Raw genomic sequence first — 71,629 nt, 5'->3', positions numbered from 1 at the left:
CTAAAATGTTCCAGCCTGCAGGCTGTCGCCTCTCATCACAACATAAAGATGTATCAGAGTTCAGCCCGTCGGTGATTTTTATCCTTGTGTTAGTCCTCAATCTTTATGGGAGAGGCATTTTTCAAATCTGTAAGAACAACGCTTACGGCAGATTCTGGAAGGATTGGAGAGTGGCAGTGAGCAGCGTTCGGCACCACGTAAGCTGCTGATCACCGTTACCAGGGCCTCCTGGGAGAGGCGAGCGCAGCTTGCAGGCTGAACACGTGCACACCCAGGGCTGCACCCACCTCCTTGCCTTGATGGAGTGGTTTGCCCTCTGGCCCCACTTCCTGGTACAGACACGAGCCACAGCCTGGTGCTGGCTTTGGGATAGATCCATGCTCCTGCCAGGGACGGGGATGGATGCTCCCATGGGCCCACCCCTCGCTTTCACCTCTGACAGGCCTCCCAGCTGAGGAGTCACCGTTCATCTGTCACGCGGGTGGCCAGTCTTGGTCGCCTCTCCACAGTGCTCCAGCTCCTGGCTGATTTTTCTCCTGAGGTTTTCTTTTCTGTCTGGGTGGTTGGAGAGGCTGCACACGACTCTGGCCACTGGATTCTAGGCCGTTGCTTCCTGGGCCCTTTGCTCCATTCGTTAAGGAACCGCCAGGAAGCACTGGGTACCAAGCTGGACATGGGATGGAGAAAGTGGGCAGGAGAGACACAGCAGCATGGGGTGAGGCTTCCCCAGGACCTGGCAGGCAAGGAGCTGCCCCTGAGGGAAGGCCGGGTGCTGCCAGCTGAGACACAGTAGTGAGGTCATCTTCTTTAAGCCACCTGCCTGCTCTCTCAGAGCCAGCTTCCCCACCTGGAAAATAGAAAATGTCACGACCTGGTCTCCCTGCCTCCTCCTTAGCCTCCGATGCTTCTTTCCCCACACATGAGCTGGAGTTATTCTTTAAGACCTAAGTTAGCACATAACTTTGTTCTGCTCAAAACCTTCCAGTGGCTTCTCACACCCTAAATCAACATAAAGTCTTTATTAACACAAAGTCCTGTGGTTCCTGCAGCTCTCCCTCCCGCCCCCAACCTCCTCTCTCCAACAACCCCTTCTGCTGTAGCCACACTGAGCAGCTCACTCTTGCACACAAAGACACCTGCCTCAGGGCTTCACACTGGCTGTTTTATTCCCACTGCCTGGAAGATCTCCCCCAACATCCTCCTCCCCCACGTCCATGTGACCTTGCTCAATGCCCCCTCCTTTGAGAGGCTGCTCTCAATACCCCTCTCTCCCCCATCACTCTTTGTCCCCTGACCCCCTCATTTGCCTTCCACTTGACACAATGTATCTTTTTCCATTTCCTGTTGCTCCTCTTCTGTTCTGTTCAGGGCTGGATCTCTACACCTAGCCCAGCACCTGGTACATGGTAGCTGCTCAGTGAGTACTGGTGAAGTGTGTGGAATAAATTTAATCCCATACCCCTCAGGAAGCCTCTAAAGATGGAATCTTGGAAAAAATTCACTGGAAATGGACATTTCTCCAGGTTATTGCACAGGAAGAGTGGTTTCCTGCTGAAAGAACCAGTCCCCCCACCACATTTGCCACCATCAGAACTGCCTGAGAGGGTGCCGATAGTTAACAATATCATATTGTATACTTAAAATTTGCTAAGAGGGTATCCCTCATGGATACCTTGACGCTGTCCTCACAAAGAGTGAGTTCTCACTCAGTGAGTTCAAGTGAGATCTGGCTGCTTAAAAGAGCATGATGGCCGGGCGTGGTGTCTCACACCTGTAATCCCAGCACTTTGGGAGGCTGAGGCAGGTGGATCATGAGGCCAAGAGATCAAGACCATCCTGGTCAAGAAGGTGAAACCCTGTCTCTACTAAAAATACAAAAATTAGCTGGGCATGGTGGCACACGTCTGTAGTCCCAGCTACTCAGGAAGCACAGGCAAGAGAATTGCTTGAACCCAGGAGGCAGAGGTTGCAGTGAGCCGAGATCACGCCATTGCGCTCAAACCTGGAGGCAGAGTGAGACTTCGTCCAAAAAAAAAAAAAAAAGCATGACACCTCCCCTCTCCCTCTCTCTCTTGCTCCCTGTCTCACCCTGTGACATGCTGGCACCCCTTCATCTTCCACCATGACTGGAAGCTTCCTGAGGCCTCACCTCGGTACACTATACAGCCTGCAGAACCGTGAGCCAAATAAACTTCTTTTCTTTATAAATTACCCAGCTGCAGATGTTCCTTTGTAGTAAATCAAAAGTGGACTAATACAGCCTTCAAAAGCACAATGGGGAAGGCACGTGGTCTATTAGTCCATTCTCACACTGCTATAAGAGAACTACCTGAGACTGGGTAACTTACAAAGAAAAGAGGTTTAATTGGCTCATAGTTCCACAGGCTGTACAGGAGGCATGACTGAGGAGGCCTCAGGAAATGTACAATCATGGCAGAAGGTGAAGGGACATGGAAGGTATGTCTTCACAAGGCGGCAGGAGAGAGAGTGTGTGAAGGGGAAGGTGCTACACACTTTTAAACAACCAGATCTCATGAGAACTCACTCACTATCACGAGAACAGCAAGGGGAAGATCTGCCCCCATGATCCAATTGCCTCCCACCAGGTCCCTTCCCCAACACTGGGGATTACAATTGACACGAGATTGGGGTGGGAACACAGAGCCAAACCATGTCAGGTGGTTTTTAAGCAGGAGAGTGACCTGGGCAGACCTGCATTTCAGGAAGTTTGCTGAGATGGAGAGTCCAAGAAACTGTCCCTGCCCAGAGGAGACTGCGGGGGCATGACGAGGAGAAGCCAGGTGGGAACCGAGATGGGGGACTGGGGTAGAAGGAGGATGGACATGAGGGGGCATGGGGAATCTGATTAAGTGTGGGTTTTAGTTAATGATAGTGGATCAACATTGGTTCATTGTAGAATGCACAGGGCAATGTAAGATGTGCCAAGAGGTGAAACATGGTGTAGTGTATATAAAAACCCTGTGCTATTGTCTCAATTTTTCTGTAAATCCAAAAATGTTCTAATAAAATAAACACATAAATCACATAAATGTCTTTTTTTTTTTTTTTTTTTTTTTGAGATGGAGTCTCGCTCTGTCACCCAGGCTGGAGTGCAGTGGCGCGACCTCTGCTTACCGCAAGGTCCGCCTCCCGGGTTCACGCCATTCCCCATTCCCCTGCCTCAGCTTCCTGAGTAGCTGGGACTATAGGCGCCCGCCACCACGCCCGGCTATTTTTTTGTATTTTTAGTAGAGATGGGGTTTCACCATGTTAGCCAGGATGGTCTCAATCTCCTGACCTCATGGTCCACCCGCCTCGGCCTCCCATGTTAGCCAGGATGGTCTCAATCTCCTGACCTCATGGTCCACCCGCCTTGGCCTCCCAAAGTGCTGGGATTATAGCCGTGTCTTTTTAAAAAAAAAAAAAAAAATTAAAAAAAAAAAAAAAAACGGTCTTTTTAAAAAAAAAAAAAAATTTTAAAAATAGAAAGAATCGGATTTCTGAACTTCTGTCTCCCACTCTGAAGGGTCAGCCACACAGTATTTGTAAGGCAATGTGGCTGTCAAGAAAACGGTTGCCTCTCCTTGAAGCCACCTTATCCTTAGCTCCCCATGTTTGGACAACCACAGGCTTTGTGCCTCATGTTCATCAACTCTGAGATGGAAAATCAAAGCCAATTTCAGAAGAGCGACGTGTCCCTCAGAGTGAAGCATGCAGGTTCACGGAGGACACGGGCCATGCCCGGGGCATCCTCCCCGCACCCTGGGCTGTAATGGGTTCTGTGTTGCTGAAAGTCTATGCACACAGCCTGCTGGCCTCCCTCCCTTAGATATTCAGCGTCCCTGCCCTGTTCCTGCTTAAGCCAGCTCCATTGGGGGCCCGAAGGCAGTTGCTGATGTTGCAGTTGGACCCTTGAATGCCTTGTCAGATGGGCACAGGGTTTGGCATTGAGTGAAGGAAGCCATGGTGGGTGGTGTCCTGCCCCAGGCACTCCCCTTTCAGCAGAAATGAAACTAGAAGGATCTATGCCCCAGTTGCCTGTGGATGTGGACACGAATTTTACAGCAGAGCAAAGGCGTGGTCTCCTCACCTTCTGCACCACACGGCTCCCAGCCCCATCTCCAAATACCAAGTCCCCATCCCATTTCAGAAAGCGCCTCACATTTGGCTGAACTGTGTAAACGAATCAGGCACTAGCATAGGAAATGGAAGAAGGGCCAGGTGTGGTAGTTCATGGCTGTAATCCCTGTACTTCGGGAGGCCAAGGTGAGTGGATCACCTGAGGTCAGGAATTTGAGACCAGCCTGGCCAACGTGGCGAAACCCCATCTCTACTAAAAACACAAAAAATTAGCCAGATGCGGTCATTCATGCCTGTGGTCCCAGCTACTTGTGAGGCTGAGACCTAATCCTATCAACCTGGGAGGTGGAGGTTGCAGTGAGCCAAGATCCCGCCACTGTACTCCAGCCTGGATGACAGAGTGAGACTCCATCTAAATAAAGAAAAAAAAATGGAAAAAGGAAAGTCTTGCCCAATGGAACATCCCGAGCTCCTCAAAGCCCTGAATGAGGACTTTCAACGGGTTTCTCTCCTGTTCGCTTAGAACACTAGAAATGCAGCTAGAACAGAAAGAACGTACCTTCCAGTAAGGAGCTGCCAAGCTCTTAGGATGCATCCTTGCAGTCAGTCATGGATGGGAGGTATCTTGGTTCCATTTTTTCAGGGGAGACTCTCAGTATTTGAGGAATTTGCCCAAAATCTCCAGGTTGGGAAGATGCAAAGCCGAGGTCAAATTGAGAGCTGAATCCAGCTCCTTACCAGGGTCCACCAGCATCTTGAAAGCATGGGTGAGGGTGCTTTCTGAGAATGCTTTGACCCTGCCTCATTGTTGGTATTTTGAAGGTGCAAGCTGCTGTGGAAACTGTTAGTCCAACATATTTGTATGTGCACCTCCCTGTGACAGGTCTGTGTCAAATGCTTCCCCTGCAAGTCCATTCATTCCTTCCAGATCTTGGACCAATAATCTCAGCAGCTACCACCAAGGCAGGGGAAGTGCATGGCTTAGGAATGAACTAACAAGCCTGACACCTCTCAGGTGTGGATAGAAAAGGTTAAATTACAGCACACCCTCTAAGCAATTGCTCTTTTTCTAGCTAAGTAATTCAAATCATTGGCATTTATGTAAACTAATTCTCTTTACCACCACATTTGCAATTAGGAGTACTATAATTAGAGTAAGGTTTAAAGAAATGAAGTCTCCTTTGTATGAGCTGATTCCTCTTTAAACCTCCTCCAATGATGCAACGACTACATCCAACTTCAGTCTCCTCACTCTGCCTTCAGGATTCATCTTCATGCATTGCTTTCATTGTAATTTAAGACAGTAAGCATTTTGGATCTTTCACAGTTTTGTAGTTTTTCTAACTTGTCTGTTTAACCTGCCTTATCTGAAAAATCTCTGAAAGGGCTTTAAATTCCCTGATTTGCACTCTTGCATATGCGTTGTTTGTTTGTTTGTTTGTTTGTATTTATTTGGGGAATGTAATTGACATGGAATAGAATGCACAAGGCTAGGCATGGTGGCACGTGCCTGTAATCCTAGCACTTTGGGAGGCCAAGGCAGGTGGATCCCTTGAGGCCAGGCATTTAAGACTAACCTGGCCAACATGGCCAAAAATACAAAACTTAGCCAGGCGTGGTGGTGCATACCTGTAGTCCCAGCTACTCAGGAGGGTGAGGTGGGAGGTGAGCCTGAGAGGCAGAGGTTGCAGAGAGCCGAGATCGTTCCACTGCACCCCAGTCTGGGTGACAGAGCCAGACCTTGTCTCAAAAAAAAAAAATGCACAAATTTACATCTGTTACTTACTGGTTTTTCACCAGTGCATCCACCATGCATCCCCCATGGAACATTTCCGTCACCCAGAAATCCCCTCCTGCCCCTCCTCGTGACGCCTCCCCTACCCCACAAGGGTACCTTCTTTTCTGATTCTGCCATCATAGATTAGCATTGCCTGTTCTTGGAGTTACAGAAATGGAATCATACTCTATGTGCTCATTTATACCTGGATTATTTTGCTTAACATAATGTTTTTGAGATTCTGCTATGAGTTTCTCTTTATTTTTAAATTTTTTGAAAAAAGAAAATAATTGAACAAATACCCATGTACAAAACCATCCAAATTTAACAAAAGCTAGCATGTGGATATTTGCTTCACTTATTTATTACGAGAAATAAATGTTATCAATATAATCCCCTATGGAACGCCCCCCAAATTTGCTTCCTCTCCTTCCTTCTTCAGAGGTGGCCACTATTCTGCAGTTCATGAATATTCCTCCTGTTGGAGCTTTAATATTTTACAACAGATCTGTATCTCCATAAGCCACATATAGTACTATAATATAGTATTAGTAGTACTATATATAAATATTACTATTTATATATAGTAATATAAACTATATATAGTTTTATATATAGTATTATTTATATATAGTAAACTATATATATTACTATTTATATATAGTACTATATTAGTATTAATATATAATACTATTATTATATTATATATAATATAATATTAATTATATATAGTATTAATATATAATACTATTATTTATATACTAAAATATATTAGTATATAAATATTACTATTATATATAGTACTATATATGTTACAATAAATATAGTACTACATGTGTATATATATGTACTATAGTACCATAATTTTTTGTGTTGTAAAACGTATGTAAGTAAAGCCTTGTATTGTATCAGTTACTGTGTAGCCTGGAAAACAGAAACCACTCTAGAGCTTTCAAAAGAACGTGTTTAGTATCGGGAACTGGTTTCATAAGTGGGGAAGGTTGGAGGAGCAGTGGTCCCGGGATTTCATGAGTTCTGCACACTCAGCATCAAGCCACCCCTGCTACTACTGTTGCAGCCACCACTGCCTCTCAGAGGGAAGCCCCAAGTCGCACTCTAGCTGATGTTCCTGGACCTGTCACAAATGCTTTGGGAGCTCAGGGTCAACCGCAGTTGCTCACTGCTGCAACTGCCAGAGCCAAAAGCAGAGAGGAAGAAAAGATAGAACTTCTTCCCTCTGCCCACTTTCCAGTTTCACAGGAGTGGCTCCCAGGGGCAGAACCTAATCAGAGCCTTCAGGCAAAGGAGTATGAGAAGTGCAGTGTCCCAGCTTCCAGTCCCGGTGCTTGAAAGGAGACCACAGAATAGCAGGTTTGGGGCAGAGAGCCAGCAGGAGCCCGTATCATTCTGAAACTGCTCTTCCCACTCCATGTTCTGTTTTTGAAATTCATTCGTATTGATACATATCTCATTCGTCAACTCCACCTGCTCTGCAGCAGGACAACACCACAGCAAACGTATCCATTTCTAGCAAGGATACTGGTCTTTTTTCTTTTGCCTTCCCAAAATCTGCATAATCTTCCTGCATTTGGAAATGTCCCTGCAACTGTGCCCCGCGGGGTTAGAGAATCTATAATTAAGGTTCTTTTTTAAAAAAATGTATTTGTCCATAAGTTTGTGGGGTACGGGTGGTATTTGATCACAGGAGTAAGTTCTTTAGTGGTGATTTGTGAGATTTTGGTGCATTCATCACCCGAGCAGTATACAGTGCACAATATTTGTAGTCTTTATCCCTCACCCCCCTCCCGCTCTTCCCCCTAAATCTCCAAAGTCCACTGTATCATTCTTTTTTTTGAGACAAAGTCTCGCTCTGTCTCCCAGGCTGGAGTGCAGTGGCGCCATCTCGGCTCATTGCGACCTCCAGCTCCCAAGTTCATGCCATTTTCCTGCCTCAGCCTCCCGAGTAGCTGGGACTACAGGCACCCGCCACCACACCCAGCTAATTTTTTGTATTTTTAGTAGAGACGGGGTTTCACCGTGTTAGCCAGGATGGTCTAGATCTCCTGACCTCGTGATCCACCCACCTCGGCCTCCCAGAGTGTTGAGATTACAGGCGTGAGCCACCGCACCCGGCCCACAGTTTCTTTATCCACTCGTTGATTGATGCACATTTGGGTTGGTTCCACGATTTTGCAATTGCGAATTGTGCTGCTATAAACATGCATGTGCAAGTATCTTTTTCGAATAATGACTTCTTTTCCTCTGGGTAGATACCCAGTAGTGGGATTGCTGGATCAAATGGTAGTTCTGCTTCCAGTTCGTTAAGGAGTCTCCACACTGTTTTCCATAGTGGCTGTGCTAGTTTACAGTCCCGCAAGCAGTGGAGAAGTGTTTCCTGAGGACCGCATCCACGCCAGCGTCTACTGTTTTGGGATTTTTTGAGTATGGCCATTCTTGCAGGAGTAAGGTGGTATTGTTTCTTGAGCTTGTCTTGGAGGGCAGTGGAGAAGAAAACAGTGTGTTACAATCCTGTTTGCAGCAAAATTGGCTGAGGCTGAGACTGCTTGGAACCAACATGGTGGACTGGAAACTGTGCAGAATAGATCTTTTGATGTCAGGGACTGAACTTCCGCCACGTACTAACAGCACAGTTACGTACTAACTCCCCTGAATTTGCACATACAACCCGTGGGGAGGCATGCAGGGGCCACAACATATGCCCAAGGGACTTTCCAAACCCCCCCTTTTTTTTTTCCAGCCAATCGTCATTCAGCCCTGAAACCCTACCCTCAGAATCTCTCCCTTAAATCTATAGCTGTGAGACTGGTACGGGGAGATGGATTTGAATTTGACTTCCGCCTCCTTTCTTGACTGCCTGGCAATAAACCTTTCTTACTGAAAGAAAAAAAAAAAAAAACATGCTTCAGTGCTTGGCTTTCTGGTGTACGCGGGCGCTTCTCACCGCCATCACTGTAACTCTACTGATGGCTCTCTCTGGTCACAGTGGCTTGCTCAGCCTGCCCTGGGGAGGACGGGAAGTGCAAGGGCATTACCCCTTAAGCAGAGAGAGAGGCAGGTTGGTGGAGAAGCACCTAGAATCCTCACTGGAGTCCCCATCACCCAGGAAAGTACCTGCCCCTGAACACATCCGGAGGCAACTTCCTTCCATTCCAGTCTCAATTCCTGCCATGTCTGGTGCTTCCTGGGATGACTCTAGATGGTGGTGGCCTCCAAGATGCCCCCTCACTGAATCACAGCTGATCCAGGCAACCAGTAGAATACAAGGTGATGCTGGGTGACGTCTGAGATTGGGTCACAGAAAGCCTTCCAGCCTCACTGTGCTGTCTCAGACAATCTGACTTAGGAGCTCTTGGCCACTCAATGGGAAATTGGTTTCCTCATGTCCACCATGCTGGAGACATCCCAGGAGGGTCTATGTGAAGAGACAGAGATGCCAGCCCCAGCCACTCCAGGCGCCTAGACAATGCCTCTGACAACACCAAGCAGAGATTGAGTCATCCTCACAGAGCCCTACCCAAACTGCAGACGCATAAACAAAATAAATGGCTACTATTGTTTCAAGCCACTAAGTTTTGGAGCTGTTTGTTACACAGCAGTGGATAACCAGAAACCCTGCCAGATAAACAAGCTGTCCTTGAATCCTGATCTCAGAGTCTGTTCCTGGGGAGCCTCACTCAAGCCCTCTGTGATCATCTAATGAGTCGTGCGTGCAGCAGCTGTCCTGGAACGCATGCTGTAGGTGGTGACTATTCATGTCTCCATGCTAACCTACCCTGAGAGCCTTACAGAGATGTTCAACCACACTTTAACAGGAGCACTGCACAGCACCTGGCCAGGGGTCAAAGGGAGTGGGGACTCTGGCAAGCTGGAGGACACGGGGGCAGTGGAGAAAGTGACTCTCACCAAACCTTCACAAGATGCTGCCTATTTTTCTTGGGCCAGAGTCAGTAACCAAAATGTAGCTGGAGGCACATGCAATGATGCTCCGCACAAGGCCACGGCAAATTGAAATCATCTGGCAGCTGCACCCTGGGGCTCTATGATGGTGCCTGTCACCAAGATCGTGGACTGAGGTCCAGCTCAGTCTGTACCCCACAGCGGCAACTTCTCTGTGGAAAGGCTGCAGATGTGGGGAGTAGAGCGCCTGCTCTTTTATAACAGGCCAAAAAGTCAGGATTTCTCCCTGGAGTGGAAAGACACGCTGCAGGGGAGCTGCCAGGAAGAAGAGTGATTTGGTTTCTTAACGGGAGACTCCAAAGGAGGCAGCCCGCGGAGGCAAGATCAAAAGAGGCCAGGACTCGGGAGCACAGCCTGGGAACACAAGCAGGGGCCTCTGGGACTCCTCCAGCTTGGACCAGGCCTGTGTCTGCAGCTTCTAGGGGCAGCCTGGGAATGGGAATTTTCTTATTCCATAATGGACTTCTTGGAACCTCAGTTGGCCTGCCTGGGACGGCACTCCCTGTGATATCAATGGCTCCTGTCACGGGGGGCACATGCTGGCTCCACGCTCAGGCGGACCTGTAAATCATCTCACCGAATTGCCACTGTGTCCTTCCAGAGCAAGCACGCAGGCCTATGTCCTCCGGAGAAGCAAGCCAGGCCGGAGGAATGGGCAGTCGATGGCTCCAGGAAGGTCACTGTCTTTGGAGGGAACTTGGGATCTCCTCCCCACTCTCTCTGTCCTCAAGGCCCATCTTTTTCAAATCAACTTTTTGGGATGTAATTGACTTATAATAAAACCATCTTAGGTGTCCAGCTTGATGAATTTTGTCCCACGTGTACTGCTGGATAACGACAGAAATCTGGACATCAGGTTTGTGTGGGCAGCCAAGCTGGGGCCTCAGGATGCCCTTCCTTCTGAACTTGGCTGCCTGGCCATCTCACAGCTCCACTTTGTCAATTCCTTGAAGTCTAGGAGAAGTGACTCACCTGAATTTTTTTTCTTTTCTACATTCCTACCATTGTCACATCTCCTTCCCCGCTTTGGACAAGATTTCTCTTTTCCACGTGATGGGAGGGGGACTGTAAACATCCCATACTTTGGAATCAAAAGGCCTAGGTTCACACCCCAGCCCTGCTATGTGACTCCGGGCAAGTGACTTAACTTCTCTGGGCTCCTTTCTTCATCCGTGTAAAACAGAGATCACAATGGACCCTCTAAGGTCATTGGGAGACTAAAAGGAGGTATTATATGCAAAGAATAAATATTATTATTTTGAATTGCACTGGCTTTAATGACACAAATGTGAAGAAAAGGGTAGGATTATAGGGGAAGGCTGGGAAAAGGAGAGATTAAAAGACAAAAACAATTTCAACTTTTCAGAAAAACATCCCAATGCTCTAAGTCAAGATCTATTTTTCAATTGTCATAGCACCGTGCCTCTGTGCCCTGAGTCTTCTGATCTCAGTTGGAAAAGGGCTGCTTTCTCTAGCAAGAAGCCCTGGGAACAGCAATGAGGTTCAGTGTCAGAATGGGCTCCCGGCCCCCGAGATGTTGGGCACAATCTAGTCTGACCAGACCTGGCGTGTTTTCCTGGGTGCTCAGGATTGTCTAGACGTGGTCTGGCCATGTCCGAGCATGTGAAACGTAGTTGTGGGGCCTGATGGCTCCATTTGGCAGCAGCCTGGGCCAAGTGATTGGCGCCGGGACCATAAGGATGACAAAGTGCTGAAACCTCCCTGAGACAGGTGTCATATCAGATTGTGCGGCTGCCAGGGCAGGGCTTCCAGGCACGGCAAGCACATCCTCAGCACCTGATGGAGAGATAGCACAGTAGACATGACAGCTGCCAGCCAGGGGAGCTGCCAGGCGAGTCTGAGGACTCGCTGGGAGCAGTCGTCCCTCCCCAGGGAAGTCAGTGTGGGTGGTAGACAGAGCACGGGCCCTGTTCATGCCACAGGCCAGAGATGAGAGATGAAGCTGCCAGATAATGAAGAGTGGAGACTCATGTCGTACGCAATGTGTGGGTCTCTTTTGCACCCTGACTTGAAGAGATACGGATAGGTAGTTGGATAGAGAGTTAGATACGTGATAGCTGAATGGATAAATGGATGGAAAGATAGATGGATAGATGATAGAGAGATGGAGAAATAGATGGCTAGATGGAGAGAAAGAGGAAGCTAGATAGATGGGAAATAGGTGGATGAATGAATAGATGGAGAAAAAGAGACAGGTAGATGGATGGATGGATAGATAGATAGATAGATAGATAGATAGATAGATAGATAGATAGATAGATGATTGATAGAGACATATAAGTACATGGATAAATAGGTGGAAATATAGATAGTAGATAGATAAAAGGATAGATGGAGAGAAAAAGCTAGATAGATGGAAGATAGGTGGATGGATGAAAGATGGAGATAAAGGGATAGATGAATGAATAAATGAATGAATGAATGAATGAATGAATGGATAGATGATTGATAGATGGAGAGAGAGGTGATAGCTGAATGGATACGTAGACGAAAAGATAATAGATAGACAAATGGAGGATAGAGAATAGATAATATAGATGAATGGATATATACATATAGAAAAAGATATAGATATAGATAGGAATTGGGATATGTATTTGCTAACTGGGAAAATTTGAGCAATGACTGCGTGTTTGATTATTTGGAAGAATTACTGTCACTGTCAGGTATGCTGATGTCACTGTACAGAGACCAGGTGCACGGCCAGGCCCAGCCCATCAGAACCTTCCATGACCTTCATGTATCCACACTGAGGGGACAGAGGCTTCCACTCACCTGTTCGCCTCTCAGACCCAACAAGGTTAGCATAAAAGAGAGGAATAAAATACAGTCCCAGACTGTCAGAGCCTCCCAGTGGTGTGGAGGAGGCAAAGGTGAACATGGCTGGGCTTATGTTTTCAGGGTACCCTGTCCCATGCTGGGCCCACTAGCCACATGCATCTATTTAAATGTAAATCCTTAAATTTAGATGAAATTTTAAAACCAGTTTCTCAGTGACACTAGCCACAGCTCAAGTGCTCTAAGAGTCACATGTGGCCAGCAGCAACTGTATGAGACTGCAGTTCTAGAACATTCCATCACCCCAGAAAGACATCCCTGCTGGGAGAGTCCAGGTCTGAGAATAGATGCAGCTCCTATTAGGGCAATGAGCAGAGAGGTGCTTCAAGGCACAGGGAGTGAGGACGAAGAGCACCATGTGTCCCGCAGGAGGAGTGAAGGAAGTGGCTCGGGTCCACCCAGCAACCCTTCCTTCCAGGACCCTCCTCTCCGTTCCCCTCTGTGCTCACAAAATGTGGCATCAGGTGCAGAGAGTAGGCATTAGTCAACCTATCCAGTATATTCATTTATCCATGAAGGCTGTTTGTTAACCAGCCACGGCCTCCCCCTGTTTACTAACTTCCCAAATGAGGCCTCGGATGTCGCAGGGAGGCCCTGGGTCTGTGTCTGGCGTTTCTTCTGAAATCCAAGTTTAAATGTGAGTCCCATTGTCTCTCCCCAAGTTTCCATTCCCAGATTCCCATTCAGTGGCGCCCAGCACACAAAGCCGGCCAACGACGCCACCAGCTCCCCTCTGGTGGGCGAGCCCCAGAAATAGCCCGCCCCGGCAGCCCAATCATGGTTCACCACTAACAACTGAGGCCCGTCCACCCACCCTGCCTGGACCTGGGCCCCAACACCCCAACCGTCTCTTTTCTGCCGATGTCACCAATTTCTAAATGACCTAGAACTAAACCATATCATTAGTCCTTTCAGTATCTGTCGGTGACAGAGAAAACCACAAGTGGCCTTTCTGCCCTGAGCCTTTGTGACCTTTGAGCTGAGATGGCATGATGGGCACCAAGGCCAGCTCCCTCCATGAGGAGGGGAGCTCCTCCCTCCACATGGCCTCAATGCCCACCTCTCGGGCTTCAGATCAACCCCAGACCTTTCTAGATACCAGGTAACTTGTTTTTTCTTTTCTTTTTTCTTTTCTTTCTTTCTCTCTTTCTTTCTTTCTCTTTCCTTCTTTTCATTTTCTTTCCCTTCCTTCCCTCTCTCTTTCTCTCTTTCTCCCTTTCTTCTTTCTTTCTTTCTCTTTCTTTCTCTCTTTCTTTTCCTCTTCTTTTTTTTGTTTTGAGACAGGGTCTTGCTCTGTTGCCCAGGCTGGACTGCAGTGGCCCAATCATAGCTGACTGCAGCCTTGACCTTCTGGGCTCAAGCAATCCTCCCACCTCAGCCTCCCAAGTAGCAGGGAGTACAGGCACATGCCACCATGTTTAGCTAATTTTGTCTATTTTTTGTAGAGACCAGCTTTCACTGTGTTGCCCAGGCTGGTCTTGAACTCCTGGCCTCAAGCAATTCTCCCATGTCGGCTGGCCTCCCAAAGCGCTGGCATTACAGGCTTGAAGCACTGTGCCCAGCCTAGTTTTCTGTTTCGATCAAACATCTTCTCTGGAGTTGATGGAAGCTGGCTGCCTGAGTGACTTTTAAGGTGCCCAGGCTCCAGGTCGTCGTGGTGAAAGGATTTACTGGGAAGGGGGTTTCGGACAGTTCGGATGATCCGTGACTTGATTTCTTCCTTCATTTGATTGGCATATGACGGCCTAAAGGAGTAACATACAAATGTCAATCCCAGCACTAGCATGGTTGAAGGAGGAAGAACTGGGCCCGCTGGTGCTGGGCGCTGGGGATGAGATGGAGAAAACCGAACCCTGGGAAGGGCTGTGGGGCCTGGCAGCAGGAGGAGCGTCAGGGTTGGTGATGTGGCGCTGCTATGGAGTGCACTGCACCAGACAGCAGGTGGCCGTCAGGGGCCAGAGCTCCAGCAGGAGGGAAGGGCCCAGCACAGCAGCGAGGAAGCAGAAGCCAGAGGTGGTGAGATTTGGACAAAGTCCCCGAGGCCCTCGGTGACAGTGGATTCAGTGACAAGAGTCCAGAGCCCAGAAGAGGGGAACGTTCCGCAGAGGCCCCCTCCTGAGTAAATGAGAGAATCAGACCAGAGCACGGGTCCCAGCAGCGAGGCAGGAAGACACACACTCAAGCAGACCGTGCTGGGGTTTGGGTCACAGGGAAATTGTAACAGCCCTGTTGCTAGTCCGTGCTTGCTGCAGAAAGGTTCTGAGATGATGGTGGATGCCAGCGCCAGTGGCCAGACCCTTTACAAACTCAAGGCCTGGCCTGTTCTGCACTTGCGCGGGTCCTGTGCCCTCTGTCTACGCACTATATAGGGTCACTTTGCTCAGCGACTCATCCCAGGCTTGGAGCTCCACGGTGCAGGACCTGGTCTGTGTCCTCTGGCTGCAGATTCAGGGTCTGGCAGCTGGTTCTCAGGAAGGCTCTGAGGGGTGTGGGGCAGGGATGGAAGGAGGAAGAGGAAAAAGGAGAGGGGGATGGAAGAAGAAATAAAGAAGAGATGGAGGGGTAGGAAAAAGGGAAAGAGGAAGGAAGACGTCCGGTCCTTAAGACGACACCAGCCATTGGTGCCACAATGACCTAGCAGTTCCTGTCTGATGGGGGCTCGGAGGGTGCGCAGGCTGGCCCTTTAGGGAGTTGTAGGGGCAGAAGAGTGTGCACAGCATTCTAAGAGAGTAGAGGAAACAGAGAAAAAAATCGACGGCAGCCAGGTGCAGTGGCTCATGTCTGTAATCCCAGCACTTTGGGAGGCTGAGGTGGGTGGATCACTTGAGGTCAGGAGTTTGAGACCAGCCTGGCCAACATGGTGAAACCCCATCTCTACCAAAAATACAAAAATTAGCCAGGCATGACTGCAGACGCTTGTAGTCCCAGCTACTCGGGAGGCTGAGGCAGGAGAATCGCTTAAACCCAGGAGGCAAATGTTGCAGTCAGCCTAGAGCACACCATTGCACTCCAGTATGGGTGACAAGTGTGAAACTTCATCAAAAAAAAAAAAAAAAAAAGTCAGCATCAGCCGCCCCATCTTTCAGCCTATCTGGCAGTGAGACCAGCTTGCTCTTGGTGGTTTCCTCACCCTTGAAACACCTCTTGCCCACTGTGTTCCTCATAGCTTTGGTGTTTTCTGATTACAAAAGTAGTGCACATGCATTTCAGGGAATTCAGAAAGTCCAGAGCACCAGAGAACAAAATAAAAGAGGTCTTTAGATCCCACTACACGTAACATGTTGATGTTTATACTTGCAGATTCTCTTTCTTAACCATAGAAAATCACAAACATAAGTGTGGGTATGGATGTGTGTGTTCTTTTTTTTTTTTTTTTTTTTTTTTGAGACGGAGTCTTGCTCTGTCACCCAGGCTGGAGTACAGTGGCCGGATCTCAGCTCACTGCAAGCTCCACCTCCCGGGTTTACACCATTCTCCTGCCTCAGCCTCCCGAGTAGCTGGGACTACAGGCGCCCGCCACCACGCCCGGCTTATTTTTTGTATTTTTAGTAGAGACGGGGTTTCACGGTGCTAGCCAGGATGGTCTTGATCTCCTGACCTCGTGATCCGCCCGTCTCGGCCTCCCAAAGTGCTGGGATTACAGGCTTGAGCCACCGCGCCCGGCCGGATGTGTGTGTTCTTATAAGTACAGAATGGATTTATAGAAAGGCTCTGTTGGAACTTGTTTTTTTTTCCCACTTAACATGTCATCATAACTTTTTCATGTTAATAAAAACGTGTAGCAGTATCACTCTCTTTCATGGCTCTGCTGTATTCCATCGTATGGATAACTCATCATTTCACCAGCTGTGTCCGTTAGGAGTGTGTTTGGCATAATAGACAACCCAGCCACAGTGGCTTTAAAAATCAGGTTTATCTTCTCACATGCACAGAAGTCATTGCCAGTGGTTCAGCAGGTTTACAACAGAGTCCACATCTCTGCTGTTTTCTTGGCCATTCCTCATGGCACAAGGTGACTGCCGCAGCTCCAGACATCACATCCACATCAAGATGAGAAGGATGGGGGCAATATTTTATAAAGAACACAAAAGCTTACCAGAAGCTCCTCCAGAAGACTTCTGCCTTGTCTTATGAGCCAGGATCAGCTTGTGCAGCCACTTGTGACTGCAAGCAGGGCTGGGGAGGCCCTTGTTTGACCCGCTGTCTTTATGGCAAGAAACTGAGAGGATGCAAGGAGCCTAGAAGCAGATGAGGGATGGTGTTGGGTGGCTAGCAAATGGTGTCTGCCACACCTGCCATCTGTTGAGAGCAAGATTTTCCCTCAGTTAATGCCATCCCTTTGGGGTGCAACAGAACCCCAGGTGTCCCTGCTATGTGCACCCAGGCCTGAGTCCTCCCCAGTGCTCCAGGGACCCACTGACACAGCTCCAGCTGCCCCTTGGCCAGTAGAACTTCTAGTCCAATGCTTGCTCCCTCAAGCTTCTATGGATTTGATGCAGGGTGTGGGCGAACCCCAGATTGGGCCTTAACCAGGGAGGGTCCTTTGCTTCACCCAGGAAAGAATTCAAGGGTGAGCTGGTGGTGGAAGAAAACAGCTTGACTGAAGCGGCACCACTGCAGCTCAGGCAGCGCGACAGCTTCGTGGCTGCTCCCGCAGAGCTGGGCTACCCCTTAGGCAGTGCGCTGAGAGCGGCAGCTCCGGGCAGTTCTGCAGTCATACTGATACCTACTTTTAATTGCATGCAGATTCAGGGGCGGTTTATGCAGAAATTTCTGGAGAAAATGTAGTAACGTCTGGGTCGTCCGAGTCATTTCCATGGAAAGGAGTAGTAACGCCCACATGTTGCCATGGCAGTGGTAAATTGACAGGGCATACTGATGGGCGTGGCTTACGGAGAGCGGCTTCCACCCCACCCTGCTTTAGCCAGTCCTCAATCTAGTTCAGTGTCCAAGCCCCGCCTCCACAGTCGAGTCCCACCTCCTACCTCCTACCTCAGATTCATACCTGAGCTTCAATAGGAGCCTCTGGGAGTCAGCGCCTTGCTCCAAAAGAACGGCGGGAATGGCGGGATTCAGGCATCGCGGCAGCTCCGTGAGGCAGTTATTTGGGGACAGGTAAGAGTTTTCACATCACAACATTTAGGGAACGACCCATACAGTTGCGCACAGAGGGCAAAGCCTGGCAAGCAGACCACTTTATGTTGCAAAGACAGCAACGGTGATCGCTGACGCTTAGGAAGGCTCCCCATACACCAGGGGCTGTGCCGAGCACTTCACATCTACTTTCAGTTTCTTCTTCACATCTGCCTGGCAAGATATCCCGAATGCTCCACAGCCACTATGGCACAGGCACCAGCCAGCAAGGGTGGACCCGCCAGCGCTGTCCTGTCCTGCCCTGCAGGGCCCCTTGGACACACCCTACCGAACCAAGCATTAACCTTTCATTTTTGAATCATGGGGCGGGTCCCCAGCTGGAGCAGAGGCTGCCAAAATGGTAAGGGGAGGCCCTCAAAGGGTTAGACAGGGTCTGCTTATCAAGCATGGCAACGTTTTAAAACTCAGCCCACCCTGCAACTGTATACAGGCTGAATCTCAGAGAAGGCTTTCAAAGGGGCATAGGATCCACCTGAACATGGTGTGTTAGCCTGATTTTTGCTGCAGTCATGCCGCTTAATGTCCCACCCTCATCACAGTGGCTTCACAAACGGTATTGTATTTTGTGCCCACAATATACAATATATGCGGCCTGGCTGATCTCTACTGGGCTCAGTTGCGCCAGGTTCGATCCTGGGCTGTGGGTCAAAGTCAAGGTCGAGTTTGCTCCCTGAGGTTCAGGTTTTCATTCTGAGATCCAGGTTGAAGGGCAGTGCCACCCAGGACATGTTGGTCTCGGGGCAGAGGCCAGAAGGACATGTCCCCTAAGGACTCAGCGACTCAGCTGGGAAACATGCATGCTGCTTCTGTCCCAGTCCAAGGGATAGGAAGTCACTCCACCTGCAGGCAGTTGGCGTTGGAGTAAGAAGGGAAGAAGAATTGTGGACTTAACCAACCTATAGGGTGCAATAGCATTGAGGTAGACAGACAAGCACAGACACAGCTTGAACAAAGGCATGGAGGGAGGGTTATGGATGGTTTCCTACAACAACCAAAGCCACAGGAAAAAAAGATGATTGTTTCTTTGTATTTGAAAAAACAATATGGCAGCCCCAGATGCATTTTGCAGAGATTTTACAAGAAGAACTTCTCATCATCCAGGAGAAGGCCCTTCTCTAGAGTCTTATCTTTCCATTATTTTTAAATGAGAGTGTGTTTGCCCCAAAAGGTAAACAGGAAAAGGGGCTACATAGTTCTCAAAGGCCACACATAGGCAGTATCACAGAGCCCTCTGGTCATAACAGCAGCATGTGAAAGGCACTGCAAAGCAAGGCTGAGTTGTCATCATCGTACATTCTGCTTATAAGATTAATCTTGATGATCTTGATGGCCGGGTTTGGTGGCTCACGCCTGTAATCCCAGCACTTTGGGAGCCTGAGGTGGGCGCATCACCCAAGGTTGGGAGTTTGAGACCAGGCTGACCAACACAAAGAAACCCTGTCTGTACTAAAAATACAAAAATTAGCTGGGCATGGTGGTGGGCGCCTGTAATCCCAGCTACTCGGGAGGTTGAGGCAGGAGAGTCACTTGAACTTGGGAAGCGGAGGTTGCAGTGAGCCGAGATTGTGCCATTGCACTCCAGCCTGGGCAACAAGAGCAGAACTCCATCTTAAAAAAAATAATAATAATAATCCTGATGAATGAAGCACTCAACAGCCCCTGAAGGAGGTGTCTCATGCAGTGTGGTATTGTATCCAGAACTGGTTCCTTCTGGTGGGTTCTTGGTCTCGCAGATTTCAAGAATGAAGGCGCGGACCCTCGCGGTGTTACAGTTCTTAAAGATGGTGTGTCCGAGTTTGTTCCTTCACACGTTCAAACGTGTCCAGAGTTTTTTCCTTCTGCTGGGTTCGTGGTCTTGCTGACTTCAGGAGTGATGCTGCACACCTTCACATTGAGTGTTACAGCTCTTAAAGGCAGTGCAGACCCAAAGAGTGAGCAGCAGCAAGATTTATAGCAAAGAAAGAAATAAGAAAGGTTCCAACAAACGTTCCACACTGTGGAAGGGGACCTGAGCGGGTTGCCCCTGCAGGCGCGGGTGGCCAGCTTTTATTCCCTTATTTGGCCCCTCCCAAGTCCTGCTGATTGGTCCATTTTACAGAGCACTGATTGGTCCATTTTTACAGAGTGCTGATTGGTTTGTTTTTACTGAGTGCTGATTGGTGCATTTACAAACCTTTAGACACAGAGCACTGATTGGTGTGTTTTTACAGAGTGCTGATTGGTGCGTTTACAAAGCTTTGATTGGTGTATTGATTGGTGCATTTTTACAGAGTGCTGATTGGTGTGTTTACAAAGCTTTAGCTAGACACAGAGCGCTGATTGGTGCATTTACAATCCTTTAGCTAGACAGAAAAGATCTCCAAGTCCCCACCTGACCCAGAAGCCTAGCCAGCTCAGCTTCACCTCTCAGTATGGTGAGCACTGAAGCAGCAGTGCTCATTACAGAGTGTGGCAGTATCTTTTTAATAGTGACAATAGCAGGTAATGTTACCTGGACAATCAAGATTCTCTTGGGAAAAAATTTTTGTTTTAACAATTATTCTAGGTACTTCTGAAAAAGCAAGCTGTCGTTCAAGGCACCTTCAAAGTACAGGATGTTAAACAGGTTGTGGAATAAGAAAATCCATGTAGGAGCACCAACTGGTTCAAACATCCTGTGTGAAGGACAAGATGCTTGTATGTAAGTTTTCTTTAAAGAATCACCTCTCCTTTGACTTAGAGTTCTTCTTCGAGAAATGTATCTTGAAAGGCACTCTCATAAATGTGCCAAATAGCTGTACGAGGGTTTTCACTGTAGCACCATTTATCGTAGCAAATAACTGGAAGCAATCCAAGTGTTCACTAAAAAGGGATTGGTTAAACGAATTGCAATCCGGAGAAAACCATCCAGCCATGAAAGAGCAAAGATCCGTGTGTGTAATCATGGAAAATGCCCAAAGTCTATCATTAAGTGAAAAAGCAGCAATAAAGCAGGAAGTAAGGTCATTTCCCATTTTTTATTAAAAAGAAATAAAAATAATAGCTGCTGGATTTTTCATGCAAATATGTTCCAAATGTCTGTAACTGTGGTTATCCCGAGAGTGAGGACTGACACCCACTACGTTATAGATTTATTTCATTGTTATTTGAATTTTTTAAAATAACTGTATGTTGCCAGGCGCCATGGCTCAGGCCTGTAATCCCAGCACATTGGGAGGCTGAGGAGGGCAAATTGCTTGAGCCTAGGAGTTCAAGATCAGCCTGGGCAACATAGCAAAGTACCATCTCTACAAAAAAAAAAAAAAATACAAAAAAATTGGCCAGGTGTGGTGGTGCATGCCTGTAGTCCCAGCTACTCGGGAGGCTAAGGCAGGAGAATCTCTTGAGCCCAGGAGGTTGAGGCTGCAGTGAGCTGAGATGGCACCACTGCACTCCAGCCTCAGCGAAAGAGTGAGACCCTGTCTCAAAAATAACATAAAATTAAATTAACTGTGTGTCACTTGTTTATTTATAAACATATTTAAATACATTATAACTGAACAAAAATAATTCGTATAAATTACAGATTAAAATCCCAGAAAGTGACATGAATAAAATGTTTTAAAAATAAAATCTTTTCTACATCTGTAATGTTTGGATTTTTTACAAACACTTATTAATTTTACTGTCAGTAAATGACCAAAAAAGTCTTTGAAACTTATCTGCTGGGACTTTGTAAACCTTTGGAGAAGTTGTTTATTATTATTATTTTATTATTACTATTAATTCTCCTGGATACAGTGTCTTTCTCTGCTAACAATAAGGTATAGTAAATATTTGCATTTACTTCACTTTGAAGGAAGCAAAAAGAATCTTCCAGGCCTTCACTAAGTGCTTTGAATCCAATTTAAGTAAAGAAGTGTGCCAAATATTACCAGAGTTGATCACTTGTGTGCTAGTTTGGTTTCTAATAACTTCGACGAATAAAATAAAAGATTATGTGCCTCAATATAAGCAAAACCTGGGGTGATGGTGAGGCATAAGTAGTAGTAAATGAACAACCGAAAAATCATCCTTTGGATTTTTGTTGATCAGATACTAAGGTGCCTTCACACACCCTCCCACCCCATTTGCACTTTTGAAGATCCCCGGGTCTTATTTTCTGAATGAATGGATTCCTTCTGAAACCAGCATGCCTCAACTATTACTATTATTCAGAAGCATTCAAAATAAATGATTCTGAATAATAATAACGTATCATGTACGTCCACACCCCAATTCAAGAAAGACCTCACACCGACGTGTCGGACAGCATCAAATACACAAAGAAACCAAACTGAAAACTCCACCAGACAGAAATACATAGGTGCACACACACATAAACACAGAAGCCCACAGTAGCTAGCATTCATCAGATTCAGCTCGTGGTGGTTGCTGTAGGGAGTGGGAGGCCAAGGGGAGGCTGACCCACACATCTACGTGACCTTAGAGTGCTCCCCAAATAAAATAAGTGTCTCTGCAGACATGCCTGGGAAGCTGCTCCAAGTAGCAGAAAAAAAAAAATCTAAATCAACCTTTCTGTGTCGCCTGTGTCATCTTTGAGCTTCTCTGGGTCTTAATTTTTATCTGGAAAGTGGGGCCAGCTACACCTGCCTAGCAAGGAACACAGACTGAGCCCCTGCCATGTGTCTGCTGGCATGCCAAGCCCTGGGGGTACAGAACAAAAACCATATAGAACACACCTCAGGGAGCGTGTGGAAAAGACATGAGACCTTGTACACCATGTGAAGCTCACAGAATGTTGTCTACTTGCTCTCAGAGCCCACGTCTCAATTTCACAAACAATTAGAAATGCAAAGTAGAGTTTAGCACTGTGCACCAAAAATTCTGGTTTCCCTCCTACAGAATTATACACCTCTGCCCCCATTTAAATCCAGCTTGGCCACTTGACTTGCTTGGCCTAATGAAATATAAGTGGAAATGCCTGTCACTTTAAGAACTAGCCCATAGTTCACCAAGCCCTTTTCCCTCAGCTCCAGGTAACAATGTTTCAAATAGGAGCTGCTTCCTCCTCCTGGGTTCTGGGTCAAACACCTGAAGAAAACATGGAACACAGCCATGCTGACCTGCAAGGGACACTCAGTACTAGCTAGAAATAGAAAGCCACTGAGCTCCAAAGGGGATTTCCTACTGCCCCATAACCTAGCCCTTCCTGGCAGCTACTAAAATGGAAATTGTTGTTGGAGTGATTGGAGCAAGCATACAGATCTCAGAAGGTGTGCTTGGTGCAAACATGCAAACTTTTCGAAAAGAAGAGGCATTTTTTACAAGTCCCTTAAAATCACACTAATGCATTTGTAGTCAGGCTATAATGGTCTTTGACATCTTGCATGAATGTGCCTCCCAGAGCCAACCCAGACTCAGCAGCTTTGGAAATTCTAAAGCCCAGGTTACAGATGGCTGTGCATTTTACAGAATTCAAAAGCATCAACACAGGAGTAAAAAAAACTTCCAAAGCTGGACTTCTACATCAACAAAGACAACCCAAAGAGAACCTGACAGATACTCTCGCTTCGTGCCTCTAAACCAGGACATGCAAGCCTGGACTTGGAGTTAAAAACGAAGGCAGCCCACCTGCCTGGACCATCACTTTTACTTAACGAGTTTGTTCTAGAGGGGCTTCTTCTGGCCATCTTCTTTTTTTAGGGTGCATTTTTAATTCTTGCTTGAGAAATCCTTTTCTGTATCAAAGTCAGGAATATATCCACCTGTATTTTCTACTAAAAGTTGAAAGTTTTGCTTTTTACATTTTAGTTCCTAATCCATCTGGTGTGTGTGTGTGTGTGTGTGTGTGTGTGTGTGTGTGTGTGTATGTCTGTGGTGAGAGTAGAGATGCAATTTCACTTTTAATCTATGTGGATAATCAATTACACCAGCTCGTTTACTCAGTAAACCCTGCCATCTCTGTCATATGCGGAGATTATTTTTATAGTAATCGGAAAATGTGGCTGTTATTAGAGAATGCAACATTTATGTGAGTTTTAGTAGATAAAATATAAATTCAGCAATTGTCAAAACTTTTTTGTTTGCAAGAAAAAAACCTAACTCAAACTGGCTTAAACAGTGTGTGTGTGAGTGTGTGTGTGTGTAATTCTGTGTGTATGTGTGTGTGTGTGCCTCCTGAGGGACGCAGGGTGGCTCCTGCAGCTCCAGACTTGTGTCCTATCCCTCTGAGCTACCCAGCCAAACAGGAAAATTTTTATTTTTATTTTATTTTATTTTATTTCATTTTATTTTTTGAGACAGAGTCCCACTCTGTCGCCCAGGCTGGAGTGCAGTGGCACAATCTCGGCTCACTGCAAGCTCTGCCTCCTGGGTTCACGCCATTCTCCTGCCTCAGCCTCCCAAGTAGCTGGGACTACAGGTGCCCACCACCACGCCTGGCTAATTTTTTTGTATTTTTAGTAGAGGCGGGGTTTCACCGTGTTAGCCGGGATGGTCTCGATCTCCTGACCTCGTGATCTGCCCCCCTCAGTCTCCCAAAGTGCTGGGATTACAGGCGTGGGCCACTGCACCCGGCCCAAACAGGGAGATTTTTTTCCCAATGGTCCATGATCACTGGGTCACTGTGGCTCATATGGGTCCCACGTGCACCCCTGGCCCCAGCACTGTCCAGGGAGTATGTGGGGTAGTTGTCTGATTGGTGAATTTGAATTCCTCAACCACTTCTGGACACAGAAATAAAGTAACCTGGACAGGCGCAGTGGCTCATGCCTGTAATCTCAGCCCTTTGGGAAGCCAAGGTGGATGGATCACCTGAGGTCAGGAGTTCGAGACCAGCCTGGCCAACATAGTGAAACCCCATCTCTACTAAAAATACAGAAAAAAAAAATAGCCAGGTGTAGTGTGCAGGCACCTGTAATTCCAGCTACTTGGGAGGCTGAGGCAGGAGAATGGTTTGAATCTGGGAGCGGAGGTTGCAGTGAGCCAAGATCACACCACTGTACTACAGCCTGAGCGACAGAGCAAGACTCTGTCTCAGAAAAAAAAAAAAGAAAGAAAGAAAGAAAAGAAAAAGAAAAAATTAGAGGAGTGTGGTGGCGGGCACCTGTAATCCCAGGTACTTGGGAGGCTGAGGCAGGAGAATGGCTTGAATCCAGGAGGCGGAGGTTGCAGTGAGCCGAGATCGCACCACTGCACACCAGCCTGGGTAGCAAGAACAAAACTCCATCTTAAAAAAAAGAAGTAACCCCACCCAAACCAAAGGGACTGAATGTGGGGGAGCAGTGACCCCCATGGAAAGCCACAGTGCTGATGCCAGAAGACAGAGAAATGATACTGAGTTGATGTATTACTAAGTGATCATAAGATAAATCTCTGCCTCATTGATATTTATTTTCTTCTTAGTGAGTAGTAACTAGAAGGATGATTTAGTCCAAATCATGTATAAGTGAAGAGGCTCAGATCCAGAGTACAATGTGATTCAAGGTCACCCAGCTGCTCCAGGAGACCAAGTCTTATTTCCCTCCACTGATTTGAGTCACTCAGTAGTTCAAACCACAAGTGTATGTATTCTTGTGTGATGTAACACAAATCTTCAAAAGAATGGTAAAAAAAAAGCAGAGCCAATCAGGATCCATAGTTATTCTTACAAATAACCCATTAACAATAATTTTTCAATGAATTCAACTATGTTTTTTAAAATGTGGTGTTAGGGTTTTGATTTTGTTTTTTAATTCCCAAACGAAAAGGTAGCTTGCATCTGGTTTGGATTCCAAGATTCTAAATAGCACTTCCAATGGGATCTGCATTGATGTGTTCTAAGAGTCAAGTAACCCCTGAAAGTGCTTATTCTGCAAATCAGAGAACTTGTCTGTCTCTGCTGTCTGATTACTAGGGGATAATATCCCTTCCTGATAAAAGAACTTAACTGGGAGGATTTTTCAAATCACTGCAAGAAAGCATATTCTTGCAAGGTATTTTGGAGGTAGAAGTAATAATTTTTTCCTCTTTATGTCCTGGAAAGAATGTGTGGGCTCATTCCACCTGAGTGTCCTTGGCTGCCCCTCTTAGAGGTAGTGAGAAAGGTTTTGAAATAGAGTGTGGGCTCTGAAGTGAAAGATGCAAAAACAGATGCTGCATCATGGAATGAATGCAACATGCTTTTCTTCAACATAAGATTTCCTCCCCAACACAGCATCGGAGACTGTCAGAAGCTGGGCGCCTTTCCAAAGGTCACAGAAGGGGCCAAAACGTATAATTTTAGCCTTTTCAGATGGCCATTTCTGTCTCTAAAATGTTAAATCGTGTCTCACCACAGTTGCAAAATCCTCGCACACAGCCTGGAGGGTGAGCCCTAGCCTCTTGGTCTCCAAGGCACGGGAGATTACAGGAGACTAAACAACCACCAAGCTTCTCCCGAGGCCAACAGAAGGCCTGCGCTGCTGCCCTGAGCATTGCAGGAAAGGGCTGTACTCAGGAGGCAGGAGGCCTGGGTTCAAGTGGTGTCCTTGCTTCCCGAGAGCAGCGTGGCCCCGGCTGAACCACCCGTCTGCTCTGGCCGCAGACGACTCAGCTGTAAGTGAGGAAGGTAGAGTTTGCTCATCTGTATCCGCTCTGACATGAGGTGGCAGCTGGCTGTGCCCTGTGAGATAGCCTGAGGCTGAGCCCAGGCTCAGGGTGCTGGGAGGCTATGACAGGAGCAGAGGGGCACACAGCCCCTCTTCCTGGTCCCAGGATGAATCCCATCCGTGGTCTTTCCAGAACATTGGTTTTGCAGCCCTTTGTCACAGGGTAAATCCTGTCTCTCCGGGTCATCAAGAGGAGGTCCCTGTGCTGGACTCTGGCCTGTTGAGGGAGAGCTGAGAGCAGAAGGACTCCTGACCTTGGTGAACACAGCTCAACTCCAGCTGGAGCCTCCGGAGTGAGGGAGCCTCTGGCAGGGCTTCGTGGCCACCTCTCTTATACCAGAGGCCCCCTGTGCCCAGCCCAGGCGTGCTCCCACTGCCTGTCCATGACAATGGCTTCCCACCACAAGCTCCTGAGACCTGCTGAAGACGTTCCTGGTCATTGGTGCTCAGGCCTTGTTCCTGCCAGGAAGGGCTGGGAAGCACAACCCCACCCCAGAGCAGCCCTCAGCCACTGACGAGCTGGAGGCAGCCCATGCTCCTGCATCCTGGTCCAGCATGGGACAACGCTGAGGCCTGTGCTGTGACCTCCCGAGGTCCCCAGTAGGGCTGAGTCCAGGTGCTCTCACAGTGACCCCCTCATTCATGCACCCCTATTGGCTCCATCCCTTCCCTGCCTCCCTTCCCCTCTCCCATATGGGTGCTTCCTGGAACCACCTTGCCGATAAACTCCTTGCACCCAAACCCTTGCCTCAGGCTCTGCTCCTGGGGAAGCTGAGCTGAGACACACATCTGGTGAGTGACGGGCTGCTGGGAAAGCTCCTTCTCCTCTATGACATCCGCCACCTGAGGCCAATCTCACTCCTCAGTTTCGTCATTAGAGATTCATCCTGTGGGGTTTAAAGATTGAAGTCTGGTCCTAGGATCCAGCAATTCCTAGACAAGAAAGAACTGAAAGCAGGGACTTGAACAGATATTTGGACACCCATGTCCACAGCAGTGTGATTAGCCAGAAGGTGGAAGCAACTCACATGCCTACAGATGGACAGAGTAAAATGCGGCATATACTTACAGCGGGGTGTTCGCCAGCCTTTGAAAAGGAAGAAGATCCTGACACAGGCCACGGCATGGATGAACCTTGAGGACATGATACTGAGTGAAGTCAGCCAGACACAAAAAGACAAAGACTGCACAATTTCACTTTTTTGAGTTTTCTAAAGTGGTCACAGTCACAGAGACAGAAAGAAGAATGGTGGGTGCTGGGGGCTGGCGTCGGAGGAGTCATGGAGAGTGGGAGGTTGCTGGGTGCAGAGTTTCTGTTTGGGATGATGGAGAAGTCCCAGCAATGGATGGGGCAACAGTTGCCCAACAACGTGAATGCACTTACTGCTCCTGAAGTGTGCACTTCAAAATGGTTAAGATGTTAAATTTTGTTACATGTATTTTACCACAATTAAAAATGAAAATCTAAAAAAAAAAATGTTTAAGTGTGGAAATAGCAAAACCTCATGGGAGGCGGCACATCAGTGCTTCCTCCTTGCTTCCCAGGAAACACGTTGGCAAGTGGAGTGGCACACCCAGGAAACTCGTTGCCAAGGCACCAATCCTGGGGGACATCCCAGACTTCCCACTCTTTCTCACCCCTTAAACCCAGCAATAACAAGCCCCAGCGTCCTCCCCACCCTCACGGCCACCCTGGCAGCCCTGGAGAGCCACCTCACCCTCCCCTGCCCTCCCAGCAGCCAGCCCCATTCCTGCCACTCTCTGCCCAGGGATCCCATTGAAGCCCACTCTTGTGATGCTCACGCTCTCCCCCAGATCCCCAGAGCTCAGGGCTGTATTTTCCGAGCATAAGGGATCATGTGTGACCTTCAGAATTCCAACCATGGCCAGCATGATGGCAGATCCTTCAGGAGACTTGATGTGGTCACCAGCACTCCTGGCCACTGACACCCTTCCCTAAATTGACTCACTTTTATCCAACTAAACTCACTTTAGAAGAAACCTTCACATCGCTAATATAAATGGAAAACCAACACTGGGTGCCACCAAGAGAAAGTCACAATGTATACAAAGAAATGCCATGAAAACAAAAGAAGGTTTATGAGTATCTAGCCAGACACTCTGGCTGCCCTCAGCTTTGAGCTGAGACTCATCTCTTTTTGTTAAAAATGCAGATGAACAAGTGGTAAGAGAGGGGGTGAAGGCATAGCAGGGCAATCAGATCATCAGAAATCTTGAAGAAGGAGTGAAAGGAAATAACTTCCTGCATTTTTAACCCAATTCCGTTAAACATAAGCCCTGACATCCCACCTAAACCATCTGAGGAATGCCCAGTAGAATGTGGCTCAGAACTTGGGACACACTAATCTTTAGCAAGAACTGCAAATAGGTTTCAGCTTCCCTGTCAACTCTAACCAATTGGGGGTGACTTCCTGGGGCTTATCCTGAGAAAGATCCCCAAAGACTGCACATTGTGTGATTCCATTTCATTTGCAGCCCCATCAGGAAAGACATGATGATCGATTAGCAATGTCTGCCACAAACACGGGATGGGAGCTGGACAGCATCGCCATACACTGACCCCTCCAAACTACAGCATCCCAATTCCCAAAAGATTTCTGTGATCTGACCAGCCCTCCTCTCCCAGTTCACATCAGGCCAATCCTTCCTATCCCAAGATGTTCACCAACGCAGCTTGTTTGAAATCGTGTTTGCATCCATCCTTGTTGGTTCCTTCTCACAACCCTGGGAGGGAAGGTGTGTGATTGTCATTTTGCAGGCAGAAGGCAGGCCCGGCTCAAGGAAGTTAGGGGACTTGTCCAGGGTCACTCTGCCAGGAAATGACAGAGCTGCAGCACTGCCCAGGTCTCCTGGCTCCAGACCCAACGCCCTGCCTCCCTGTCACCCTGCCACCCTGCCTCCCTGCCACCCTGCCTCCCTGCCACCCTGCCTCCCTGCCTCCCTGCCACCCTGCCACCCTGCCTCCCTGCCACCCTGCGTCCCTGCCACCCTGCCACCCTGCCTCCCTGCCACCCTGCCACACCACCAGAGAGGGAACTGATCCCTGCAACCACGTGAGCCTTGTCCCCATGACCCAAAATGTATGACTGAGTCAGGAGAAAAGACGTTGACTTGTATTTGTCCTACAGCTCAGTCGGCTGCCCTCTCCCAGGACAGTGGCTGTACCATCAGAGTAGACACAACAAACTTTTAATAACTCTACACAGCTCCAACCAGAAGTGTATTTTTACGCTGGTGAGTCAGTCATTTATTTGTCAATAGAGGCCAGTAAAGGAAAAGGTCCGGGGTCCATCTATAAACAGACTGTAGCCCCTGGAGACATCCCAGGGGAAGCCAAACTGTCTAGCAATGCTCTTGTTTCTGCAAACGATGCCACAGAGCAGACAAGCTGCCGAGAGCTGTCTGAAAAACGGGCTGCCAGGATGAACCTAAGGCTTTGAGGTGCCCAGAAGCAGACAGCGTTGGGGCTGAGTGCACGGCCTTGGGCAGATCTATGACCCAGCTCGAAATGTGCTGGCAGGAGGTCACCTGTGCTGAGCCTCAGCTTCCTCACCTGTGAAATGCGTACAGTGATACCAGCCTCAGCGGCCTCTGTGAAGATTAGAGAAGATGACTGACATGGTTTGGCTGTGTCCCCACCCAAATCTCATCTTGAATTGTAGTTCCCAGAATTGAATTGTAGTTCCCATCTTACCACTTGTTCACCCCCATGTGTTATGGAAGGGACCAAGTGGGAGGCGACTGAATCATGGGGGTGGTTACCTCCATGCTGTTCTTTTGATAGTGAGTTTTCACAAGATCTGATAGTTTTAGAAGCGACATCCCCCACTCCATTGCTGGGAACTTCTCCTTGCTGCCACCATGTGAAGGAGGGTGTGTTTGCTTCCCCTTCGGGCACAATTGTAAGTTTTCTGAGACCTCCCCAGTCCTGCAGAACTGTGAGTCAATTAAACCTCTTTCCTTTATAAATTACCCGATCTTGGGTATGTCTTTATTAGCAGTGTGAGGACGGATTAATACAACAATGTCCCTAGGGAGGTCTCCTCAAGTGTCACCTGTGATGGCAACGAGACTGCTGGCAGTGACTGTCCTGATGGTGAGATGGGAAGAGGGATTTCTTCAGTATTCATTCCCCAACCATTAGGTGTTTGCTGAACACCTACTATGTGCCAGGCACTTTACTGTGTGTTGGGAGAGAAGGGGGGCGAAGCATGTGCTTACATAGCCCCCCCAAAGAGTAAGAAATAGAGGAGCAGGAGCTTGGCCTCACGAGAATGCAATCTGGCGAACCTACCAAAGCTAAAAGTGCTTACACCACGTGACCCAGCAAGTTCTTCTCCAAATCTCTACCCAAGAGAAATGAGGGCTTGTGTTCTCCAAGAAGGCATGTGCAAAAAAGTTCTTTACTCGTAATGGACAAGAACTTCGAACACCCCAAGCATCTATCAACAGTAGACAGAATGCCAGGTGCAGTGGCTCTCACCTGTAATCCCAGCACTTTGTGAGGCCGAGGTGGGTGAATGTCTTGGGCTCAGGAGTTCAAGATCAGCCTAGGCAACATGGTAAAACCCCATCTCTACAAAAAAAAAAAAAATACAAAAACTAACCAGGTGTGGTGGCATGCACCTGTAGTCCCAGCTACTCAGGAGTCTGAGGTAGCAGGATGGTTTGAACCTGGAAAGCAGAAGTTGCAGTTAGCCAAGATGACACCACTGCACTCCAGCCTGGGTGACAGAGTGAGACCTTGTCTCAAAACAAACAAACAAACGAACAAACAATAGATGGAGAAACAAATGGTGGTGTATTCATATAGAGGAATACTACACTGCAATAAAAAATGAAAAACCACTGTTAGATATGCCACATGGATGAGCCTCACAATCATAACCTTGAGGGAGATAAGACAGATGCAAAGGGGCACACTTGTTTTGATTCCATTTATTCTCTTACAGTCAGGAATAGAGAAAAAAAATCTATGGTGCTAGAAATCAAAAGAATGGCTTCCGCTAGGTTGGGGCGGGGGTAGATATCAACCGAAAAAAGGACACAAGGGAACTTTCGGGGAATGAATATATTCCATCCCATGACCTGAGCAGTGATGATAAAGGTGTATACTTGATGCGAAATGTTGTGTATGTTGTACCTATACTTTTAAAAAACACTAAGATTTAATCATAGAAATGTCAGGAATAGAATATATGTCAGAGGCTACCTAGTGATCCAGGGGCTGCAAACTCAAAAGTCTGTAAGGGCCTGGAAGATAACAAAAATGACTGAAGTAGGCCAAACATAAGGCAACAGATGCTAAGCTGCTCAAATGGCTACCAAGTATAAGATCTGCCTAGATACAGTATATTTAAAAATATATTTGAACCAAATAAAACTGCCAAGGCTTGGGTGCTCACACTCATAGGCTGCACGTCATGAGTCCTATGTGTCCAACACTGTGTTTCACCATTCGGAGTGCAGGGGCCCAGAGACATCCACAGATCTGCCTAAATTGGTATAGGCAAGCACGGTCACCTACCTGCACCAGTGGGAACAGGCCACAGCTGGACTCTGATTGGCCCCAAATGAGTCATGTGCCTGATGCAGGGCCAATTGCTGTGGCCCAGGGGTGGGGTCTGATACAGATACGCTGGTTTAGATCAAGAGAAGTATCTAAGAGAGGGCATCTTTCAAACACTGCAAAGTGGCAAGCAGGCTGAAGTGGGAAGACTCTAGTAGGGAGGTTAAGAGATATGGCCCTACTCCTGGTTCCATTTGAAAGCCCTGAGACTTTCCAGGCGAGTCCCTTAACCTTGCTCATTGCCTCTGTTTTTTGTTTTTGTTTTTGTTTTATTAAAGGGATAATGATATCAGTGTGGTGCAAACGTAATTGCAGTAATGGCAAAAACCACAATTAGGTTTGCATCAACCTAATACTTGAGTGTTAGGGCCATATCTCTTAACCTCCCTACTTGGCTACAGAAATTCCATCTTACATCCTTATCCCCCAAGGTCCCCCAACTTTTGGCAGGTGGTCCACAATGTTGCTTGGTCAAATTAATAAATCAATCAATCCATCGTTCTTGACTATATCAAAGGGACACTGTGACAAAGAAATGGCACAAACATGAAAACACGTAGTGAGGTGATGAAAACATACAAGCTGGAACAGGCTATCATAGGAGCCAGCTGCTGGCAATGACGCTAAACACATTTAAGGGTCAAATACCTGAACAAGAACGCAGGTCCTTTCTCCAGAGCACTTCAGGAGGCCAGCGCAAAGCAGCTAGACCCACCCAACGTCTGTCCACAGATGCCCTATTTTCTAGCCACCAAATGAATTGTTTAATATGTGCTTTTAAGTGTAATGTTAACAGATGTATTTAGTCAGGACTCTGGGTTGAAGGTGACAAAAATGAAACAGAAACTGGCTTAAGCGAGCCAGCTTAAGAATTTATCAACTTCTTTAATAAAATATCGGGATTACAGAAGGTATCAAGTTCCTTAATCAAATATCAGGAGCAGAGTGGGCCTTGGGGACTGAAATGTTGTTCTGTCTCTCCCTCTTTCCCCTCTGTTTTTCCTCTCCAAGAAACAAAAAAGGAACTACCAAACTGAGCCCCTCCTTCTGTAGTCAGACGCCACTGGAGAGAATGGAAAAGGGAAAAGCCTTCTCACGGGGGGCCTCTCAGTCAGCTCCATCGGGCTCCACTCCCCGACACCTCAATCACAGCCCCCGAGCACCCTCCTGGGGAAGAGCGGGGTCACCCACCTGCGCCAGTGGGAGATAGCCGGAGCTGGACTCTGGCCCAGTATGAGCCATGTGCCTGACACGGGGCCAACTGCTATGGCATGTGAGTGGAGTCTGGTACAGAAACGCCGTGAGAGGAATCCCTGAGCGGCCAGCCCGAATTATTTCTAGTACCTCTAGGAAGGACTCATGGCTTTCATTTTAGTTTCTACCTTTGTTAGGCCGTTCTTGCATTGCTATAAAGAAATACCTGAGGCTGAGTAGTTTATAAAGAACAGGTTTAATTGGCTGGCAGTTCTGCAGGCTGTACAGTAAGTGTGGCACTGGCATCTGCTCGGTTTCTGGGGAGGCCTCTGGAAGCTTCCAATCGAGGCAGAAGGTGAAGCAGGAGGAGGCGTGTCACATGGTGGGAGTGGGAGCAGGAGGGAAGGGGAGGTGCCACACATTTAACCAAATCTCACAAGAACTCATTCACTGGCACCAAGCCATGATGGATCCACCCCCAAGACCCAAACACCTTTAACTAGGCCCCATCTCATGTTGAATGGCAATCCCCACTGTTGGGTGGGGATGAGATTTGAGTGGGGACAAATATCCAAACCATCTCACTACCCAACTGCCTGCATGATATCCTTTCATAGCTCCAGAAGGATGAGTAAATGGGGAATCAAGAAGAAAGCAGAAAGACTCTATATTGGAGAAGGAAGGAGGAGGAGGAGGCAGGATAAGGAGGGAGGAGAAAGGAGGAGGAAAAGAAAGAGGACGAAGGGGGGAGGAAGGAGGAGAAGGGAGAAGGAGAAGGAGGGAGGAGAAAGGAAGAGGAAAGGAAAAGAGGAAGGAAGAGGGGAGGAGGGAGGAGGAGGAGAGAGAAGGATAAGAAAGAAGAGTGAGGGCAGGAGGAAAGAGGAGAAAGGAGGAGAAGGGAGAAGAGAGAAAAGGAGGAGATGTGGGGGGTTGAAGGAGGAAGGAGGAGGAGGAGGAAAGAGTAGGAGGAAGACGAAGGAGGAGGAAGAGCAGGAGGAGCAAGAAGGAGGACGGGGAAGGAGGAGGAGGAAGGAGAGGAGTGAGAAGGGGGAAGGAGAAAAGAGGAGGAGGAAGAAGAGGGGAAGAAGGGAGGAGGAAGAGAAAGGAGGAGAAAGGGAAAGAGGAGAGAGAAAGGGAAGCTAGACAAGTACAGAAATGACCATTAAATTATGCATAATAATTATTGTTTACAAGGCACTTTCACATTCATCATCTTTCTGCTCCTTAACCGCAACTGCAAGGTGAGACAGGGGTTCTGGGCCAAGATTATTGTCTCCACTCTACAGATGAGACAAACAGATTTCAGATAGGTGAAGTGGCTTGCCTGTAGTCGTGTGCCTTGTTAGATTATGGAGAAGAGGAAAAGCCCCAGGCGTTCCCACTGCCTCCTGTAGAACCCCATCCTGCCCAGCACTGCTTCCAAAACATTAACCATTCTAGTGAGCATGGTGCTTACCGGAGCACATGCCACTGTTCCATTATTTCATTAAGATTTTCCTTTAAGTCGAATCATATTTTTTACTTCAATAATTTTTAAAAGCCAACTTTACAGCACTGCTGCAAATGGAAAGTTAGTATCTCTTGATAAGGAGAATGTAACTAAGAATAAACACAACAAAAACAAAGCAATGTGATTAAACTCTAGCTAGACATCACTACCTGCCCAGGGCTCTGTGCTGCAGGCCTGGATCTGTCTGTTAAACGAGAAGATTAGCAGGTGCTGGACAGGCCCACACCAAGCTGAGACTCTCCTTGATATAATCAGGTGGTGTGGAAGAGAATGGAAAAGGGAAGAGCTTTCCCACTGGGTGCCTCAAAGATAAGCAACACTGCATCTGTGCACCACCTAAAAATCAAATAGGGAACAGCTTGCTCATTGTAGTTAAGTGCTCATTTTCAGGGTTATCCTTTATTTGTGGCAGGGATGCCTGGCTTTCCTCCTCCTTAGGGACATAAAGTTCCTTTGTGAAATAAATGTGTTTGGATTTGCAGTTTTAAGAAAGCAGAATAATCCCTCTATGCTTTAAAAAAATCAGCTCCCCCTGCAAGGAAAAAAATTGAAAAAAGTAAACCCAAAGTCTCCTTACAATGAAATGAGAAGACATCTGTGACCCTGAATGGCTCTAAGGTGTTGTACATGAAGCTGGGAAGCAGCTGGAAGATACGTCCAAAGCGATGTGTTGAGGAGGGTACCCCCACAAGCCCTAAGCCCCCCTATTCGTTCACTATACTCCTGCAGACCCCTGGGAATGCTTGGGAGTTGGAAGCCCCCTTTACTTCGGAAGGTGAACTGAGGCAGGGCTGAACGAAGAGGCGGCGTGGGGGCAACTAGACTGCATAGGTCCCTGAACCAGACCTCAGTCTCACGTCATGCAGAGAGGATATCTGTCCACCTCATCCCTTTTCAGGGGTCATCACCATTTTCTCTGGATATATTAAACTGAAGAGCCCAGCAAAGCGTCCCCAGAGATATGGAGCAATGCTGCACTGCAAACATAATGACAAAAGTCAGCATCCTAAAATGTAAGCTCCTACCACCTCCTGCCCTGCTCAGCCCCAGCGTGCCAGTCACCAGGCTCGTGTTCCAAGACAAGAGGCAGCAAGATCCATGCCAGGAGAAACAGAATGTACAGAGAGAGAACCTTTGGAGGACTGCAGAACCCTCCATCCCCTGGAGGAAAGCCCACCCATGTACATACCTCCTCTGTGCTCATAAACCCTCCATATGACTCTGTGTGTCTGGCTTCAAAACGTGACTGCCAATTCAGGGGTCTGCAATGTGAAAGTCAGAGAACACAAGCAAACATTTAAAAAAAAAATCCTCACAAACATGAGAAAATCCAGAGCATTGGGGAAAAAATAATACAGTTAGAGATACTATTAATATATTAACCTTCGAGCAAATTTGAACAAACTATGGCCCATAGGCCAAATCGAGCTGGGCCTGTGAGCTAAGAACCGTTTTTACTTTATTAAATGACTGGGAAAAGTCAGATGAAGGATAACATTTTGTGACACATGAAAATTATATGAAATTCATATTTCAGGATTGATAAAGTTTTATTGGCACATAACCACAGTCATTCACTTATGTGTGGCCCCGGGCTGCTTTCACACAGCAGTGACAGATGGGAGTCAATGCAACAGAGACCGTAAGGCCCACAGAGTTGAAAATATTTACTATCCAGACTTTACGAAACAAGTTTGCCAACCCCTGCCTTAGAAAAAAGAGAAGCTACAGTATCTATCAAAGACAGCAAAAATAGAATGCTATTTTTAAGGCTCACCTAGAATGAAAATAGATTTTTAGACAAGTATGACAGCATAAATCAAAAATTCAGTAAGTGTTGAAAAATAAAGGAGAGAAAATGTTCCCAGAAAGTAAGTGGAGGGGTTCGGGGGTAGTAATAAGAAGGATAATGGGAGAGAAAATTCAAAATTTAGAGAATCAGTCCTTGAGGTCCAATATTCTATTAATAGACATTCCAGAAAGACAGAACAAGAGAACTATAAAGAAATAGTCAAAGAAGTAAGGTGAGAAAAGTTCCCATAATCTAAGAACATGCATCTCCAGATTGAAAAGAGCACTAGTGTCCCAGCACAAGAGAAAACACCACAGCAAACATCTCAAACATTAAAAAAAAAAAAAAAAAAAAGAGGATCCCTGTTGCTACGTCCCCTGCTTCCATCATGCCTTGCTCTCAAGGCAACCACTTTTAATTCCCTTAGCTCTCTCTTCTAATATGTATGTGTTACTGTTTCTTGATTCATCAGTTTCAGGCCTTAACTACTGACTTTTATTAAAGGAAATAGTTCATGTATCCACCTCTCTTTCCCACACTCTCCTAATAGAACTATATTGTAATTTTCCATAAAATTGGCAGCCAGTGTTTTTCTTCTTATGACCATAAAAATATTGTTTAATCTGAGACAAGTAGTGTACTATCATTTTATTTCCTTTTTGTATAATTTCTTTTTCTTTTCCTGGACCTAATAGTTGCCTCTAGTTCTTTTTTACCTGTTTTTTGTTTGTTCGTTTGCTTTTACTTTTTTATTTTTTTAACTTTTCTTTTTTTAAAAGCTATTTTTATAAACCAAAATGTTAATACTATTTAATACGTGTAATTCTGATTTTTACTTTTTAAAAGTAAAATAGGCTGAGTGCGGTGGCTCATGCCTGTAATCCCAGCACTTTGGGAGGCTAAGGCGGGCCGATCACTTGAGGTCATGAGTTTGAGACCAGCCTGGCCAACATGGTGAAATCCTGTCTCTACTAAAACTACAAAAATTAGCCAGGCATGGTGGTGGGCATCTGTAATCCCAGCTACTCAGGAGGCTGAGGCAGGAGAATCACTTGTACCTGGGAGGAGGAGGTTGCAATGAGCCAAGATCATGGCACAGCACTCCAGCCTGGGCAACAGAGTGACACTCCATCTCAAAAAAAAAAACATATATATATATATATATACACACACACACACACATATATATTTTCTTAAAGATATTAAAATTTTCTTTTGGGAAAAAAGTAGATTTAATGAAAAATAATAAGTAAATAAGTGTACAAGTAACATGACTGTATTAGTCCATTTTCGCACTGCTATAAAGAACTATTTGAGACTGGGTAATTTTTGAAGAAAATAGGTTTAATTGACTCACAGTTCCACTTGGCTGGGGAGGCCTCAGGAAACTTCAGTCACGGCAGAAGGCAAACAGGAAGCAAGAACCTTCTTCACTGGGTGGTAGGAGAGAGAAAGGGGGCGGGGGGAACTGCCAAACACTTTTAAACCACTGGATCTCGTGAGAACTCACTCACTACCCCAAGAACAGCATGGGGAAACTGTCCCTATGATCCATCACCTCCTAGGAGATCCCCCCACCCCTCGACACGTGGGGATTACAACTTGAGATGAGATTTGGGTGGGGACACAGAGCCAAGCCGTATCAAGGACCACATGGGAAAGTTTGGGAAAAGTCCTACATGAGTGATGAATGTGTGCGTACAAATGGGTGGCAGTGATGGCAGCGGGTGTTCTGGGCAAAGGGGCGAGCCGTGCAAAATGTTCGAGGTTAAGGCAGGACCAGCCAGTGTGAGGAGCCGAATGAAGTCAGTCTGGCCACAGCTTGCATTTCTCAAAAGCAGGTGGAGGCAGGAAGGAGCAAGTCAGCTTTCCTCTCACCTGGAAATGGGCTCTCCTGGTTCATACCCTAGTAACCAATGCATCGTGTGAGTGAAGAAAAGAGAGTTTTTGGCTTCTGACTCACAGGAGGGAGCTGGACAAGCAGGAAAGATGATTGGGGTTCCCCTCTGACCAGGAGCGAGGGCGTCCCTGGAAAAGCATCTCCCTCCCTGGCTGTTCTTGCCCCTCCTTCCTGCCGAGGCTTGGTCACGATAAAACTGGCTCCCCACCCTGCAACATCTGTGCCTTGTAACCATGGATCCAGACAGAAAATGCATGTGGATATCAGGTATGCCCAGAGAATGGAGTTATGTTCAGGGCTGAGAGGATGTATTCCAAGGTAGGAAAAAGGGAGATAGTAAGCCTATCAAAATTTAAAATAAATTTTTCTAATAGACTTGATTGTATGAAATACTTTTCCTACATAAGCCTTAAGAATTCATGTTTTGTAAGGGAAGAACTTGTTAAATGCAAGAATGCAGTCAGAAAAATTCCAAGTATGGGCTATGCCACATGATAAATGGCTTGTTTCCTTAATAAATAAATTGCAGTGAGAGAGAGAGTGGGATTGGGGAGGGGTATGGAGAAGAAGAAAAGAAGAGAGGAAGGAGAAGGATGGGAAGGAGGAGTAGGAAAGGAGAGGAGAGTAACCATGGATTAGAAGCAACCTCCTCCCAGCCTCCATCCTTCCTCTGTGCTGGATGCTTCTTGCCCTCGAACGTCAGACTCCAGGTTCTTCAGTTTTGGGAGTTGGACTGGCTTCCTTGCTCCCCAGCTTGCAAATGGCCTATTGTGGGACCTCGTGATCATAAGGAAGGGAAAGGGGAAGACCTGGAAGAGTATGGTTCTTAAGAGAATGACTCTACCACTGAGCCTTGAACAAAATTCCAGAATCCAACCTTGGCCCCACTGCAGCAGCCACGGAATCCTGCTTCACTGGACAACGAGCCCATCAGCAGTGACCTACGTGAACAGATGATCAGAGTACCTACTCATCTGTTTGGCTGGTACAAGCCCTTGGATTTTCACATGAATTAGGGATGAGGGTCCACGGATGACATTGAAGCATCATCACCTTGGTGAATAAGATTAGAGGTTAGATTTAATAAACTCAGAATAAAATGTATTCCTGACAAATAAACAAACAAACAAACAAACAAAAAAGCAATCTGAGAGACAGCAACTAAATGCAATATACAGCCCTTGATTCAAATAAGCCAATTGTTAAAAAATTTTTTTAAAAATTGAGAGAAAATAGAGGAAATTTAATCTCTGGCAGATATTGTATGACACTGGAGATTTCTCGTCAGTTTGTGATAAGGGTATTGTGGAATTTTTAAGAATCCTTCCTTACGTCTTAGAGATAGACCCTGAAATATTGTAAGGAGGAGCTGATCTGAGGTCCAAATTTATTTTGGAATCACCAGGATTAGCACTGCACTGATACGTGCTAAAGCTCCATGAGCTCAGGGAGGCACTCTCTACTCTTGTGTTTTAAACTTTTCATCATAAAAAGTTCAAAATAACTCAGATTTTACGAACAAATAAAATATGTTTTATTAGAAGTCCTGCCTAAGTTACATTCCTCTAAAATGTGGGGAGTCTAGTCCTCAAAAATGTTTTCCAGGCTGCAATTCTCTGCACAGAGTCAAATCGGTTCCCTGTAAAGGAGCTCCATGAGTCCTGTCTCACCCAGCCAATGAGGTGGCTCCTGGCTGGAAGGCTTTTCACCCAGCCAATGAGATGGCTTCTAGCCCCAAAGACTGTTCACCCAGCCAATGAGATGGCTCCTGGCTGGAAGGCTTTTCACCCAGCCAATGAGATGGCTTCTAGCCCCAAAGGCTGTCCACCCAGCCAATGAGAAGGCTCCTGGCCCCAAAGGCTGTGGTCATGATTTGGGGGAGTGCCCTGACAGGTCTTGAAAAGAGAGCAGGTCTTGCTCATATCACAGCCCACTGAGAATTCACATTTCTCTAATTGTGAACCAAACATGAACCTTTTTTCGACTTGGGAGCTCATTTATGGTTGGCAAAAGGCAACATCTCATTTCAAAGCCGGGAAGGGAAGACTTTAAAAGATTTAAAACCCAACCCCAAAAACTCGTTGGACATCAAATAGCTTTTGAAACAAGGTTCTGATGAGTTAAGAGCACATGGATCAGAAACATATGGATTAAATTCCTCCTAAAATCCACATGGGTTTAAAAATGAAGGGAAAAGGGGCTTGGCAAATATCTTTCCAGTTTTATCAAACCCCAAGCATGTTAAAAACAGTGTGAGATGGTCAGTGAGTCCAAAAAGCAGATGAATTCATCCAGTGCTAATCACAGGGCTAAGGAAAAGATCCAACATAACAAGTTTGGAACACCATGCTTGGATGGGTATTAGTTTCTCACTCCATCCAACAAGCACGGGTCTCCCTCCAACATGCCAAAAGCCGGAACTGAAAACTACAGCTAACGGTGCCATGAAGTCGTTCTGGTCTTTGTAGTCACCGTTGTTCTTCTTGGACGCACGTAACTGCATTGCAGGAAATTGCAAAAGGCAGCATTTCCATGTAGCTCTGGCCTCCACCTGCAATGAGAGACTCCCTCCAAAATTCTTCCTGTAGCCGTGTATGGGGAACCAAAATGGCTTCCACCAAAAAACAAAAGTAGCATCTTCATGCTCTGTGCACCGGAGATGAGGCCCTGACTCAGCCTCTAACGAAGGCAAAGCATGTGCCCTTTTAGAATCAAAGTTTGGACTCTTGAAGAGGTTTCACTGTCATGTTTCACTGTCTCTAAGTTCAGATGGCAGAGATCCACAGCATGCAGTGACCGAACAGCTTGGTCATCACTGAAGCCAACTCCCATTTAGTAGGTGAGGAAATAAAGCCCAGAGAACATGGGGACCTGCTGGGGGTCACTCAGCCAGATGAACGGCAGCCATGCCAGTGACTGGATTCATGACGCCCATTTCCCAGGCCGCACATGCTACACAACTCCAGTGCAACACTCTAGAGCACGACTCCGAGAATCCCTGTGGATGGCACGCCTGGGGTTGTACCAAAAAATGCACGGGTGGCCAACGCTTTTCTAGAATCCAATGCCGACTCTCACCTCTGTCTTGTCTGTGCTATCTGAATGCCAGCAGCCATCTAACCCTATTGCTGAGAACCTGCCACTGCGACAGATGAGAATGGAATGGTGCCTGGAGAATGGACTCTGGTGCCAAACTGCCTGGGTCTGCCTCCCAGCTCTACCACTTAGAGCTGCATGAGGTTGGGCAAACTACTCCACCTCTCTGTGGCCCAGTTGCCCCACCTGTAAAACGAGGATGGTAGCAGTTCCCGCCAGAGGCTTGCACGAAGAATTGCAGGAGTTTGTACTTGTCAGGCTCTGAGCGCTCAGTTGGTGCTTGCTGTTTTTCCGATGATGTTCCAGGCACTGCAGATACATGACCTCATCCCATTTAACCCTCACCACTACCTCAGTGTTATTAGCTCGTTTAAGGGATGAGAAATCTGAGGCTCCAAGAGGCTGAATAACTTACTAGCAAGTAGCAAAGCAGGACTGCCAGGTAGGGCTGGCTCCAGGGCCACTTCAAACCCCAAAGGCATATCTTCTTCAAGGTACACAGCTTGGCAAGGAGGAGTGACGTTTTCACCTCAGCCCCTCTGCTGGTTCTCAGAGCAGTGAGCAAGCAACACAGCCAAACACTATCCCCTGTCCCACTCCAGAGCCCGGGGCTCCTCTTAGCTAACCACAGGCACAGGGACGAGAGGAGGGGAGAGTCCCCACCAAGCACACAGGCAAGAGCCCTGTTTCTGTGTCCTCTCAGCCATGTAACCTGGAGCCAGTGACTTCACTGAGCCTCAGTTCCTTCACCTGTAGAATGGGCCTAATGTTAGTGCTTACCTCACAGGCTTGGGAAAAATAAATGACGGAAGATCTGTCAGCTCTCACTGGGCAGGGTTCCCAGCACATGCTAATTGCTGGATAATTGTGAATCCTCATAACTATGTGGTCTCTGGGGCATGCTCCAGCCTCCATCCCCAACCCCCACAAGTACAAAATATCTCCATAACACAGAGTCCGGCAAACTCGGTGTTCTTTCTGCAAACCATCTCCACTGCATACCTTCGTAACCAGCTTCCTGTGCGCCAGAACAGGTCTGGGATTGGGGCACGGAGATGCAAAGAAATGCCAGTGTTCTTGTCGTCTGGGGATCTCCACAGACATCTTAGGGTGTGTCTTCATGGGCGTGCCAGGTGTCTGGCGGTTGTTATGTCTATGAATGTGCGGGTGGCTGCAGCTAGTCAGACTTCAAGATCTGAGACCAAATGAATCACTGCCATTCTAAGATGTCACCATGGATGGGGCCACATTGGTGGGTCATGTTTTCTGTCCAGTCTGATGGATACACTTAGCCCACCTCAACCTCAGTTTTTTCACCTGCAAAACACAGCCAATAATACCTACTTCTAAAGGATGGCACCAAAAATTTAGCAAGTACGCAGTGCCTTCCATTCCCACGGCTGGACACTCTCCCTTAATCTGCAATGCAGCCTCCCACGAAAAGCCAAGGACACCGCAGGTTCAGACCATGAGCAGTCGGCACTGGGATGAGTTCATCCCCTGGGCTCCCCGAGGATGACAAGAATCGCTTTGCTACATGGAGATCACAAACCTAGTACATGTTTAAACCCAAAGAGGGGTCCTTGGCCCTTTGAAGCCAACGTAAATACAACTGCTTAACAGCATCTTTTAACTATCCAACAGGAATCGAGTTGTTTAAATGGATTCACGTTGCTGGCAATCTCTTTTTGCAACATGGTATTTGTTAGAAATCAGGATTTTACTTAACTAAATGTCTTGCGGTTGCCTCCACTTTGTTTCTTAACGGGGTTCTCTTTATGTGAGTTTTCTTTGGCTTCTCAATAGAAGAATAACAGATTCCTTTTGAAGTTTTTTATTGATGAATGAGCCGCTATAAATAACCCTTCATGGCAGCCGCCCGATCTCTGAAGTTTACTCTGGAATAATAGTAGCAGTGGGAATGAAGGGCAATTTACAGCAGCGTGTCATGAAATAGTTTAATGGGCTTCATACTGTTTAACTTAATCTTTACAGATGTAAAAACAGAAATACAATTATTTTAACAACTATTATTACATATTGCTTTGCTAATGAAAACAAAGGCTTGGGAAGCCCTCGGAGACACTGACTCAAGAACTTAGAGGATAGTTTTAAAACGGAGAGGAAGGGAGGGTGCCGGGAGGCTGGCGGGGATCTCCCTCCATTTGAGGATAGATCGAGTCAAAGGTAGAGGTTCTAAATCCCCCCAAAAGCCTCTTTCTGCCCCCAGTTTTGCCACACACAGACACACACACACACACACATCCCACATACGTCATAATCATGTGCCCATGCAGAGTACAGCGTCTCTGGCCTGACTTCAAGCTCAGCTCTGCCATATACATTACGGGCCCCATGGAGAATTTCTGTTGCGGGAAGGGCAGCCACTTGCTCTTAATGGAGCTCGAAGGACTTTTGCTGTTTCTCCCAGTCCCCAGGGGCCACCCCCTCTCCTTGTTCCTATCCCATTCCCCAGCCCCCTTCATCACAACTCCAGTTCCCCGAGGGCATCCTTCTCACCAAAAGGGAAGGGGACACAACTCCCTGGAAATCCTGGAAATCCAGAGTTTGAATCTGCAGTTTGAAAGTTTTCCCTGTCCCTCCAGGAAGTTGTGGAGATCAAAAAAACCAAGCCCTTGGGTCTTGTCCATGGTGATGTCAATACTACCCTGCTCTTTCATTCTTCAGGAAGGTCCTCCAGAGTTGAGCATTGCCATCCGGTTAGCATTCTCATATGAGGTACAGCCGAAATCCACTGCACCCCCAGACTGGGCACTGGGAGCCCCCCGTCGGCCCTGACTATCAGATTTTGTATCTTGGGGGAGTTCATTCCCCGCCCCCATCCCTTAGTGAAGTTCTCTCCAGTAAAACTAGAAAGTTGTCTGAATTCTGAACCACTTGAGACATGACAGACTTGGGCAAAGAGAAGCCAAAACTTTTGCTATGAAAGCTCAGTTGGGAGCCGGTGGCTTGCTTAGATTCACAGTGAGCAACAGAACCACCCATGCAGCTACGGCAGCCTGGGACCGATGAAGCCCCCATCCATTATTAGGGTGGACGTGGGCAGCCCCTTCTAAAACTCAGTGCACAAAGGAACAACATAGAATTTCCCCACTGCCAGGGGAAAGAAGAGCCAGGCTGGGTCTCAATATCCCATTAATTCTACTGTTGTTTATGAATCAGATCAGCCCTCCCACCCCCTCCTTCCAGAGGTGAGTGAGTAAAGGGGTGGGGGCGCCTCTGGATGGAAGGAACCTTCAGAAGCAGGAAGGAAACATGGAGAGGAAGAGGGCACCTTCACAAGATCTTACATCCGTGCCACAAGCATTTATTGTCTATTATACTCTAAGCACTTGGTTTAATGAGCTGGGGACTTTCACTCCAGCAAGAGAATCAGCAATAAGGGAAACATTCATCCTTTAGCAAGTAGTTTTGGGGCACCCACTGTGTGGCAGACACTAGGCTAGACGCTCTAGAAAAAAGTGGGAGCAGCAAAGAGAATAAACTTCTGCCTCCCTAGAGCTTATGAGTAGTGGGGGGAGACAGATACAAAACATACTAATAAGCAAATAATTACCTTATTGCCAGCATGACAAGTCCATAAAGAGCTGCAGAATTCTATAACAGTGCATGAGAGGCAATCCAAGGGAGACAGAAGCCTCACTGTCCAATGCAAGGACCACTGGAGGTGCATCTTGGGCACACGACCTGCGGCCAGTCTAACCCAAGATGTGCTGTGAGCACAAATGATGAACCGGATTTTGAAGACTTAAACCAAAAAAAGTAAAGTAGCCATAATTTATTCAATTAAATTACATGATGAAATGACAGTATTTTGTTGTTTGTTGGTTTGTTTATTTGTCTGAGATAGAGTCTCACTCTGTCGTCCAGGCTGGAGTGCAGTGGCGTGAACTTGGCTCACTGCAACCTCTGCCTCCTGGGTTCAAGCAATTCTCCTCTCTCAGCCTCCTGCGTAACTGGGACTCCAGGCGATTGCCACCATGCGGGCTAATTTTTGTATTTTTAGTAGAGACAGGGTTTCGCCATATTGGTCAGGCTTGCCTCGAACTCCTGACCTTAGGTGATCCACCCACCGTGGCCTCCCAAAGTGCTGGGATTACAGGCATGAGCCACCTTGCCCAGCTGATAGTATTTTGGATATGTAGGGTTAAATAAAACATATTACTAAAATTTATTCACTTGTTTCTTATTACTTTTTTTAATGTGGCCATTAAACATTGTTAAATTACTCCTTTTTTGGTTCACTGGTCTAAAAGGTCATAAAAGGCAGCCCTGCTTAAGAGGTATTCTATGCCCTTTAGCTTCAAAATCCCAGAGCTCTATGAACTTCTCACAGAAGGATGAGAAGGTAATAGAAACGTGACTTATACCATTACCATTCTTTAGAGTCAAGACCTCACAAAGAGGGATTACACAAGGTTTCTGAAACCTCAGCACTGTTAACGTTTTGAACCAGATAATTTTCTGCTGTGAGGCACTGTCCTGTGCTTTGTAGGGTGACAGTGGCATCCCTCTGTCAGTCATGACAACCAAAACTGTCTTTAGACATTGCCAATTGCCCTCAATTGAGGACCACTGTACTAGACCAGTGTTATATTCTATAAGATTAATGGCTCCCACCCATGACTGTGCACTAAGATCACCAGGTAAGCGTGCACCAACCTCAAGCCAAATACATCAGAATCTCTGAGGGCAGGGTCCACATACCACATTTTGCTAAGTTCCCTAGATGGTTGTGATGTGCTGTGCAGACCAAGGACTTCTGTGTAGGATGCTGTTTGATAAGAGGGTGTTTCCTTGCCTGTCTCTTTCATTTTATGAGGTGAGTCTGTAAGCATTGGCGCTGTATTCCCAATACTTTCTTTCATGCCTGGTTAGATGATACCGAAAAGTGGCTAAGAACTTTAAAGATAGGTGCACCTACCTGGTATGATACTTTGCCAAGGACTGGCTTTTCCACCTGGAGAAACTAACAGTAGAACACCACTAGTAAAGTAGACACAATAGTACTTACCCTCTAGGTTTGCTTGAAAATTAAAGAGAACATGCATATAAAGACCTCAGCACAGAGCTTGACACCTGACCATCATCATCACCACCATCACCGTCACCATCCTCTCATCATCATCATTATCATCACCACTATCACCATTATTATCACCACCATTATCATCCTCTATCATCATCATCAGCTTCATCATCACCCATCATCATCATCACTATTATCATTATCACCATCATCATCATCACCTTCAGCAGCATCACCATTACCATCATCTCATCACTGTCATTATCATCCTCATCCTCATCACCATCATCATCATCACCTTCAGCATCAGCATCCTCATCATCACCATCATCATCCCATTATTGACTGTCTTCCCTACTGAAAGCCCTGTGTAGGCAAAGGCCTGTGTGTCATTCACAGACGTATCCTCCATACTGAGTTAGGTTCCTGGCATCTGGTCATCATTCAATAAGAATAAACTACCATTGTTTTTCACATGTTGGGTGTAGTGATGTTCAACACAAGTTTTGCTTCATCTCCTCACTCAACAACTACACATTGAGCACCTGGCAGAGAACATGCCCTAGGTCATGTGCTGAGGATAAAAAGAGGAAGAAGCTCCAGTCCCTGCTCAGGTCTTCCTGGAGAAAACAAATGTATAAGTGGCTTCTACTAATCCTTTAGGATTGGGTTAGAAACACTTCCCCATAGTGTGGCTATGGAGTAATTTTCCATAGGGTGAGTAACCATCCCAACTTACCCAGGACAAAAGGGTTTCCTGGGACCCAGGCTTTCAATAATAACTTGGGAAAGTCCCAGGCAAACTGGGATGAGTTGGTTGCTCTACTTCTTTGGCTCATAAGGATGGTGGCAAGGAACCCTCATGCCATAGAAGGCTGCTTCAAACAATGTGGAGTACAGTGGTTAAAGGCATTGCACCAAAGCCAGTGAGTCTGAATCCAGTCTCTAGCCCTGCCACTTACTAGCTATGTGAACTTGGGCAAATAACTAAGCTCTTTAAACCTCCGTTACCTCGTGCATCTACAAATAAGGGAAAACAATAGTTCCTAACTGACAGGGAAAAGTAAATGAGTTAATACTGTGTAGATGTAAAGTGCTTAGAACAATCCAAGCGGAGGCCAAGCAATCAGAAAATATTAAAATTACTATTAGCCCCTCATATATCTTATCATTCTTATTGGTTTTAGTTTTACTTCAAACTCTCCTTCATTTACACAGAAAGTGTTTATATTAAGGGATGCACACAGCTTACAGAATCTTTGCAAAACTTACAAAATAGATTTGAGGCTGAGCTTCCAGGGGCGACTCCCTGCACTATACTGCAGAAATGAGCACCAAGGAAACTGCTGCCTCTTCTAGGGTCAGAAGCCTTCAAATCACACAGAAAGTGGCTGCCACAGCCACCTCCACGTTCCAGAGCAGCAAAGCCAGCGTACCATGACCTCCCCTATGCTCACCTGCCTCCCTGAGAAATCCAAGGTTCCCTGCCTATCTCGGTGGTTGACTCCAGATGGCTAGCACACAGAGACAAGCAGGGCTTTCTTCCTGCTTATGTTGGGAAGGTAGGATTTAAAGTATGGGAATCTATCAGAAACTGAAGAGTGTTTAAAAGATTTTGAGTAACCATAAATGTCCACATTGCCTTAGATGGCGCATATCAATTTGCTTCTCTAGTTTTTCCCACCAAAATATGAACCCTTGAAGGCCAGGACCTGGGTCTGGTTCATTGACATATTCCTAAGGCATATCACAGCCTGACAGTTAATGACAATCACTATTCGTTAGATGAGAAATGATAAACTATGCCGATTACAAAGACCACTAGATACAAGGCATGTTCTTCACCATGGAAATATGTAAGCCATGCTCTTCATCTATGGATATTCCTAAATGCATGCACTTACTTTATGCTGCACTGAAATGTGTTTTAACATTTGTGAAACTCTAGGATGGGCAGCATAGAAGATGGTGTGAGGGACAGCAAGGGTTCTAGAAGAAATTGACCTCAATTTTTGACTCAGCCTCTTTCTAACTGTGTACTGCTCATGAAGTCCCGCACCCCAGCCTCAATTTCTTATCTGTCAAACGGAGAGACTTTAGCCAACCTCCTGGAGTTGTTGAAATGATAAAATGATAGAGGGCAAAGATTGTGTGCTCAATCCTTCTCCCAAGAGTGAGGACAAGGAGATGAGGGTACAGAGCTTGTGTAATACCAAGCAGTTGGGCTGTTTCTTTCAGCCCTGAACCCACTTTTTTGTTCCTTCATGCCAAGTGGTTTTTCTGAATAATCTGGACACTTGACCTCAAGCCTTCCCTTAATGATGTCAAAACCACTGGTTCCCAAAATCAGTTACACTAGAATCATTTGGGAAGGTTTCTGAAATACCATTTGGGGTTACAACACTGCTGCCAGCACTTTTAAAGCTGCTCCCCCCAGCATGCGCACACACACAAGCACACACACAGAGTGATTTCAGTGCTTGGCCCAGATGGAGATTCAGTGGTTTACACAGACAACAGAAGTCACAATTCTAACCAAGTTATTCCTGTAATTTCAGAAAGGATAAAAATCAACCTGAAAACAGAAAGAGATCCTGGCAGGGCTTAGAGAGAGAAGCCAGCGTGGTTCCCCCATGAGAATGATGGAGAAGACGGCAAAGTCACTGACTGGACTTGCCAACCAGGGGTCACTTGGCAGAAGTCTTTGTTCCCAATCCCTGGTGCCAGATGCCACAGCAGGAGGTCAGAATGAACCAGAGGGCTGGGAGTGCTGGACTCTCAATTTCAGGACTAATTCTGAAACTGACTAGCCATGTGCCTTAAGAAAAGCCACCTAACCCTCTCTGAGTGTCCCTGTGTTAGAGTGTGTGTAAGTGGAGAAAATGGTAATGTCTACCTCACATGAAGGTGGTTAAAATAGAATGAGAAAGTGGATATGAAAATTCTCATACAAAATAAGTCTCTTTCACATCTCCGTACATTTCTTCACACCTTCCTGTGAATCTTCAATTATATCAAAATTTAACTTTTTAATAAATAAATATTTTTCACTCACCTCTCTCCATTACCAAGCTGTCAGCAATTAAAGTAAAAGAAGTATGACTTGCAGAGTTCTCTGTCCCCAGTGCACTGCACAGGCAATGTTGAGATGCAACTTAGTGACAGTAATGATGACAACGGTGGCAAGGCTGGTGATGAGGATGATGATAGTGGTGATGATGATGATGGTGGTGATGATGGTGGTGATGATGGTGATGACGATGGTGATGATGATGGTGATGATGATGGTGGTGATGATGGTGATGGTGGTGATGATGATGATGGTGGTGATGGTGATGATGGTGGTGAGGGTGATGATAATGGCAATGATGATGATGATGGTGATGGTGATGATGGTGGTGAGGGTGATGACGGTGATGGTGGTGAGGGTGATGATGGTGGTGATGGTGATGATGGTGGTGAGGGTGATGATAATGGCAATGATAATGGTGATGGTGATGGTGATGATGATGGTGAGGGTGATGATGGTGAGGGTGATGATAATGGCAATGATGATGATGATGGTGATGGTGATGATGGTGGTGAGGGTGATGATGGTGACGGTGATGATGATCATGATGATGATGGTGGTGGTGGTGATGGTGATGATGGTGGTGAGAGTGATGATGGTGATGATGATGATGGTGGTGGTGATGATAATAATGATGTTAATAGTGATGGTGGTGATGGTGATGGTGATGGTGATGATGATGATGATGGTGGTGATGGTGATGATGGTGGTGAGGGTGATGATGGTGATGGTGATGATGGTGGTGGTGATGATAATAATGATGTTAATAGTGATGGTGGTGATGGTGATGGTGATGGTGATGATGGTGGTGAGGGTTATGATGATGATGGTGGTGGTGGTGGTATTGATAATGATGTTAATAGTGATGATGGTGATGATGATGATAATGATGGTGATAGTGATGATGGTGGTGAGGGTGATGATGATGATGGTGGTGGTAATTATGATAATGATGTTAATAGTGATGATGGTGATGATGATGGTGATGGTGATAATGGTGATAGTGATGGTGATGGTGGTGGTGGTGGTGATGATAATGGTGGTTATCATGATGATGCTGATGATGGTAAGGGTGATGATGGTAGTGGTGGTGATGATGGTGATGGTGGTGGTGATGATGGTGATGGTGGTGGTGATGATAATGGTGGTTATCATGATGATGCTGATGATGGTAAGGGTGATGATGGTAGTGGTGGTGATGATGGTGATGGTGGTGGTGATGATAATGGTGATGGTGGTGATAATGGTGATGATGGTGATAATGATAATGATGGTGGTGGTGGTGATAGTGATGATGATGATGGTGGTGGTGGTGATAATGATGATGGTGATAATTGTGGTGGTGGTGGTGGTGGTAATTGTGGTAGCATTGATGAAATAAAAACAACCTAGAGAATGATGATATACCAAAAGAAATACCAAAATACATTGGAAATACCAAGCATACACTCTTGGAGGTAGGATTTTTACAAGTAATTGTGCAGCTACAGGTTTGTTCCCTTTTTACCACTTTTCTGAATATTACGCATTTCCCGTATGAACACATATAACTTCTAAGTGGTATTTTATTGAAAGACAAATCTACACAGAATAAAGGGAAAGGGTAGTTGAGGTCATAGAGAGATGGTGAGAGTCTACTCTGAACAAACAAAACTTGTATATAAATATGCATAGATGAAAAGAAAGAAATGATAGCTAATGCTGAGTATGTCTTCTCTCCACCCCTACAAATGCACCCAGTGGCATCTATACCTCACTGCAGGGGCTGTCAGCTCTGGTTGCAGAATCAATAGAATTGCCTGAGGAACTTATAAAAATACACCTGTCTGGTTTCACCAGAGGCCAAGTGAACCATGGTCTGAGGTCAGGACACAGGTGCTGCACAAATCCAAAACTCCCAGGTCATCCTTGGTGCAGAGCAGGTGGGAACCACAGCCTTATGGGTTTCTTCTCATCACATTCAGATACTTCAGTGAACACCTCCCAAAATGGCTGGGTCAGAAATGCAACACATTGGAGATACATTTGTTTCTCTTCCTTGTGCCACTGAGTGGCCCTTATGGAAACAGGGGGCTGCCCTCCTCCGAGAGTGTCTCCCTGCATATCCATCCTTGTCCCACAACTTCAGTCAATGCAGAATATCCAGTACACTCAGGGTTCCAAAAAGAGCCCTGGGCAGCGCCATTGATGAATTATTCATCATTTCCCCACCAGTCATGCCCTCAAGATGGAAGCTGCAGGACCGACTCAAAGTCCAAAAATGTGGGAAAGTTTATTTATTTCTCCAAAACATTCCTGATTTGTAATGTGCTTTCTAAAAATGTTCTAGCTGACCAAGCCCTGCTATATTTAGCTACAGCATTGAAAAGAAATACTCTTTACACTTTATAAGGCGGGCTATGAAATGCGTGAGTTTAGGGAAAACTGTTCCTCCAGGCTAGGCCCTTTCTCCCCAGGAGAGGGGTGGAGCCTCTGTTTTGGCTTATAGGAATGGTCTCCGTGCTGGGGGGGCAGAAATAAAGACTTGTATTCATTCCCAAGGCCCTTGAGTTCACAGTGGCTAGACAGTCAGCCCTGGGAAGTCTCCTCTAGGCTCCTTGTACCGCCCGGGCAAAGCAAAGAAGCACCAAAGGAATGTTGCCCTCCTCCAGTCTGTGAAAATCATCTCTCCTATGGTTTTCCTAAGATTCCCTGCCGTGTGTAGCAGCTTATTTTGCTTTTGGTTTCGTGTTCAAACGGTTGGATCATCTCAAGAGAGGAAACATGGCAACAAAAAGATGAAATGGATCCCAGCCTGCCCGGGCAGGAGGACTGGAGGAATCAGCCCCAGGAGACTTCTGTTCTCGACAGAATTCTCTAACATGAGCAGTGCTGTTGGTTTGTGATTTTGTTGCTGAACAGAGAAGTCACAAATGGAGACTAGAGGTTACATCTGTATACAGCCATAAGACCTAGCATGTTTTGAGTGTTTTCTGTATGCCGGATATTTTATAGACATCTACTCATTTAACTCTGATGAGGTCCCATGGAGGAGGAGAGATTATCCTTCCTATTTTACAGATGAGAACCAGGGCAGGCTGTTGTCATGAACGTATAACCATCATTTAATTTATGCCCCATGACAGCTCTATGAAGCAGTTACTACTGTTATTTGTACCCATGCCAGGAGTTAAAGGACAAAAGAGTTAGGTCACTGTGCCAATGTCAATAGCAAGTGAAAGCTCAGCTGCCTTTTTAGCCTCTATCTGATGGGCACTGAGACCACACTCTTCTCCAGGTTAAGGAACCCTCTTCCGGGGCCACCCCACCCCGACTAGATCAATTACTGAGGTGTAAGGCATCAGTAAGATGCAATTACAGCAATTGTTCCCATTGTTGGGTGTGTAGGGGCAGACCTGGAAGAGGTGGATAGGAGATGGTGACCAACTACCTGGGAGAAATGAGAAGCCAAGAGCTCTGGGTGGCATGAGGTTCATAATACTTTCTGCTGCACATTGCAAAGGCATGAGCTGTTCCTTAAAGTTCATGCTGTTGAAGTTCACATGACCTCAGGAACTCCAGGATGTTCTTCCTCACCCTTCCAAGTGGGCTTAACACAGACACTGCCCTGGGGTGGAGACCTTTTTTTCATCCCAACGTCTTCTGGATTGGGCTTGAGGATGCCCTCGCCAACATGTGGTCCACACATTCTAGAAGGGCAGGACAGCATCAGTCACACAACCCAGTGAAGGTTAGATGCCGTGGCTCATGCCTGTAATCCCAGTGCTTTGGGAGGCTGAGGTGGGAGAGTCACTTGAGGTCAAGAGTTCGAGACCAGCCTGGGCAACATGCCAGACCCCTCTCTGCAAACATAAAAATTGTAAAATAAGCCAAGTGTAAGAATGTGCACGTATAGTCCCAGCAACTCAGGAGGCTGAGGCAGGAGGCTGGCTCGAGCCCAGGAGTTTGAGGCTAGTGAGCTATCATTACACCACTGCACTGCAATCCAACCTGGGCAACAGAGTGAGACTCTGCCTTCAAAAAAAAACAAAACAAAACACTACTACCATGCACAATCACAGGCAGTCCAGCAACTTCTCAGGCTCCAAGACATCCAGGCAGAGATGCATGGCCAGGGCAAACCTTCTCTGGAGCTCAGTTCAGGCAGAGGCCCTGCCCACCTAAGAGGGACCCAGATTAGTATCTACAGCCTGCTTCTCTTGGAAGCTTGCCAGATAGGAGATTCCAATCTTCTGGAACTCCAGATGCAGCCACAGGCATTGAACTGGGACATCCCAACCTTGGCTCTTGTACATCAAGGTGTGGTGAGGGCAGTGGCAACTTCCTGATCCCAGCAGAAGAACCCTCAGTGTGCTGGTCACAGTCAGCCTGCCCAACCCTTCCCTGGTCCACTCTCAGCCCTTCTTCACCTCCTCTTCAGGTTGACCCCTGTGGACAGCATTACCTGGGCTCCATTGTAGGTTGGGCTTCTGACAGTTTTCAGCCCATCAGAGGCATCGGATGAGGCTGGAAGGAGGAAGAGGAGAAGTGGGATATTTCCCTTCCCTCCTGTCTGCTCCAGCACTTGGCTCCTTTCCACTCCAGCTCTGAAGGTGGTACCTGCTGCGGGCTGAGGGGGGCAGAGGCAGGATGGAGCCATTCTCACCCTTGCTAATCACTGATGGTTTCCTTTACCCAGCCCACTCCTCCATAAATAGTCCTTCCACCCTGATCCTTTCCATGGAGCCATCTAAGTGGGTTTCTATTTCCTGCCAGGACCCTCATTCTTGTACTTAATGGAAAAAACAGGTTGGGACCAAATCTTTGTCCCATTGCCTCCCTCCACCCCCACTGCTAGTGTAAAGACACCTGAGTTGACTGTGTCCCCCTAGATTTCATTTGCAACCCATGGTGGAGAGCCTGAGCTTGACTCTACATCTGGCCTATAAGCCACACATTTGATTTGCCCAGTGCAGTTGGCATTTGGATGCCATCTGAAGGGACAGAACTTCCCCCCCCAGTTCAGCCCAAGCCCCACCACTGCCCGCTGCAGTGATCAGGCCCCACTCCAGGTCACTGTAAACACCTGTGGCCCCTGTCTGAGCCCTGGAGAACTCAGCACTGGGGCCTCTAGATAAGGACCAGCAGAGGAGAGAGCTTGCCATGTGGCTATTCAGGCATATTTTTAAAACTGCTTTAAATGGGAGTCAAAAGAATCTTACTTTTCCACAAACTCACGCTCTTTATTTTTAATGGACAAACTTTGCTTTTATCATTTATGTTTTTCATTCTATGAAACAATCTTTATTTCATGGAAGCAAAACTCCAGCCACCATGGAGCCAGGAAATGCACAAAATCACGACTCTCCCCCGATTTTCTCACTCCGGGTGCAGCTGGTCACTGGAAATTTCACCCACTTTTGTGATGTTAACATTAACCTGCCAGTGTCTGGGCAGGCTGGCTCTGGCTTTCAGCTATAACAATAATTATATGTGGCTAATTCTTTAACACACACACGGGTATACACTCACCACTTTCAGTGAAATGGTGAAGACCACCATTCAAACGAGCACAATTAAATCTGAAAATGGCTAAGCAGGTCCTGTTCAGGTTCTCAAAACTCTTATGGTTCATTGGAAGCCCAGGAGGCCATTCGCTTCTAGAAGAGCCAGTAACTAGATGAGGCCAGGCAGAGCAAGAGTCCTTTGTAAAGTTCTCTGTCGTTGTGAACGGAGGGAAAAGTTCTCAAAGCGGGTGTCTTCTACAACGTTTGAATAAAATCTGTTAGTTTCACTATAATAACACAGAACAATAAAGTTATCCCTGGTTCACACTACATAGAGAAACAAAACTATTAAAGCTATATAGAAATTATATCTACTTTTCAAAACTATATAGAAAAACAAAATCTTTCAAATAGTATCAATACTTGGGTTAAAGTGAAAGGACTCAGTACTTGATCTGAGTCTCAGGTATATTCAAAAAAGATAAATTTATGAACATTCATGTACACAGAACAAATACACACACACACCCCCTACACATTCATGTATATATATATGTATATACACCTATATAAACATATACATATGTATACACAGTTTCCTACATGTGCCTGCCATATCCTCATTACGATCAGTGCACTCATATGTGTGTGGGTATGTGTTTGTGTGTATGTGTGTAATCAGGGCTTGAACCAAAACTCATTTACAGAAGACAGATCTGTTCCCTTTGTTTAGTTGAGAGCAGAGAGGTATTCCTTCAGATGGCATAAGAGTACAATGATAAGCTTGCTTCTGGCTCACCCTAATTATAGCTGAGATTTTGTTTTAATTAAGAGCAGAAACTATTGAACTTATTGAGCCATAATTTTGAGCCAACGATGAAATCTGGATCAATAGAACAGTTGTTCAGATTGGTAAGACCCCAAGTTCCTCTTTTTGGTTCGGGAGGAAGGAATACACATGAAATTATATAGATTACATAAAAATGACCTCACTATCCATTTGTCTTAGCTTTTCTAAACCAGATGAAAGTGGGGATTAAATAGAATTTATCTTTATGCATGTATAAACACACAAAGTGGATACATTTGCATTTTTTCTGTGTCATAAAAGTAACGTTTGTACAATACTTTTTGGAATGGTAACTTTAAAATATGATCCTTTTAAAATTGCAGTATCAAATTATTTGCTTCTTCAAAACATAGCCATCACAAATTAACAAAACCTCCCAAGACAGCATACCAAACACAAAAAAGAAAAAGCAAAGATTAAAAACCGATTCAATATGGCAGAATTAACTCATTGTGCTTTCTGATATGGAGGCAACTTCCCGGGCCCGGCATCCTCTTCACTCCTTCCCGTCTGTCTGTGTGTTTACCCCTCCGAAGCCAGAGCCTCCTGAGATGCTAACACGACTCCCAGATATAATCCCAGTCTCCTCTTTCTTATTACACTGTTTGTTTATTTCCCTCCAGTAATCCACTGAACCAGTCACTGAGAGGTTAATGAAAAAACAACTTTATTCACAGAGGCTGAGAGTTTGGGATAACAAAATATCCAGTGACAGCCATTCCACCACGTTTTCAGTTAAACACAGTGAGCCTGGATCTCAGCAATGGTTCCTCCTGGAAGTTCTTCCAATCAAGGCTGGGCTGCAGTTTCCCAGAGTCTTCCCACTGGCCTGGGTGGAAACCAGTCACGGAAGCCTGGTTCAACATGGATATGAGAATGAATTTTCCAAAAGTCACCTCTATGCCTATGAATTATCCAATTACTCTGCCGGCCTGAAATGTCCTTTCCAACACATTGACCAGCAGGCCCTCTGGATTCAAAGTTTGTCATCATTTTTAGAGAAGTCCCGGAAACTATTTTAAAAGCTATCTTAAAGACCTCCCTCCCAGCCTATTTCCAAGAATGCGTGACTACTTGTGTCTTTATCACATGACATAAAATAAGTGACTTAGAGGTTCAGAAAATTGCATTTCACGACCTCGAAGATAACCCAGCTAGAGATGGCATAGAGGTTGGGTGCATTTCCCCGAAGTTCCAAGCCTAACTTGGTTGTGAACATCTCAATATTCTTAATTAGATTTTTGTTGCAGACCTCTGCTCCCCTCCCCAGACTGTCAGTCACCTCTTTAAGCTGCTGGGGGTGCGGGGCCGGGAGTGTCCTGCCATCAAGCCTCAGGTCCTCTGGGGCCTGGAGAGGCCCCTTCCAGCTGATACCAGCACATCCCCTTATTCTTCCCCCGCATTCCTCCCTCTCTCTCTGCATTTGCTTTTGCTTGTTTCACCCAACTTTTTAAATTAAACGTAGTCCTTCATTATCTGTTTCTGAAAAATATAGCGACCACAAGCCTGGATCTTGAAAAAACATGGAAATCAAAACTCCAACATTGTCTGAGGCATATCCCCTCCCCCTCACACCCTTCCTCATGGTATGCCTTGAAATATTTTGATACCTTAAAAACAAAAGCAAAAGGATAGGCCATCTGCTGTTGTGGGTTACATAGCTGCATGTGTATTGGCTAATGAGATATCATAATGCAAGAAGATGTTATATAGAGTGCACTTTCTTAATAAAAGTTGTTAATACACGCGTTTTCAAAGGTCAATGCTTAGAGTCAAGTATTTATGCAAATAATAAAACATGTTCCTTTTACTACCCAGAAAGAAATTAAGAGAAAACTTCTCTGTTTAAAATAAAAGTGTTACTGCTCTGGGTGGTTTATCAGCTTCTGTACCTGAACATTGGTCATAAATCCTAATCAGGCCCTACATCTTCCAGAAAACCTGAAAACCCGGGGTCACCCCCGGCACCTCCACAACTTCAAGTCGGGAACAAACCCAGCTGTGACCACCCCACACCCAGATGGGCTCATAACCAAGGCCTGACCCACACAGCAACAGCGAAGCAGGCGACGGTCATATGGGGGTCCCCAGTCGAAAGGACCACACTGCACCTGTAAGGCTTGTCTTGGGTAGTCTGCGGGCCCTCGCATGCCCGGGACGCGCAGGACCTGCGGTGGGCGGCTGAAGACCACTCCATTAGACAGGTCAAAAGTCAAGGAATCTCCCGCGGTAGAGGTCCCCGCGGGTGCCCATGACCCCGTAGGGATCTTTTAAGTCTCCGTAGCTGCGCCCGGTTGCTGGGAAAAGTTTGCTTCGGAGAAGGCAGACCAGCTCGCCCACCTGCGCGCAATGGTTGGTGACACTTCCCTGAACCCATAGGCCGTCCCAGGCAAAGATCATTTCAGAATCCTCCGCAGGTGGGAGCTGTGGCCTTTCGCTCAGCGGAGGCGCGGGCCGGGCCGGGAGAAGAACCGCGCCATCGTTTGCTTTACTGGAAGTGGAGCACCGTGTCGGGAAGCTGCAGGGGGAAATAGGAGAGGAAGGGGATCCCGAGCTGGTAAAAACCGCCCTGGACGTGCGGGTCGAGCATCAGGGAAGCGTTGAAAGGCGGACGGAGGCTGCAGGAGGCGGCCAGGAGCGAGGCACCCAGACGGCCGCCGGGCCCGGGCTTGGCGCCCCCCAGGAGCTCGTCCCCTGCAGGCGGCTTCTGGCCCTGCCTTCCCGCCAGGATGCTGTCTATGCTGAAGCTCTTGGACTTGTCGGAGCTCTTCGGAGAGCTGCGGGAGGCGGGGCGCAGAGGGGACCCCGGGCCGTCCCCCGTGCGCGCTGGCTGGCCGACGGCCACGGCCGCTGCGCCCTGGACAGCGTCACCGGCGTCCTCGTCTGGGGACGCGGTCCCCGGCCAGTGGAGGGGCGCCGGCGGAAAGGGGCCGTCCAGGAGGGGCGAGGGGCGAGCAGGCGCTCCCTCCAGGTGTGGGATTGCGGGGCCCGAGCCCCCTGCCCCGCTCCCTGCCTCAGGTTGCCCCTCCGCGCTGCGCTCGTGCGTCTCGGCGCGGGGCCTCTTGGCCTCCGGGGCCCCAGGGCCCGGCTTGGGCTTCCTCTTTCGGCGCCGGTAGTTGCCGTTCTCAAACATGTCCAGGCAGCGGGGGTCCAACGTCCAGTAGCTGCCCTTGCCCGGCCGCCCTTTCTCGCGGGGCACCTTGACGAAGCAGTCGTTGAGCGAGAGGTTGTGGCGGATGCTGTTTTGCCAGCCCTGCCGGTTGTCGTGGTAGAAGGGGAAGCGGTCCATGATGAACTGGTAGATGCCGTTGAGCGTGACCCTCTGCTCGGGCGCGTCCTGGATCGCCATGGCGATGAGCGCGATGTAGCTGTAGGGAGGCTTCTGCGGCGTCTCGGCCCGGCCCGAGGCAGCCAGAGCAGCCGCGGGGGCGAAGGCCAGAGGCAGCCCGGGTCTCTCGGGACCGTACAGATAGAGCATGGGCGAGGCTGCCAGGGCAGACAACCGGGGATCGAAGAGGTGGCTCATGGCAAGCGAGAGCCTGCGCTGCGCTCCCCGCAACGCAGGCGACCCGGGGGACCTAGGCACTGCGCCCCGCGCCGCAAGGGCCCTCCCGGGGAGCTAGCCGTGCCTCTGCCTCTGGCTCTGCCGCTCTCCCCGGCAGCTCCGTGCTCTGTCCCTTCTTCATGGCTTTAAAAATGTTAAATAATTGTTGTAAGTTTGCTGTTATATGTTGACTTAGCCCTGGAAAATAAATTGTCTATGATAAACAGTCCTTGTGTTCTCAGCCCACCCACATTAATTAAAATTTCATTGCTGAAAAACTCCAAGCTTTTCCCTCCACGTGTCTTTTTGATACCAGCCAATCGGTTTTGGGGCTATTCCTTCATTTGTTTATAGAATTAGTCTGTTGATAAGTCCGCCCACCCAAGTTGAATCAAGCTGTGTTTATTTGGAAAAATTTCCGGGCACCCAATATATAAACGCACTGATCTGATGTTTGAAATATCACGTCCACCCCTTGACGCTGTAAGCACACACAGTCAGTGAGGCAGGATGTAGACCGCGGTGGCTCCGAGCAGGGTCTGCTGAGCCAGGAAAGAGAGGTGGAGATGGGGGTGGGTGTGCAGGGGTGAGTTTTACGCTGGCCTGGGGGAGCCCCACAACCCCAGGGCCTCCCACAAAAGGCCTTTTCTTCTCCCAGGCTTAACCGGACATGTCAAGATGTAAAACGTCGAGTCTAGTAAAACGCTTTCTGAGGTCCTAGGAACCTTTTAGATCGGGGCAGGGAGGGTGTCTAAGAAGCCTGAGTGTCTGCTGAGAAGGGGATTCAGCCCTCTCTGAAAAAACAGGTGGCGGACCCAATAGGAGGTGGCACTCTCTAGGGACCTGCTCTCCCACACCCTCCCTTCCAGGGCTCTTTGGAAATCGGAGGGAAATTGGACTCTGGGAGCCCAGCCTCTCTGGAAGGGAAGGCCTCGGGCACTGGAGGCCTGGGGAAGAGCACCTGGTCCACAGCTCCATCGAGGAAGGTTTCAAAATAAACCCATTTAGAGAACTGGGGGCAAAAGTAAGGTCCTCCTGATGGGGCCAAGGTTGCAAGGGAGGAACACCATAAAAGGAGGCTGTGGCAGCTGGCGCGGGAGGCCTGGTATTTGTGAATGTGGGTCTCCAGCTTTATATTCTGGGCTTTCCTGTTTATAACAAGGAGGGGGTTATAACAACTTTACAAGTGCATGCAGCTGGCCCGTGATTACATTAGGCATTTGGGAAGCCTGCTTGCTCTCCCTGCATCCACCCCCCCTGGGGTGTACGCTGCTACCCACCCCCATCTCATTTTACATTTTCCCACGTCACTGTTTGAATAAAAGATCCTGAATCATGCTGATTTCGAAGGCGGCCTCTCTTCCCCACTCCACTCCTTAGGGTAGGGGTAGAGGGCACCTAGTGTGACTACTTCCTGTTTATGATCACCCCCTGAATATGAAAACACACACACTCTCACACGCACGCACACGCATTCGGATAACTGGTGTCTCATTGAGTAAACCGTGTGAGCATGTCAAAGAGACGAAGGAAGGGGGATGATGGCAGGTGGGTGTACAAATGGCCCACTACATGTGGGCCAAGAAGGTGGGAGAGGCACCGAGGGCACACAGAGCGGTAGGGGGAGTGTCCGCTGCTGCCACACCTGGCTGGGGATGTGAGTGCCCAGGTAGCCTCTGAACAAGGAAAGGTGGCGGGCATCCTTTTTCAAAATGAGAAAAACAGAAATAACCGGTGTGTTCGGGGTTCCCGGGTACCCAGCCCATAGAATAAGTAGACCGCAGGGGAGCGGGTAAATTTAAAATATCAAAAAGGAAGTCGCAGGAATGGTGGGAAAACCGGTCTGGGTGCCGACACTGCCTGCGGGAGTGACAGGCCAGTCCCTGGGACACCTCGGGCCTCCTCCCTCCGCGGCCCTACTCCTTTAAAGTGGGTCCAGCGCTCAGCCCGACCCGCCTAGGTCCTGGGGGTGAACCTCTGGCCAGCAGGGGCGGGGCGTTGTCGTTTCGTGACCGCTCGCTCTCACTCGCGCACACCTTTCAACCTTGGGACGAAGAAACCTCAATGCCAGCGCCTTTGCAACCCGCAGGCCCCACAGTCTCTGGGGTCACCCAACCTCTCCCGGGCGGCGCGCCCCCAACAAGCTCAAGTTTGGATCCAGTTCCTTCTCCAGCCTCGGCGCTCGCTCCAACACACCCAGACCGAGAGCTAAACCGGTGTCACTATGCAACCCTTTCCCCACCTTCCTATCCCACAGCCCGTCCTGGAGCTCCCCACGCGGCACCCGAAGTCCAGCACGCACATCCCTGCCTCTACGGAAACGCCTGCCGTCCTGGCGCGACTTCCAAACTCTAAGACAAATCCGAGCTTGAATTTGTACAGTGATAAACACTGCCCGATTTGGTAATGGGCGGGACGCGGGCGGAGACACGCTCGGCTGGTGGGCGGGGCACCGATAGTAAAGCAAAAAAAAAAAAAAAAAAAAAAGAGCGAGAGATTGGGAGAGAGAGAAAAAACAAAACAAAACAAAACACAAATGCCCATGCTCCAGTTGCGGTTTGGAGACGCACAGCCAGCCCTGCGCTTTTGCAGAAGTGTGCAGTCTCTGGGAGGTGTCAGCTGTAGAACTCCGGCATTGCGCCCCAGCCCGGCTCCGGAGCGGGTTTGAACCCCGGGCTCCTGGGTGATTGATGAGTTTGTAACCTGAGCCTAGGAGGGGCCTCCGTTAGAAGGAACCCCGCGCTGGGGCAATTTCCATATTTCCGGGGAGTGCAGGCTCAAGCCCCGGGAGTCCGAGAGCGGATGCGCCCTCGTGCGGATGCTCTGCTGGCTGAGGACTGAGCGAAGGGCCTGCGGGGGGCAGCGGAGCCTGGGAGACGGCCTGGCGGGTCTCTAGAACGAGTGTCCTAGAGAGCCAGATGGGGACACTGAACGTTCCCTGCAGATTCATAAGCCTCGGATCCCAGAAAAGAGCGTCTTCTGAGAAGTCACTTGGTGAGGGTTCGCCTCCCAGCCTGCAAGAAAAGCCTGAGATCTCTGGCCTGCCCGGATGCTCCGGAAGGACTGGAGTCTCCAGCTCTGAGGCTTGAGCAGAAACGGGGTTCAGCGTGGGATGAGGGTAGACAGCCTCGTTGCCAGCCCTGGGACAAAGCGCATGTGCGATCCTTAGGCAGGCAGATCGGAACCCAGGCACTGGTGATGAAAACTGCCTCAGATAAAAAGGCCGAGGGGTGAGAGACAAGAGCTCCTCCCACTGTGCCCCAAGCCATCCACTCAACCTTCCTCACTGGCAAGTCAAAAGCAGAAACCTGAGTTAACAGTAATCTGTGTCGCCTTTCCAAATGTCTGCATCACTTTTCCAAATGTAAAGACAGTTAACACATATACAGAGTGTGTGTGTGTGTGTGTTTTACACGTATGTGTGATTCAACCGCATGTGTAGCATGTTTGAGAAGAGCTGTGGTGGAAAGATGAAGGGCTTAGCCCCTCACCTTACTGACAACCTAAAAACACTGGAGACATAGATGATAATAATATGAATAACTAAAACGTATTGAGCCATTTCGTCCTCACAGCAGCCCTAATAGAAACCTTTGTCGTTCCCATTTTGCAAACCAGGAAACCGACCGAAGCTCTGTAAGTTAACCTGCCTCAGGTGTCCCATGGGGAAGTGCTCCAAAGACAGAAAAACAATCTTATAATAGCACCAGGTGTGGACACTCAGGGCTCCATGGAAGTTATCTTGCCAACCCTTACTACCTCTGTGAAAGGCAGGCGTGGCAGACTCACCCATTTGACAGACAATGAAACTGAGGCTCGACACAGAATACCCCAAGACCCTAAAAGTAGGAAATGGTGGCACAGGGACCACAGCCCATGTGAGTGTCCTCCAAAAGTGGGTGCTCTGGGGTCTGACATGCTCAGGTATCTGGAAGGACTCAGAGGCAGAGATTGTCTGGAGTAGAGAGTGGGAGAGGGGCCCTCCAGAGCGGAGAGGGTGTGCAGCACCCCTGGAGCTGGGAGATTCAGGACATTATAAGTAGAAAATCCCAGAGTCCCTGCTTACGTTCCACCAAAACCCCGAAGACCTCTTCCTCCTTCCCTCCCCTCCCACTTTGAAAAGAGTGGAAGATTTCCAGAGCTGGGGGAGCAGGGCCCAGGGCCTCCCTTCTCTTGGGAGGCAGTGAACGGGACATGAAGGTAATGGCAGTCCGACTGGGTCAGTGAATGCAGAAGGAGACCCAAAAGCAGGGCAGGATTTCCCAAATGACGCACTTATTTATAGCGCACCTTTTTCCCAGAAATGATGGAAAGGCTCTAAACAGAGGCAGTTGGTGCACATGCTCTCTCTGAGCTTTTGAATAGCCCAACCCTCTGCTTTCCCTGTAGAGCAGGAAGGTTGAAAAAGGAAGGAAAACGCCTGGCAGAATTAAAGGTGAGCGGCATCTTCCCAGACACGGTGGCTTTCCCTGCCAGGGCTGCACAGTACCGTGTGATAAATGCGCGTCACTCAGACCAAAGATTCCTTTCTCTTTTTCTTTTCTGTGCTCCAGGTAAACCTTAATGGCTGGTCATGAGTGTTTACTATGAACAGGACACTATGGAAGCACCTTGCCAACCTATGTGAGGTTCATGAATCCTGGAGATAACCCTCTCAATCCTATTACTGTTTTCAGCCAAGAGACTGCCCCAGAGTGCTTAAGGTGATCTGTCTGATGTCACCTGAATCTTTGTAAGGGCCTGAGTTGGTGCATGTGGATTCAGCCTTAGAGAGAGTGATTCCACTGGGGAGGCCACCTGTGAAAATAACACAAGACAGATGGAGACCCAGGGCCAGAGGGCCGCTGAGACAGGCGAGGCCCAGTGTCTCCATGATCTCGCAGCCTGGGTGGGCATAGACTGAGGTTCCAGAGCATGAAGCTGCACCTCAGGACACAAAGGGGGTGGAAGCCTCCCAGCTCCATCCCCCCTAAATGGGTCTGGGATGCCAGCAGCTTTACCAACCATCCCCCCTTCCCTCTTCACACACCCACCGCCCAGGATGAAGTCCCCACAAGGCTGACACTCAGACAAACCTAGCCCTCTGCTTTTGGTCTACAGCAGGAAGGTTGAAAAGGGAAGAGAAAGCCTGGCACAAATTACAGGTGGGTGGTGTCTTCCCAGACCCAGTGGCTGTCCCTGAAGAGCAGCTGCCAGCCTTCCAATCTCCCCTGAAACCGTCGGCCCCCTTCCTTACATGCCTATGTCAAAAAGCAAACATTTCAAATGCCTTGGCGAGCTGAGGCCATGCAAGAGGCAGGCAGGGAACGCTTCTCAAAGTTTGGGAAAGCATTTCAAATATGCGGTGCAAGAAAGCGCTCACTGGGAGGCAAGGGGCGGGCTCTCTGGGTGGCTGTGACCCGGCCTGTCCCACTCACCTGGAACAAAAGCACCAGACCCCAGACCCCCAACCAGCCTCAGCCTACTGGCACCTAAGGCATAAAACCTCAGGTCTTTACTTACCCACCTTCATCCCACTGAGAGTCAGATAGGGACGCAGGCGAACACAAGTTCCCAAGATGCCAACCACAGGCTCCGAGACCCCAGCACCTTCTCAAGACATGTGGCTCTGCCCACCCTTCAATGGGTGTTTTATCTTGGTGTGTCTATCTCCCCTCAGCTCATGTTTTCAGTTAACAATAGGTCCCCATCAACCAACCTTGCCCAACACCCCCAACCCCTTTTTTGGATGGGTGGGGAGGAGGAGTGAGGAGACCTTCACTAGCACACAGGGTTCATTTTCACCGGTGAGCTGGGAGCTCTGTTCACAAGCCTCTCCCTGCACCAGCAGCAACCCCCACGCAGTCACTGGGTAAAGGGAAGGGGACGGACCCCCGAAAGATTTATGAGCCAAGCGCAGAAGTTCCCAGGACCCTGTGTTTTCTTCTGTGTCTGGCTTCTGATCTTCATGTCTTGGTGGCAGGAGGGTCAGCAGCATAAGTGAGGCCCCATGGCAGCAGCCCTGGCTATGCCCAGAAGGGGAGTGCAGCGTAGCCCTGGCCGCCTGGTCATTTTACAGATAAAGAGACCAAGGCCAGGGAGGGGAAGCAGTTTGTTCACACAGAAAGATGTGACTTTCTCATTCCTAGCCCAGGGCTCCAGCAATTCCTGGACAAAAGTTACAGGAAGATTTGCATCTTCAGGGATAGGTCACCTATTCCACAGCAGTGATGGCCTTTCGACCACAGACCCAAGCCCAGCCTTCAAGAGGCCCCGGCACGGCCGGCAGGAGGCAGGCAGTCTCTCTACCGAACGTGCGGTGGAGCCTCAGAGGCTACACAAGATGGCCCATTCAAGGAGGCCACTCTGGCTGCAGCCTCTCTGGGGCTGAGAATGTATGGGACGCTCAGAGGCCATGGGGGTCTCTCCGGGTAGCCCATATCTGTCATAACTGGACTGTGCTTAGAGTCAGAGGCCACTCAGCCAAAACCCGCCAGGGATGCAGCGCTAATTCAATGGGAAGCTGTCTGCCATGGTATTCAGGTGCTTTCATTTTATTTGCGACATCTCTGTGATTGGCCCTGAGATATCTTCTGACTGGGTCAGGAAGGTACAGGGTTATCAGACAGACTTCGTGCAAACTGCATTTGCGTGGTCTGCAGAGCCGCCCCAGCCCAGAGTCCCTGCAGCCTGTGGCAGACACTCTGACCCTTCCATCCTCAACCTCCTTTTCCCTTCCCTTGAAAGGCCCAGAACCTCCTGAGGACCAGAAGGCAATAGGAAAAGGTGGCAGATGAGTGGATCAAGAACAGCCAATGTCCTGGGCACGTGCTTTTTGTACACTGGGCAGCAGACGAGCAGGGTGGCTGCCAAGACGCAAAACTGTTGGCGAGAACGTTGGCTGTTCACAGCATGTGCTGTGGAATCTTCCCACTCTGCTGGGAGCAACAGATGCCCCAGGAGCCGCTAAGCCCCCAGGCCTGAGGTCCACACAGGCACTGCAGGAGGCTGGAGTTGCAGGAGACCGGGGCTGCACAGAGCTCTGAGCCAGCTCACAGCACAAGGGGCTGCCGGCCTTCTAGCACTTACCGCACCTATGCCTGTCCCCACTGAGACGGAGGAAGCCTTGAGTGACAGGGTCCTCAGATGAGTCCCACAGTCCCCAGGCCGCTACACACTAAGGGCCTGGTTCTCCACTCTGCTGCCGCTGAAGACCTGAATAAAGCTCCAGATACAGTCCTCCAGCTGCCCACGTTCCCCAAGGAACGGAAAAGCCCCCTCCCGATAACCTCCACAAGGGCCACTCACTTGGGTTTCCGGCCCCCACACAGCAGGACTTCTTTAAAAAGGCTTCCTAAAGGTGCAAAAGCCCCGCGTGGTTTCAACAGCAGGGTTGCAGGCTCTCAGCCACACTGTCGCTCTCCTTTATTTTCCGTGTGTCTCTCAGGCCTCGCCACTAACAGGACACCAACGCTTTCAAAGCTTACGAGGAGGGCAAGCTTTCAGAAAGACTTCTTTAAAACGTCTAGGGAAGGGAAAAAGCCAGCTCGCTTAGGGTCTGGAATACGCTCCTCTTCTCCTGGGGCAAATAGCATGAAGCGAGCAGAAGTAAAATGAAACCGTCACGGTAGACGCGGGCGAGGAGCTTGGGCCACCTTCTTCTGCAGCTTGGAGAGGGTCTCTCCCCACCCCTACTTCCTTAACTTCCTCCTCCTGTTCACTCAACCAAAGCCCGCCTGGCCTGGGGCCTGCTGAAAGTCTAGCACCCGGACGCCCGGGCACCCGCACATTATGAAAAGGAATGAAACAGCCTCCAAGTTTTAACTGTGTGCCACCTCTGGGGCCACACATTGAAAGAGTCTGTGTTGCACATATGGGGAAAATTATTATGCTTTAAGCTTCCCCTAATTCTGTTTCAACACAGCGTAGAGATAAAGTACCATGCTTAAAACAACAACAAGAACAACACCCGGGCTACGTTCAGCGCCACGGCATCAAGCAAAATCGCCTTTAGCAAAATCATCAGGTCTTGAAACGTTAAGCTCACAAAGAACTTCAGCATTGGCAAGGTACAGCTCACCTGCCGGGGTGGGAATTGATGAAGCTTTGGTCCCCAAATTCACACATACAGGCCAGCAGGGGAGTGGTGGGCTTCAGCCATTGAAATAGATAATAAAGCCATTTCCTCAGCTACTTTTCACAAAATCTATGTTGCTATTAAAAATGTAAAAGATAAGATATTAACATTGAAAAGAAAAATAATCTCTATTATTTAACATATTGAAAAATTTGAATTTATAACTCTAAAGGCATCATCAATTATTTTTGAAGGGTAATGAGATTTCAAAATTTTTCACTGCGATGAGGGTATAGATTTAGACATGACATTGAGAAGTAACGAAGTCTGAAATTCCCCTCTGATCTGGCTGCTAAGAGGGACGGATATTCAATGCTGGAAAATCCATCCCCTTCAGACCTTGGTTGGCCCAGTTCAAATTCTCTGGAACACCATTAAAGCAGGCAAAGAAGCTCGAATTTTATAAAATCGGGGGAAAGCAGGACTCACCCTGGTTTGCAGTTAGCAAACGGGAAATGTTTATTCTTCCCCTCCTTCACCTCTTAAATTGGGGACGGCTGGACACTGAGATGGAGTGGCACTGTTTTGACAGTTAGCATGTTTTTCTGCATTTAACAAAATGCATCACAGCAAGCTCACGGTCCGGTCCTTCAGGCAGCCCCCTCCAACTGGGCGGTTTCTCGAAAAGAAAAAAATCCTAGAGTGGGATTTTAAAATTAATCAAAAGCCTTTTTCTGTCACTAAACAAGACAGCAGGTGTGTGCTCCTATTCTCTGGTCATTTTTATGTGTCTACACATATACCCACCTGTGTAACAAAAATAATCAAAGCAGGCGGGTTTGCAAACACACCTCGTTTTTAAAAAATGCAACAACACAAACACTGTCCAAACTTTGGGCAGAAAAAACAACATGGGTTTATTTTAAGGTAAGTACAACAATTAAGACCACATAAGACAAGCATAGATGAAGTTAGATTTTCTAAGTGTTTTTTTTTTCTTTTAGGAATACTCAGGGTGGAACCTACTATACAAAACCATCACACTTTGTAAATAAAAAGTATCAGATACTTGACTTCTTTATCCACCAACAAAAAATAAATTATTTTCTTGTTTTGTAAAAGACCTACAATGGGAAAAAGAATTATATCTCATAATTGTACAGGAAACAAAACCCACATCGGTTTCTTGAATTCAATTTGGCAGTTAGAAATGGTTGGGCAAGATGAAAAAATTATCCAGTGAACTCAACTTTAAATATTATATTAATGGCTCTGAACAACAACAACAACAACAAAATAGCCTGATTACAAATCCACACATTTGTACAGCACGGTTGGAGAAATTTAAAATTACACACAGCACATACATTATCTATAGACACCCCCATACACCTATGGGGACCCCTACAGAGAGTCCCCAGGGGCTCGCTATGGGATTTGGTCCATAACTTAACTTTTGAAAGCTCAGATAGAGCACAGCACAGCCGTCCTGGTAGGGGAGGGGGATTTTAAGACCAATACTCATTTTGTTGGGCTGCGTCCCTTTGGAGGGGATTTTCTGGGATCCCAGAAACGGGGCGGCGAATTAAAGTTACCTGCGCGCTTCACAGATGGCTGGGGGCTAGCGTGCCCGCTCTCTGCTCCCGGGTCTGAGAAAAAGTTGGAGGACGTGTTTTGTTTCTTTTTTGCGTGTCTGCAACCCCTTAATTGTCTGGTTGGGTCGGGGCTGAGAAGCGAAGCCGGAGCGGGCCGGGGAGGGGAGGTTCCGGGACAGGTCAGTATTTCGTGCAGTCATAGGAGTAGGGGGCTGCGTGGCGGTAGAGAGACGGCGTGGATCTGTAGGGTAGCTGACAGCTGGCATTGCCACTCACCTGGGACTCCCCGAGGGTCGAGTTCTCAATCCCTAGCCGGTGGGAGTTGAACATCTCCCTCACGTTGGGGAAAGTTTGCTGCTGGGCCGCGAACGTGTGGCCGGGGAGGTGGTTCAGCTCCCCGCTGTGGTTGAGATACCAGGAGGCCGCCTGGGCCGCGGCGGCCCCGGGCTGCGGCGTCGGCTGGGGCTGGGGAGCCGGCGGGGGCGGCGGCGCCTGCGGGTGGTGGTGGCCGTGGTGCTGGTGGTGGTGGCCCGCGGCGGCGAGCGCGCCCTCCTGGCCGGCGGCGAGGTTGAGAGCGCTCAGGGGCGACGTGGGGCCGCTCGGGTGGTCCGAGAGGGCCTCGTCCAGGGCGGGCGGGACACACATGTGCGCCGGCCGCTCGGCCCCGGTGTACAGGCTCATGGCTCGCATGCTGCACTGGTAACCCCCGGCGGCCCCGGCCTCCAGGCCCTGAGCGCACGGCTGGCCGTAGGCGGCGGGCGGCGCGGCGGCGTAGGGCAGCGCCAGCGGCGGCACCACCAGGCCCGCGCGTCCGGCCCCCGGGCTCAGCTCTCCGCCCGGCGGCGACGTTCGCAGGGTCATGATGTTCTCCACGCTGAAGCCAGGCAGCCCGTTGGGCGCCGCGGCGTGGTGCTCGGGCAGCGAGCCGTCGGGGGAACCGGCGGGCGTGGAGGCCGCGCTGCGCGGGCTGCCCTGCAGCGCGCTCTCGGGGCTCAGCGTCTCCACCTTGGTGATGACCGGCAGCGCCGGAGACGCCGCCTCGCTCTTGATCACCACCTTCTTCTCGGCTTCCTTGGGAGCGTCCGCTAGGTGGGGGGCGGCCGGGGCGCCCTTGGACGCCGCCGGGGGCGGCTCCTTGAGGTGGGCCCGCTCCTCCTTCTCCTTGGACACGTCCTTCTTTTTGAAGCGCCGCCGGCGCCGCAGGAAGCTGCCGTTCTCGAACATGTTGTAGGAGTCCGGGTCCAGGGTCCAGTAGCTGCCCTTGCCGGGCTTCTTGTCGTCGCGGGGCACCTTGACGAAGCACTCGTTGAGCGAGAGGTTGTGGCGGATGCTGTTCTGCCAGCCCTGCTTGTTCTCCCGGTAGAAGGGGAAGCGGTCCATGATGAACTGGTAGATGCCGTTCAGGGTGATCTTCTTCTCGGGCGCGTTCTGGATGGCCATGGTGATGAGCGCGATGTAGCTGTAGGGCGGCTTCACCAGGTCCTTAGGCGCCGCGGGCTGGTGGTGGTGGTAGGGTGCGTAGGAGCGGCCCATCCCCGCGCTGTACTGCTCCGGGTGGCCCGAGTAGACGCCCATGGGGCTGGCCATGCCGCCGTAGCTGCCCGCAGCCCGGTAGTAGTTCTGCTCGCTTAGGTAGGGCACCACTCCCAGGGCGTTGGGGTCGGACACGGAGTAGCGCGCCTGCATGCTGCTTCCGAGACGGCTCGCCGGCGCCCGCGCGCACGGACTGCGGCCGGGGGAGCGAGGGGGGCCCCGAGAGCGAGAGAGCGCGAGAGAGCCAGAGGGGGAGAGGAGGGGAGCGGGAGGGGCGGCCCTGGGCTCCTGGCAGCCTCCTGGGCGAGGGGGCGCGGGCGGCGGCGCTTGAGCCGAGCAGGGGCGCGCGCTTTCAGCGGACCGGGCAGATCGGCATCCTGGAGGGCGCGCCCCGGGCGAGCGCAGCGCCAGCCCCGCTCCTCGTTGGCTCCAGGACCCGGCGGCGGCAGCGCGGGCAGTCGGGCGGCCGCGGACCCAGCGGAGATGCCGCGGCCGGGGGACCCAGGTGGACCCTCGGCCCACGCGACGAGGGGCGCAGGAGGCTCTCCAAGCCCCCAGCGAATCGGCAGCCCCGAGGGTCAGCGCGCCGGGGTCCGAGCGGCGGCCCAGCCGAGCCCGGAAAAAGAGGCCAAGTCCCTTTTAGGGATTGGGAAAAGTTTCAAAAGTCTTCTTGCTGAAAGCGAGTTTTTACTTTCCTCGGGCCACGCCCCCTCCCGGAACTTTGAACCAATCACCCGGCAGCTGAAGGGAGTCGGCGCCAATCAGGGCGAGGAGCGCAGGAATCCGTCGGCTCTAAGACCCGGCCGCCTATGCCTCCGCTGCGACTCCGTCTTCACTTGAAAAGACTTTTTAAAAAGTTATATCTTATTAAAATTTATTTTATGATCACATTTTGGTGAATGGACCCACATGCCCAGAACAAAAAAT

The 71,629-nt window shown here is 48.3% G+C and overlaps 2 protein-coding genes across 2 annotated transcripts; both read right to left on the bottom strand.

Moving 5' to 3' along the window:
• Positions 1-56,617: 56,617 nt before the first annotated feature.
• On the bottom strand, positions 56,618-59,570 carry FOXL1 (forkhead box L1). The gene has a single exon (XM_025370866.1). It carries the CDS (start codon positions 59,498-59,500, stop codon positions 58,463-58,465), a length of 1,038 nt encoding a protein of 345 aa, XP_025226651.1. The 5' UTR covers positions 59,501-59,570; the 3' UTR covers positions 56,618-58,462.
• An 8,899-nt stretch (positions 59,571-68,469) lies between these two features.
• On the bottom strand, positions 68,470-71,356 carry FOXC2 (forkhead box C2). The gene has a single exon (XM_025370739.1). The coding sequence runs from the start codon at positions 70,853-70,855 to the stop codon at positions 69,350-69,352; it is 1,506 nt and encodes a 501-aa protein (XP_025226524.1). The 5' UTR covers positions 70,856-71,356; the 3' UTR covers positions 68,470-69,349.
• Positions 71,357-71,629: the final 273 nt, after the last annotated feature.

Source organism: Theropithecus gelada, chromosome 20, assembly GCF_003255815.1.
Source record: "Theropithecus gelada isolate Dixy chromosome 20, Tgel_1.0, whole genome shotgun sequence".
Taxonomy (NCBI): Eukaryota; Metazoa; Chordata; class Mammalia; order Primates; family Cercopithecidae; genus Theropithecus; species Theropithecus gelada.
This window is presented reverse-complemented; position numbering and strand designations above follow the sequence as displayed.

Coding starts and splice junctions, on each gene's coding strand:
- FOXL1 (XM_025370866.1), bottom strand. CDS start 59,500: ATGAGCCACCTCTTCGATCCCCGGTTGTCTGCCCTGGCAGCCTCGCCC.
- FOXC2 (XM_025370739.1), bottom strand. CDS start 70,855: ATGCAGGCGCGCTACTCCGTGTCCGACCCCAACGCCCTGGGAGTGGTG.